The following is a 72089-nucleotide window of genomic DNA, read 5'->3' as shown; positions in this document are numbered from 1 at the left end:
AATTCAGTGACTGGGCAAGCGGATGTCTCGGTCAGGATTTGTGGCGACTACAAGGCCACCATCAACCGAGTGACACTGCAGGACCAATACCCGCTTCCGAGAGCGGAGGACCTTTTTGCCATGCAGGCAGGTGGCAAGCTGTTCACCAAGTTGGACATCACTTCGGCCTACATGACTCAGGAACTGGCTGAAGAATCCAAGCTTCTGACCACCATCACGACGCACAAGGGGCTATTTATCTACAACACGTGTCCGTTTGGCATTCGTTCGGCAGCCGCTATCTTTCAGAGGAACATGGAAAGCTTGCTTAAATCCATTCCTGGAACGATCATATTCCAAGACAACATCCTAATAACGGGTCGAGACACCGAGGAACACCTCCACAACCTGGGGGAGGTGCTACGCCGACTGGACCGGGTAGGCTTGCGGTTGAAAAAGCCCAAGTGTGTGTTTTTGGCCCCAGAGGTCGAATTTTTGGGCAGGAGAGTTGCCGCAGACGGGATACGGCCCACCGAAGCTAAAACGGAGGCGACCAGCCGAGCGCCCAGGCCCAGCAACACATCGGAGTTGCGATCATTCCTGGGACTTTTGAACTATTTCGGGAACTTTCTGCCGAACTTAAGCACATTTTTGGAGCCGTTACACATGCTTTTGCGTAAAGGTTGTGAATGGTTTTGGGAGACGGTCAAGAACGGGCTTTCAACAGAGCGCGGAACCTCCTTTGTTCTAACAAGCTGTTGACCTTGTACGACCCCTGTAAAAAACTGGTTTTAACGTGTGATGCATCATCCTATAGGGTTGGGTGCATGTTGCAGCAGAGTAATGATGATGGCCAACTCCAACCAGTGGCTTATGCCTCCAGGTCGCTCTCCCAGGCAGAGCGTGGATACGGCATGTTCGAAAAGGAAGCACTCGCTTGTGTTTACGGTGTGAAAAAGATGCACCAGTATCTTTTCGGTAGGCGGTTCGAGCTAGTAACGGATCACAAGCCGTTAACATCTGTGGAAAGTATTTTATCTAAGCTGATACCATACGGTATTTGTGTGCCTTTTGATTAAAATGGAGTCCTGGCCCTTCCAGAACTTTCTGCATTTTAGCAGTCAGCTTGCATAAACAGCTAAACCTGCTGTGAGATGGCTGATGGCCATCAGACAGCTAGGAGACAAGTCATGCTGAGACAAGTAACCCCCCATGGTGCTCTCCTATTGTCTACACTACAGGAGTTCCATGTCACCCCACCCTTATCTTCTAGCCATTATCTCTTTCCGAGACCTCATCCATTTGATGCAAACAGATAAACTGACCAGGAAATTGAAACAATCCTGACACAATACAAGACAGGTGATAGGCCATTACCTATGACTCATGGAGTAATGGCCATTTGGCTTTCTGATAACCCTGACAAAAGGAAATATCTGGACACCATGTCAGGACCAGGATATAGTAATTAACTCTTTATCTGTATTCACTGACTGTGAGACAGAGCAATACACAGGGAGAGGCCAGAACTTTGGTTTTACTGTATAAATATCTTGTTAAACTGAACCATTTCGGAGGTGTTCACTTAGCCCTTGACTAAGTGAAACCTACCCCTTGCGAGCAAGTAAATTAAAAAGGAAACTTCTACCGGAGCTGTAAGTGTCGGAGTCATTCTTTTCGGAGGTCGAGATTTCGACAGTTATTGGAGGTTCCACCGAGATGCATACTCTCTGTTCTGTGAGTAAAACGGATACAGGCATAGTGCCTCTCCAGTGAAAGGCTTCAGTGGCCAAACAAGGTGAGCCTTTGCTCACAAGAGGTTTCTTCACTGTTGAATCGCAGATGTAATCTGTTGTCCACAGCTGAGGTACTGCATCTACAAGACTCGGCATTTAAAAGTTAAAGGTATTTTTTTATAACCATTTCTTTCTCAGCTCGCCAGCAGAAGAGAACAGGTTCTGGAAAAAAATCTCAACAGCCCGGGGAAGGTTTCAGTAGGTAAGGGAGCGCTAGTCGATCGAAAAGGGTTCCAGGTTCTTATGTGATAAGATTTTTATTGTTTTTAATTCGGAAGGGGTTCTTATGTGATAAGACTATTAAAAAAAAAAAGAAAAAAGAAAGCGCTAATCGATCGAAGGTTCTTAAGTGATAAGATTTTTATTGTTTTTAATTCGGAAGGGGTTCTTATGTGATAAGACTATAAAAAAAAAAAGAGCGCAATCGATCAAAGAGTTTGGGTACGGAACCTTAAGTTTTATCAGCTGTTATTAGGATAAGTTAAGGACTCGGTCTGCAGTGGCGTACAACGCAGACTGAGAATTTGTTTAGAGGTTATGATTTGTGTACTCACGGGAATATTGTTTGTTGTCCTTTGAGTACTGTTGGGGAGGATGACTCATCAGGGGAGGGCAGCAGTAGCCAAGTTCATGGCACCGTAGGTGGCTCTGCTGCAAAGGAGGGCAGGAAAAAGAGTGGGAGCGCGATAGTGATAGGGGATTCGATGGTGAGGGGAATAGATAGGCGTTTCTGCGGACACAACCGAGACTCCAGGATGGTATGTTGCCTCCCTGATGCAAGGGTCAAGGATGTCTCGGAGCGGGTGCAGGACATTCTGAAATTGGAGGGAGAACAGGCAGTTGTCGTGGTGCACATTGGTACCAACGACATAGGTAAAAAAAGGGATGAGGTCCTACGAAAAGAATTTAAGGAGCTAGGAGCTAAATTAAAAAGTAGGACCTCAAAAGTAGTAATCTCGGGATTGCTACCAGTGCCACGTGCTAGTCAGAGTAGGAATTGCAGGATAGCGCAGATGAATACATGGCTTGAGCAGTGGTGCAGCAGGGAGGGATTCAAATTCTTGGGGCATTGGAACCGGTTCTGGGGGAGGTGGGACCAGTACAAACTGGACGGTCTGCACCTGGGCAGGTCCGGAACCAATGTCCTAGGGGGAGTGTTTGCTAGTGCTATTGGGGAGGAGTTAAACTAATATTGCAGGGGGATGGGAACCTATACAGGGAGACAGAGGGAGACAAAAATGAGGCAAAAGCAAAAGACAGAAAGGAGATGAGGAAAAGTGGAGGGCAGAGAAACCCAAGGCAAAGAACAAAAAGAGCCACTGTACAGCAAAATTCTAGAAGGACAAAGGGTGTTAAAAAAGCAAGCCTGAAGGCTTTGTGTCTTAATGCAAGGAGTATCCGCAATAAGGTGGATGAATTAACTGTGCAAATAGATGTTAACAAATATGATGTGATTGGGATTACGGAGACGTGGCTCCAGGATGATCAGGGCTGGGAACTCAACATCCAGGGGTATTCAACATTCAGGAAGGATAGAATAAAAGGAAAAGGAGGTGGGGTAGCATTGCTGGTTAAAGAGGAGATTAATGCAATAGTTAGGAAAGACATTAGCTTGGATGATGTGGAATCTATATGGGTAGAGCTGCAGAACACTAAAGGGCAAAAATCGTTAGTGGGAGTTGTGTACAGACCTCCAAACAGTAGTAGTGATGTTGGGGAGGGCATCAAACAGGAAATTAGGAGTGCATGCAATAAAGGTGCAGCAGTTATAATGGGTGACTTTAATATGCACATAGATTGGGCTAGCCAAACTGGAAGCAATACGGTGGAGGAGGATTTCCTAGAATGCATAAGGGATGGTTTTCTAGACCAATATGTCGAGGAACCAACTAGGGGGGAGGCCATCTTAGACTGGGTGTTGTGTAATGAGAGAGGATTAATTAGCAATCTCATTGTGCGAGGCCCCTTGGGGAAGAGTGACCATAATATGGTGGAATTCTGCATTAGGATGGAGAATGAAACAGTTAATTCAGAGACCATGGTCCAGAACTTAAAGAAGGGTAACTTTGAAGGTATGAGGCATGAATTGGCTAAGATAGATTGGCTAATGATACTTAAGGGGTTGACTGTGGATGGGCAATGGCAGACATTTAGAGACCGCATGGATGAATTACAACAATTGTACATTCCTGTCTGGCGTAAAAATAAAAAAGGGAAGGTGGCTCAACCGTGGCTATCTAGGGAAATCAGGGATAGTATTAAAGCCAAGGAAATGGCATACAAATTGGCCAGAAATAGCAGCGAACCTGGGGACTGGGAGAAATTTAGAACTCAGCAGAGGAGGACAAAGGGTTTGATTAGGGCAGGGAAAATGGAGTACGAGAAGAAGCTTGCAGGGAACATTAAGGCGGATTGCAAAAGTTTCTATAGGTATGTAAAGAGAAAAAGGTTAGTAAAGACAAACGTAGGTCCCCTGCAGTCAGAATCAGGGGAAGTCATAACGGGGAACAAAGAAATGGCAGACCAATTGAACAAGTACTTTGGTTCAGTATTCACTAAGGAGGACACAAACAACCTTCCGGATATAAAAGTGGTCAGAGGGTCTATTAAGGAGGAGGAACTGAGGGAAATCTTTATTAGTCGGGAAATTGTGTTGGGGAAATTGATGGGATTGAAGGCCGATAAATCCCCAGGGCCTGATGGACTGCATCCCAGAGTACTTAAGGAGGTGGCCTTGGAAATAGCGGATGCATTGACAGTCATTTTCCAACATTCCATTGACTCTGGATCAGTTCCTATCGAGTGGAGGGTAGCCAATGTAACCCCACTTTTTAAAAAAGGAGGGAGAGAGAAAGCAGGGAATTATAGACCGGTCAGCCTGACCTCAGTAGTGGGTAAAATGATGGAATCAATTATTAAGGATGTCATAGCAGCGCATTTGGAAAATGGTGACATGATAGGTCCAAGTCAGCATGGATTTGTGAAAGGGAGATCATGCTTGACAAATCTTCTGGAATTTTTTGAGGATGTTTCCAATAAAGTGGACAAAGGAATACCAGTTGATGTGGTATATTTGGACTTTCAGAAGGCTTTCGACAAGGTCCCACACAGGAGATTAATGTGCAAAGTTAAAGCACATGGGATTGGGGGTAGTATGCTGACGTGGATTGAGAACTGGTTGTCAGACAGGAAGCAAAGAGTAGGAGTAAATGGGTACTTTTCGGAATGGCAGGCAGTGACTAGTGGGGTACCGCAGGGTTCTGTGCTGTGGCCCCAGCTGTTTACATTGTACATTAATGATTTAGACGAGGGGATTAAATGTAGTATCTCCAAATTTGCGGATGACACTAAGTTGGGTGGCAGTGTGAGCTACGAGGAGGATGCTATGAGGCTACAGAGTGACTTGGATAGGTTAGGTGAGTGGGCAAATGCGTGGCAGATGAAGTATAATGTGGATAAATGTGAGGTTATTCACTTTGGTGGTAAAAACAGAGAGACAGACTATTATCTGAATGGTGACAGATTAGGAAAAGGGAAGGTGCAATGAGACCTGGGTGTCATGGTACATCAGTCATTGAAGGTTGGCATGCAGGTACAGCAGGCGGTTAAGAAAGCAAATGGCATGTTGGCCTTCATAGCGAGGGGATTTGAGTACAGGGGCAGGGAGGTGTTTGCTACAGTTGTACAGGGCCTTGGTGAGGCCACACCTGGAGTATTGTGTCCAGTTTTGGTCTCCTAACTTGAGGAAGGACATTCTTGCTATTGAGGGAGTGCAGCGAAGATTCACCAGACTGATTCCCGGGATGGTGGGACTGACCTATCAAGAAAGACTGGATCAACTGGGCTTGTATTCACTGGAGTTCAGAAGAGTGAGAGGGGACCTCATAGAAACGTTTAAAATTCTGACGGGTTTGGACAGGTTGGATGCAGGAAGAATGTTCCCAATGTTGGGGAAGTCCAGAACCAGGGGTCACAGTCTAAGGATAAGGGGTAAGCCATTTAGGAGCGAGATAAGGAGAAACATCTTCACCCAGAGAGTGGTGAACCTGTGGAATTCTCTACCACAGAAAGTAGTTGAGGCCAATTCACTAAATATATTCAAAAGGGAGTTAGATGAAGTCCTTACTACTCGGGGGATCAAGGGGTATGGCGTGAAAGCAGGAAGTGGGTACTGAAGTTTCATGTTCAGCCATGAACTCATTGAATGGCGGTGCAGGCTAGAAGGGCTGAATGGCCTGCTCCTGCACCTATTTTCTATGTTTCTATGTTTCTATGTCCTTGTATTACTGTTGTGTGCAATACCTTTGTGAGTCATTGCCATTAGAGAAACGGGAAGAGTCACTAGGGAAAGTTGTGATTCGAAAAAAAAAAACACAAGGATTGATTAAGAAAAGAAACAGTAACTGATTGATCAACTACGATTGGTTCGTGCCAACATATCTCACACACCCAGACTGAGCCCGAATTAAGAGCCTTTTCAGGCCACGTAACGGCCAGGAGAAGTGGGCGTAGAGAACTCGGTTGGCCGAAAGGATTGTGAGATCAGAAACTGTGGAAAATCTTAAATCATCCAGAATAGGTGCCGGAGCAAGTTAAAACACCACAAAAGGCACACCAGCCTATGTCATGCTCCAGAATTGTGGTCAGTCTTCAATTGACCACCTAAGAGAATGGGTAAAATGGACTAAGGGTGAAAACAGGCCATTTCCACCCGATGGTTCATTCAATTTAGAGAGAATAACCTGTCTAGAAGAATGCCTTATAGACAGAGACCCAGGTAGAAGAGGAAAAAAAAAGTGAATTGGTCAGCGTTTGGAGATTGGAAAAGGGAAGCTGAGGAACGACACGAGGAGAGCCTAAGATTTAGCAAGCAGTGTACTAGAGGGAGAAAGCAGGGGGATGAACGGGTAGAGCAGGTGAATCGCCCTCGACATAACAAACACCCAGGGTAGAGGAAGAGGGCGAGCCAGAGGAGGATATTACAGGGGAAGAGGGAGAGGAGGTGCAGGGCAGGAACAATATGATACCTGTCACAATTGTGGACAGATTGGACACTGGGCTAGAACTTGCCGGGCAAAACAGCAACAACCAAATCATGATTGGACTCAACAGGCAGGTAATAGAGCACACCCTCCCCCTTCAGAACCCAACCCGTATGCGACCCAAGTCCAGGTACATGCTAGACCTCAGACTAATTTCTCTGTGCAAGATCCATTTGGATCACAGAATCAAAAGCAATTCGGCCAACCACCAAATTGCCCGTATAATGATCAATGACGCCCAATCCCAGACCCGAGTGCTGCGAACAAACAGCTACCCGTCGTTTCGTTAAATGCCATAGGAGAACCTGAAGTAAAAATACGAATACAAGGAAAGGATGTCCCATTCCTAGTGGATACTGGTGCCACCTATTCGGTCCTTTCAAGGGAGGATACGAGGGGAATTCCCACTTCCACTAATCAAACCTCAGTGATTGGACTATCTGGACACGCACAGCAAATGTTTTTCTCCAACCCTATCAATGTACAATTAGAGGATTACGAAGATAATCATTCATTCCTACTGTCTAAGGAGGTTCCAGTGACCTATTATGTAAAATGAATTTGGACCCCACACTAAGCAAAACCCTATCCTATTTGGTTGGTTCATATTGGTGTGTAACAAGGTTAATCACAGACTACCTCAAATCTCAAACCTTGGGCAAGTGGTACGAAACATTACACTGCACAGCATATTGTGACAAAACGGGATCAGACGCTACAGCACAAATCTTTTATCAACCATCCTCTGCTACCAGTACAAGAGGAATGGCACACACGTAATGGAACTTTGGGGCAACATGAAAGGGGGGGAGGCTATTCTGTCAAGTTGAATGGGAAAATATACTTCGATGCTGTTTTAGAAGAAAGGATGCTCTCAGCCACTAGCTTCCCAGTACGACAAAGCACAGCAGAGCTTCTTGATAAAGTTCCAGAACAACTATGGTCTACACACGCTAATGAAGTAGGAAGGATGCTCACCGCACAACCCTATAAGGTAGCGATCAATTCAACCACCCCGCTCCCCAAGAAGCCCCAATACCCCTTGTCCCCAGCCGCAGAACAAGGTATTGAGCCAGTCATTAAGTCCCTGCTGGCCCAGGGAGTAATCGTTCCAACTAGAAGTCCATGTAACACACCGATCTTTCCGGTGCAGAAGCCCAATAGTGACAAATGGAGATTTGTCCAAGACCTACGAGCCGTGAATCATTCGGTATTCCCAACTTATCCAGTGGTACCCAACCCGGCAATTATACTTGCCAGTATTCCGGCATCATCAACGTATTACACAGTAGTTGATCTGTGTTCAGCATTTCTCTCAATACCCATTCACCCAGAGTCCCAATTCCTGTTTGCCTTCACGTATAAAGGACGCCAATATACGTGGACAAGACTCCCGCAGGGATTTACCGAGAGCCCTACCATATTCTCACAATGCCTAAAGAGGGATCTGGAAGATGTAATTTTACCAGCAGGTTCTACACTTGTGCAGTATGTTGCCGACTTATTGCTCGCCTCACCCTCCAAATTGGCCTGCGAAACGGACTCCCTTGTGTTATTAAAAGCTCTGGCCTCGAAAGGACACAAGGTGTCAAAGGCAAAGTTACAATTTGTCTCAGAAAAGGTTCGGTATCTAGGGCACGAATTGGTCAGAGATACGAGACAATTGACACAAGACCGAGTAAAAGCAATCTGCTCTGCCCCACTACCAGTAACCAAGAGAGAAATGAAACACCTCCTCAGCATGAAAGGATACTGCCGGCAATGGGTTACGAGTTATTCCGAGATCGTTAGACCACTGTTAGACATGTCCATGCCCGCACTACCAGAGAAGTTGATTTGGAATGAGGTATCCCGGAATGCTTTTCAGAACCTTAAACAGTCCCTCACTTCAGCACCCGCCTTGGGATTACCAGATTACACTAAGCTATTCAACTTATTTGTGCATCACAAGTCGGGTTTTGCACAATCTGTTTTGACTCAGTTACATGGGGACAGGCAGCGACCGGTAGCATATTTCAGTACCTAACTAGACCCAGTGGCACGCGGACTACCAGGATGTCTTCCTTCGTTGGCAGCAGCTTATTATGCTATGCAACAGGCTCAGACAATCAAAAATGCAGAACAAGTGGAAAATCTCCTGCGAGCCATTCAATGCCCTTTGAAACTTGCCATTATCAAATGCCAAGCACATACAGGCCAGTCGAATGAGGTGGCACTTGGGAATGCCAGAGCTGATAATGCAGCTAAGTCAGCAGCTCTGTCAAAAGGGGGGATGCAGGTGTAATTGTTCCCACTAAGGAAAAATAATTGCTCAGACCCGCCACCCACTATTAATGACGTGCTGGCCTTTCAGACACAGGCCAGTACGGAGGAGGTGGTGACCTGGACGAAGGATCAATGTTATAAAATCCAGAAGGAATATGGGTTCACCATGACGGCCGCGTGGTGGCCCCTAGATCCTTACTTCCATGGATTGCCCGATGTGTTCATACATTCACACATGCAGGCAAAGGGGGATTGGCAGATTATATTTTGGCAACTTGGTATGCACCAGGTATTTTGACAATTGCAAAACAAATCTGTGAAAATTGTGTTACCTGTCAGACAATGAATCCGGGTAAGACGGAAAAAGTAGAATCTGCCTCCCACCCAAATCCAGTCGGGCCTTTTGTACATTTACAAATGGATTTTATTGAATTACCTATGTGTATGGGATTCAAGTATGTATTAGTTATTGTAGATGTGTTCTCTAGATGGATTGATGCCTTTCCATGTAAAAAGGCCGATGCCACTACTGTTGCTAAATGTTTGTTAAAATAAATTGTACCGCGCTTCGGAATCCCTGCTAAGCTTTCTAGTGATAACGGGTCACATTTCACGGGAACTGTTATAAGAGAAATGTGTAAAGCTTTACAGATTAATCAACATTTTCATTGCAGTTATCATCCACAATCAGCTGGACTTGTTGAAAGATATAATGGAATGCTTAAAAATAAGCTGGCAAAACTATGCAATGACACTGGACTGAAATGGACAGAACTGCTGCCCTTAGCTTTGACGGTAATGCGATCTGCAACCAACAGAACAACAGGCCTGTCACCGCATGAGATAGTTATGGGACGTCCCCAACGACTACCTTTTACAGCACCATTTACTGCAAAACAGATGGACATCCACAAAATGGAGGAAAATATGTTGAATTATTGTATTGCACTAACCAAATGTATTTCCAGCTTTCATTCACAGGTAAAGGAAGCCCAAGTCAAGCCAGCGGAAGGGAAGTGTCATAACCTGGAGCCAGGGGAATTCGTTTACATCAAGATTTTTAAAAGAAAAAGCAGTCTACAGCCAAGATTCGAAGGACCATACCAGGTCTTGCTGGCGACCAATACTGCAATCAAGGTAAAGGAAAGACCAACATGGATCCACGCATCCCATTTCAAACGGGCACCCGACCAGGAGGAAGGGACGAAGGAATCAGAGGAACAGAAAAAGGAAGACTGAATAAGGAACTGTATGGACTATGGGGACTGATGGTGCTGGGCTTGACAGGGTTTTACTTCACATTATTGATTACACCAGGGGTACAGACCCGCCACTGAAGGGAATTGCACGTAAACGTATTTATGGCTCTGAGTCATAGGTATGCTCAAGAAAGAAACTTGTCGAGTTGTTGGATATGTTCCCATGTACCTGTCCACTCCAGGGGGGGTATTCCCCTGAGATCTGTCCCCTTTAACGAATCAGAAATGGTAGAATGGTTGACAGTGCAAAACAGGACAAAACTAACTAAGGGGCCAGAAACGAAGGAGCAAACAGAATGGAGGTCGGCAGAGTATAAACTTACAGCCTTCCAGGGATGGTACCAGCCCAATTATGATAATAACCATCAGCCTCCCTTCCTAAGCATTACTCCCAGAATAGGAAATCCTGAAGGTATAATATGCCTAGTGAGTAATGAAACTAAAGGACCAGAAATGGGACGCAGCAAGTGTTCCCAAATGATTAAATGGCAAGCCACAACTAATCCCACTGAGAGAAAGATAGCAACCGTTGGCTGGACAACGGTCCATAACAAAGCCTCAGGTAAAGGGTGGGAAGGTGAGACCACTCGAGTAGGGACAGTGCGAAAGGACCAGGAGCTGACGTCCTATAATTGCACCTACTTTATTTGTGGCCATAAAGCCTACCCATGGTTACCAGCCAACTGGACAGGGTCCTGTTACTTAGGATATGTGGTACCCCTTATCAGATCAGTAAGGACTCGAAGGGAGGCCTATGGAAGCCACAGATTTAAACGGGATTTGACGTGGCTAAACGGAATATTCAAGGTAATGGTGCCACCCTATGGAATAGCATCGACCGAATGGCAGTTAAGGGAACTGGCTAACTTAGTAGAATCAGTAGACAACGCAACTTCCCAAGCCTTTGAAGGGATAAATGACGAAATGGTAGCTATTCGAACAGTGGCTCTCCAAAATCGTATGGCCTTAGATTATCTCCTAGCCAAGGAGGGAGGAACATGCGCATTAATAGGTGAAGAATGCTGTACGTATATCCCAGATAAATCAGAAGATATCGGCAGTCTAGCTGAAAACATCAGGATGGTTGGGAGCCCTGGGGAAATTTGTGGTACAGGGTTTGATCATATTCCTGCTGATAGTCTTCGCCCTGTATCTATTATTTGTCATCGTTAAGTGTTGCTGTGCCAGGGTGGGAGAAACTATGTTACCTACTGAGACCACGGCTAGAGTTATGGTAGCAACAACTGCTGAAGGCTCTTGTGTGGAAATGGAAATGGAGAGACTGTACAAGATCAGAATGGATTGAGTTGTCCTTGTGAAGGACAAAATGGGGGAATGTGGAAAGTATTTTTATCTAAGCTGATACCATACGGTATTTGTGTGCCTTTTGATTAAAATGGAGTCCTGGCCCTTCCAGAACTTTCTGCATTTTAGCAGTCAGCTTGCATAAACAGCTAAACCTGCTGTGAGATGGCTGATGGCCATCAGACAGCTAGGAGACAAGTCATGCTGAGACAAGTAACCCCCCATGGTGCTCTCCTATTGTCTACACTACAGGAGTTCCATGTCACCCCACCCTTATCTTCTAGCCATTATCTCTTTCCGAGACCTCATCCATTTGATGCAAACAGATAAACTGACCAGGAAATTGAAACAATCCTGACACAATACAAGACAGGTGATAGGCCATTACCTATGACTCATGGAGTAATGGCCGTTTGGCTTTCTGATAACCCTGACAAAAGGAAATATCTGGACACCATGTCAGGACCAGGATATAGTAATTAACTCTTTATCTGTATTCACTGACTGTGAGACAGAGCAATACACAGGGAGAGGCCAGAACTTTGGTTTTACTGTATAAATATCTTGTTAAACTGAACCATTTCGGAGGTGTTCACTTAGCCCTTGACTGAGTGAAACCTACCCCTTGCGAGCAAGTAAATTAAAAAGGAAACTTCTACCGGAGCTGTAAGTGTCGGAGTCATTCTTTTCGGAGGTCGAGATTTCGACACATCCCTGTTGTTCGACAGTAAGGCTGACAATGCTAATGCGTCAGCTCACATACAGCGATAGGCCCTCACGCTGGCTGCGTATGACTACACCATACGGCACCAGCCAGGCACCGAGAATTGCGCTGACGCGCTAAGCAGGCTCCCACTGGCCACCACTGAGGGGGCGTCGGAGCAAAGCGCTGAGATGGTCATGGCCGTTGAGGCTTTTGACAACACAGGCTCCCCCATTACAGCCCGCCAGATAAAAATCTGGACCAACAGAGACCCCTTCCTGTCCATGATAAAGAAATGTGTTCTGACTGGTGATTGGGTGCCCACACACGGGGCGTGCCCCGAGGAAGTCAGACCATTTCACAGACGGATGGATGAGCTCTCCATCCAAGCCGACTGTCTGCTATGGGGCAGCCAGGTAGTCATGCCCCAGAAAGGAAGGGAAGCATTTATCAGGGAACTCCACAGCGAGCACCCTAGCATCGTGCTAATGAGGGCCATTGTCCGGTCACATGTATGGTGGCCGGGAATTGATTCAGACCTGGAACACTGGGTTCGCAGCTGCACAACGTGTGCCCAGCTGGGCAATGCCCCCAGGGAGGCCCCACTCAGTCCGTGGCCCTGGCCCACCAGGCCATGCTCATGCATTCACGTAGACTAAGCGGGCCCGTTCGTGGGAAAAATGTTCCTGATCGTTGTCGATGCATACTCGAAATGGATCGAGTGCATCATATTAAACTCGTGCATGACATCCATCACAGTGGAGAGTCTGCGCACGGTTTTCGCGACCCACGGCTTGCCGGGCATTCTGGTCAGCGACAATGGCCCATGCTTCACCAGCCATGAATTCCAGGAGTTTATGTCGGGTAATGGCATCAAACACGTCTGGAGTGCACCGTTCATGCCGGCTTCCAATGGCCAGGCGGAACGTGCGGTCCAAGTCATAAAACAGGGCATGCTCCATATCCAAGGACCCTCCCTTCAGCACCACCTAGCACGCCTCCTGCTGGCCTACAGGTCCCGCCCGCATTCGCTCACGGGAGTCCCGCCAGCGGAACTACTCATGAAACGCACGCTTAAAACGCGGCTGTCCCTCATTCACCCAGCCCTGGCAGACATTGTCGAGGGCAAGCGCCAGTCCCTAACTGAGTGCCATGATCGTAACGCAAGGGGGAGGTGTACAGAAATAGAAGATCCGGTATTTGTTCTTAACCATGCCTTGGGACCCAAGTGGCTTGAGGGGACTGTAATTGGCAAAGAAGGGAATAGGGTCATAGTGGTCAGACTCAACAATGGGCAGATATGCCGCAAACACTTGGACCAAGTAAAGAAAAGGTTCAGCATAGACACGGAGGAACCTGAGGAAGAGCATGAGATGTCACCCACACCACTGCCAGTGGACGAGCAACAAGGACATTCACCAACATGCACAGTCCCTGCGGCCAGCCCGGACAGGCCGGAATCACCTCAGGTGACAGAGATGCATGCCAAGGCTCAGCCCCCAGAGCCTCAACTACGGCGCTCCACGAGAGAGAGTCGACCACCTGAAAGACTTAACCTTTGACACAAAAAGACGTGAGGGGGGAGGTGATGTCATGTATGCAACCTTCATACAACTGTAACCTTCATGTAACTGTAACCTTCATGCAACCACACTGTACACTGTATATATGTCCTGGAAATGCACACCTTGACCACAGGGGGTGAACTTTTGGGAGACACTCCTCACCTGGACACTCAGGTATTTAAAGGAAGGTCCCACGCAGGGTCATCATTTCTTGGTCCTGGGAATAAAGAAAGGTCATGCAGTGACTGTGTCTGCAATACATGCCTCATGTGATTCAGTAGCAAGGTGCAGGGACACCACACTTCCAGTACCCCTGACTACTATGTGTGCGGGAAGTGTATCCAGCTGCAGCACCTGACAGACTACATTGCAGCACTGGAGCTGCGCATGGATTCACTCTGGAGCATCCGTGATGCTGAGGATGTCATGAATAGCATGCTTAGTGAGTTGGTCACACCACAGGTAAAGGTTACACTAGCAGATAGGGAATGGGTGACCATCAGGCAGAGCAGGAGTAGGAAGGTAGCGCAGGGATCTCCTGTGGTCATCTCGCTCCAAAACAGATGTACCGTTTTGGGTACTGTTGGGGGAGATGGCTCATCAAGGGAAGGCAGCAGCATCCAATTTCATGGCACCATGGGTGGCTTTGCTGCACAGGAGGGCAGGAAAAAGAGGGGGAGAGCTATAGTGAAAGGGGATTCTATAGTAAGAGGAATAGATAGGTGTTTCTGCAGCAACAAACGAGACTCCAGGATGGTACATTGCCTCTCTGGTGCAAGGGTCAAGGATGTCTCGGAACAGTTGCAGGGCATTTTGGAGGGAGAGGGTGAAAAGCCAGTTGTCATGGTGCATATAGTTACCAACGATATAGGTAAAAAGCGGGATGAGATCCTACAGGCTGAATTTAGGGAGCTAGGAGTTAAATTAAAAAGTAGGATCTCTAAGGTAATCTCAGGATTGCTACCAGTGCCACATGCTAGTCAGAGTAAGAATCGTAGGATAGTTAAGATGAATACGTGGCTTGAGGAATGGTGCAAGAGGGAGGGATTCAAATTCCTGGAACATTGGAACCAGTACTAGGGGAGGTGGGACCAGTACAAACTGGACGGTTTCCACCTGGGCAGGACTGGAACCAATGTCCGAGGGGGAGTGTTTGCTAGTGCTGTTGGGGAGGATTTAAATTAATAGGGCAGGGGGATGGGAACCTATGCAGGGACAGAGGGAAGTAAAATGGGGTCAGAAGCCAAATATATAAAGGAGAAAAGTAAAATTGGAGGGCAGAAAAATCAAAGGCAAAAATCAAAAAGGGCCACATTACAACATAATTCTAAAAGGACAAAGTGTGTTAAAAAAACAAGCCTGAAGGCTATGTGTCTCAATGCTAAGAGCATTCGTAATAAGGTGGATGAATTACCTGCGCAGATAGCTGTTAACGGATATGATGCAATTGGGGTTAAGGAGATATGGCTCCAGGGTGACCAAGGCTGGGGACTCAGCATTCAAGGATATTCAATATTCAGGAAAGATAGACAGAAAGGAAAAGGAGGTGCGGTAGCATTGCTGGTTAAAGAGGAGATTAACGCAATATTAAGGAAGGACATTAGCGTGGATGAGGTGGAATTTGTATGGGTAGAGCTGCGGAACACCAAAGGGCAGAAAACGCTAGTGGGAGTTGTGCACAGACCACCAAACAGTAGTAGTGAGGTTGGGGATGGCAGCAAACAAGAAATTAGGGATGCGTGCAATAAAGGTACAGCAGTTATCATGGGTGACTTTAATCTACATACAGATTGGGTGAAACAAACTGGTAGCAATACGGTGGAGGAGGATTTCCTGGAGTGTATAAGGGATGGTTTTCTGGTCCAATATGTCGAGGAACCAACGAGAGAGCTGGCCATCCTAAACAGGGAGTTGCGTAATGAGAGAGGATTAATTAGCAATCTTGTTGTGCGAGGCCCCTTGGGGAAAAGTGACCATAATATGATAGAATTCTTCATTAAGATGGAGAGTGACACAGTTAATTCAAAGACCTGAGTCCTGAACTTAAAGAAAGGTAACTTTGATGGTATGAGACGTGAATTGGCTAGGATAGACTGGTGCATGATACTTAAAGGGTTGACGGTGGATAGGCAATGGCAGACATTTAAAGATCACATGCGTGAACTTCAACAATTGTACATCCCTGTCTGGTATAAAAATAAAACGGGGAAGGTGGCTCAATCGTGGCTTACAAGGGAAATTAGCGATAGTGTTAAATCCAAGGAAGAAGCATATAAAGTGGCCAAAACAAACAGCAAACCTGAGGACTGGGAGAAATTTAGAATTCAACAGAAGAGGACAAAGGGTTTAATTAGGAGGGGGAAAATAGAATATGAGAGTAAGCTTGCAAGAAACATAAAAACTGACTGCAAAAGCTTCTACAAATATGTGAAGAGAAAAAGATTAGTGAAGATAAATGAGGGTCCTTGCAGTCAGAATCAGGTGAATTTATAATGGGGAACAAAGAAATGGCAGACCAATTGGATAAATAATTTGGTTCTGTCTTCACTAAGGAAGACACAAATAACCTTCCGGAAAAACTAGGGACCGAGGGTCTAGCGAGAAGGAGGAACTAAAGGAAATCCTTATTAGTCAGCAAATTGTGTTCGGAAAATTGATGGGATTGAAGGCTGATAAATCCCGAGGGCCTGATAGTCTGTATCCCAGAGTACTTAAGGGAGTGTCCAGAGAAATAGTGGATGCATTGGTGGTCATTTTCCAAAATTCTATAGACTCTGGATCAGTTCCTATGGACTGCAGGGTAGCTAATGTAACCGCAGTTTTTAAAAAAGGCCGTTTAGCCTGACATCGGGGGTAGGGAAAATGTTGGAATCAATTATTAAAGATGTAATTGCAGCGCATTTGGAAAACAGTGATAGGATCAGTCCAAGTCAGCATGGATTTATGAAAGGGAAATCATGCTTGACAAATCTTCTAGAATTTTTTGAGGATGTAACTAGAAGATGGACAAGGGGGAGCCAGTGGATGTGGTATATTTAGACTTTCAAAAGGCTTTTGACAAGGTCCCACAAAAGAGATTAGTGTGCAAAATTAAAGCACATGGTGTTAGGCGTAATGTATTGACGGAGATAGAGAACTGGTTGGCAGACAGGAAGCAAAGAGTAGGAATAAAAGGGTCCTTTTCAGAATGGCAGGCAGTGACTAGTGGGCTACCGCAAGGTTCAGTGCTGGGACTCCAGCTATTTACAATATACATTCATGATTTGGACAAAGGAATTGAATGTAATATCTCCAAGTTTGCAGATGACATGAAGCTGGATGGCAGTGTGAGCTGTGAGGAGGTTGCTAAGAGGCCGCAGGTTGGCTTGGACAGGTTAGGTGACTGGGCAAATACATGGCAGATGCAGTATAATATAGATAAATGTGAGGTTATCAACTTTGGTGGTAAAAACAGGAAGGCAGATTATTTTCTGAATGGTGACAGATTAGTAAAAGGGGAAGTGCAACGAAACCTGGGTGTCATGGTACATCAGTCATTGAAATTTGGCATACAGGTACAGCAGGTGGTGAAGAAGGCAAATGGCATGTTGGCTTTCATAGCGAGAGGATTTGAGTATAGGAGCAGGGAGGTCTTACTACAGTTGTACAGGGCCTTGGTGAGGCCACACCTTGAATATTGTGTGCAGTTTTGGTCTCCTAATCTGAGGAAGGACATTCTTACTATTGAGGGAGTGCAGCGAATGTTCACCAGACTGATTCCCGGGATGGCAGGACTGACATATGAAGAACGTGTCGACTAGGCAAAAATTATTGTAATTTAAAAGAATGAGAGGGGAGCTCATAGAAACAGATAAAATTCTGATGGGATTGGACAGGTTAGATGCAGGAAGAATGATCCTGATGTTGGGGAAGTCCAGAACCAGGGGTCACAGTCTAAGGATAAGGGGTAAGCCATTTCGGACCGAAATGAGGAGAAACTTCTTCAGTCAGAGAATTGTGGAATTCTCTACCACAGAAAGTTGTTGAGGCCAGTTTATTAGATATATTCAAAGGGGAGTTAGATGTGGCCCTTGCGGCTAAAGGGATCAAGGGGTATAACACCCGCTCCCCCCGCAACCCCGAACATTCAACAATATTTTTAACACAACAATAACATAACAGTGAACATTTAACAAAAAGTCTTTTGAACAAGAAGTAGCAACAATATACAACAGCCCCCCGTCCCTACCTTCGGCCACACTTCCCTCCTGAACCTTGACCCCCTTCTAATAAGCCCCTGTTTCAATCCCTGAGTAATGGGACCAATACATCTTGAAGCAGGGGATCGCAAGGCCTGCTGCTGTGGGGGTGGAGGTGGCGGGGGGAGGTGTGGGGGGGGAGGTGTGGGTGCGAGGGGGCGGGGGTTGTGTGGGAGGGTGATGTTGGCAGAATCTCCTCAGTGGCTGGAGGAGGAGATGTTTCGGAAGAAACGTTTTCCGAGTCAGAAAGAAGTTCTTCCTCCTGACTCACACCTCTCCAGGTAGTTGGTGGGACGACACCTTGCGGTACCACAAGGCATGGACAGTGTCGGTCGTTTGACCCAGTGCCACAACTATCTGCTCCATGCAGTCAGAATCAGGGGAAGTCATAACGGGGAACAAAGAAATGGCGGACCAATTGAACAAGTACTTTGGTTCGGTATTCACTGAGGAGGACACAAACAGCCTTCCGGATATAAAAGGGGTCGGAGGGTCTAGTAAGGAGGAGGAACTGAGGGAAATCCTTATTAGTCGGGAAACTGTGTTGGGGAAATTGATGGGATTGAAGGCCGATAAATCCCCAGGGCCTCATGGACTGCATCCCAGAGTACTTAAGGAGGTGGCCTTGGAAATAGTGGATGCATTGACAGTCATTTTCCAACATTCCATTGAATCTGGATCAGTTCCTATGGAGTGGAGGGTAGCCTATGTAACCCCACTTTTTAAAAAAGGAGGGAGAGAAAAAATAGGGAATTATAGACTGGTCAGCCTGACATCGTTAGTGGGTAAAATGATGGAATCAATTATTAAGGATGTCATAGCAGTGCATTTGGAAAGAGGTAATATAATAGGTCCAAGTCAGCATGGATTTGTGAAAGGGAAATCATGCTTGACAAATCTTCTGGAATTTTTTGAGGATGTTTCCAGTAGAGTGGACAAGGGAGAACCAGTTGATGTGGTATATTTGGACTTTCAGAAGGCTTTCGACAAGATCCCACACAAGAGATTAATGTGCAAAGTTAAAGCACATGGGATTGGGGGTAGTGTGCTGACATGGATTGACAGACAGGAAGCAAAGATTAGGAGTCAATGGGTACTTTTCAGAATGGCAGGCAGTGACTAGTGGGGTACCGCAAGGTTCTGTGCTGGGGCCCCAGCTGTTTACACTGTACATTAATGATTTAGACGAGGGGATTAAATGTAATATCTCCAAATTTGCGGATGACACTAAGTTGGGTGGCAGTGTGAGCTGCGAGGAGGATGCTATGAGGCTGCAGAGCGACTTGGATAGGTTCGATGAGTGTGCAAATGCATGGCAGATGAAGTATAATGTGGATAAATGTGAGGTTATCCACTTTGGTGGTAAAAACAGAGAGACAGACTATTATCTGAATGGTGACAGATTAGGAAAAGGGGAGGTGCAAAGAGACCTGGGTGTTATGGTACATCAGTCATTGAAGGTTGCCATGCAGGTACGGCAGGCGGTTAAGAAAGCAAATGGCATGTTGGCCTTCATAGCGAGGGGATTTGAGTACAGGGGCAGGGAGGTGTTGCTACAATTGTACAGGGCCTTGGTGAGGCCACACCTGGAGTATTGTGTACAGTTTTGGTCTCCTAACCTGAGGAAGGACATTCTTGCTATTGAGGGAGTGCAGCGAAGGTTCACCAGACTGATTCCCGGGATGGCGGGACTGACCTATCAAGAAAGACTGGATCAACTGGGCTTGTATTCACTGGAGTTCAGAAGAATGAGAGGGGACCTCATAGAAACGTTTAAAATTCTGACGGGGTTAGACAGGTTAGATGCAGGAAGAATGTTCCCAATATTGGGAAAGTCCAGAACCAGGGGACACAGTCTAAGGATAAGGGGGAAGCCATTTAGGACCGAGATGAGGAGGAATTTCTTCACCCAGAGTGTGGTGAACCTGTGGAATTCTCTACCACAGAAAGTTGTTGAGGCCAATTCACTAAATATATTCAAAAAGGAGTTGGATGAAGTCCTTACTACTACGGGAATCAAGGGGTATGGTGTGAAAGCAGGAATGGGGTACTGAAGTTGCATGTTCAGCCATGAACTCATTGAATAGCGGTGCAGGCTAGAAGGGCTGAATGGCCTACTCCTGCACCTATTTTCTATGTTTTCTATGCCCTCCGTTATTTGTGTGGACATTGCGGCAATGTCTCCGGTCAACCCACCAATCACCTGGAGGAGCTCTCGCCCGATGTCGCGCTCGACCTTGACAGTACGACCATGTCCTTATTAGAATGTACCCATCGCAGCGCGTGCCTACCTCACCGACTCAACCTCCGTGGGGTCAGCGTGGGCACTGGAAGCCTTGGAGTGGCCTGCTGCAAGCCGCTTGGCCCCGCTACTTCATTCGCCGATGAAGACGTGACCGCAGGTACAACAGATGACAATTGGTCATCTTCCTCCTCCTCAGTAGTCTCCTGTGGACCCGTGGTGATGACCACCTGCAATGGCACAGGCATTCATGGAGGGGCCTCCCTTTGTGCCTCGGGAGTCTCGGGACCTGCAAAACATAATTGAGGTTATTAGAACAGAAGGGTAGACATGAGAATGCTTGTGCTGCGCTGGCATATGCATGAGGAGCAACACTGCTGCAATAAATGTGAACAAGAGACGTTATATATGATTACATCATATGGTTGCACATCTATGGAATTCTCTGCCCCAGAGAGCTGTGGAGACTGGGTCATTGAATATATTTAAGGTGGAGATAGACAGATTTTTGAGCAATAAGGGAGTACCGGTTTATGTGGAGCGGGCAGGGAAGTGGAGCTGAGTCCAAGATCAGATCAGCCATGATCTTATTGAATGGCGGAGCAGGCTCGAGGGGCCAAATGGCTAACGCCTGCTCCTATTTCTGATGTCCTTATGTTCTTAACCTGAGAGTACTACAGAAGCTGTATGCATAACATGGCATCATTATTATATTATAATGAAATGCCATTAAATTACTTTAAATTACCACTGGATTACCACTGCTTTACACATTACTCACATGGTGCAACAACGGGTCCTGCACCACTACGGGTGGTAGAGCAACTGTGGCTGCCCACTAGTGCTGCAGCACATTCCGTCAAGTCAGGTCTGTATATCAGCAGGGCCTGCCCTAGTGCACCTCTACTCCACCTCATTCTTGGATATCTTCCTCTGCAAACGTGAGAAGAGGATGGAATAAGCTAATTGACTCGGTACTATTACGGAAAGACAACAGATTCTAACATTATATGCTAATGTGATTTGTATCCACAATGGATGCATGGTTATAACATCAACGTTCAAAGAAAATATTTGGACTTTCAAAAGGCTTCTGACAAGGTCCCACACAAGAGATTAGTGTGCAAAATTAAAGCACATAGTATTGGGGGTAATGTATTGATGTGGATCGAGAACTGGTTGGCAGACAGGAAACAAAGATTAGGAATAAACGGGTCCTTTTCAGAATGGCAGGCAGTGCCTAGTGGGGTACTGCAAGGTTCAGTGCTGGGACCCCAGCTGCTAATGATTTAGATGAAGGAATTGAATGTAATATCTCCAAGTTTTCAGATGACATTAAGCTGGATAGCAGTGTGAGCTGTGAGGAGGATGCTAAGAGGCTGCAGGGTGACTTGGACAGATTAGGTGAGTGCGCAAATGCATGGCAGATGCAGTATAATATAAATAAATGTGAGGTTATCCACTTTGGTGGCAAAAACAGGAAGGCAGAATATTATCTGAATGGTGACAGGTTAGGAAAAGGGGAGGTGCAACGAGATCTGGGTGTCATAGTACATCAGTTCATTGCAAGTTGGCCTGCAAGTACAGCAGGCAGTGAAGAAGGCAAATGGCATGTTGGCCTTCATAGCGAGAGGATTTGAGTATAGGACCAGGGAGGTCTTACTGCAATTGTACAGGGCCTTGGTGAGGCCACACCATGAATATTGCGTACAGTTTTGGTCTCCTGATCCGAGGAAGGACATTCTTGCTGTTGAGTGAGTGCAGCGAAGGTTCACCAGACTGATTCCCAGGATGGCAGGACTGACATATGAAGAATGACTGGATCAACTAGAATTTCACTGGAATTTAGAAGAATGAGAGAAGATCTCATAGAAACATATAAAATTCTGACGGGATTGGACAGGTTAGATGCAGGAAGAATGCTCCCGATGTTGGGGAAGTCCAGAACCAGGGGCCACAATCTCAGGATAAGGGGTAAGCCATTTAGGACCTAGATGAGGAGAAACTTCTTCACTCAGAGAATTGTGAACCTGTTGAATTGTCTCCCACAGAAAGTTATTGAGGCCATTTCATTAGATACATTCAAAAGGGAGTTAGATGTGGCCCTTACGGCTGAAGGATCAAGGGGTATGGAGAGAAAGCAGGAATGGAGTACTGAAGTTGCATGATCAGCCATGATCATATTGAATGGTGGTGCAGGCTCGAAGGGACGAATGGCCTATTCCTGCCCCTATTTTCTACGTTTCTATGTTTCTATGTTAATAACATCGTGTTTAAGACTAATGCTTGTCACCAAACATCTCGCGTATAATCTCCAGGAAGGACCCTATCCACGGGCCGTTGCATTTGGTGCCTGAGGGGAGGTCGGCGGTTTATTTGAACGATGGATGTCCCTCCGGGGGGGGTATCAGTACCGCTGGTGAGCTTGCCAATGACAGGAGGGAGCAGCGTGTCCGTGGGCTGTGATCGGAGACTTCCGTGTGGCCGGAACTAATGTCCCAAAGTGTCCCAGGGCAGACAGTGAGCCAGGGCAGCTCTCCCCCAGTCCAGGCTGGGTCACTGTGTGACTGACAGCAGCCGGAGAGACTGACACAGTCTGGGTAAAGGTGACCAGACCCCTCATTGCTCAGTCGTGCCCCATCCATCAACATAACACAAAAGGAGACGGTGCACAAATTGACTTGAAGGGCGCAGGTTCCGACCCCAGTCCAAATGTTAGCAGGGAAGCTACGTAAGATTAACCAGCTTCATTACAATCCAGCAGATTTACATATTCAGTGGATCATTACAATTTAAAATCTATTTAATACTTACTCTTGCGGCATTGGTCGGATTCACGCCGATTGTGGGACACTGACAACACTACATCGGCGATCTCGCCCCATATTTTCTGATACATCCGGGTGGAGTGAATGGAATTCCCTAGCGCAGAGAGTTGTTGATGCCAGTTCATTGGATATATTCCAGAGGGAGTTAGATATAGCGGATCAAGGGATATGGAGAGAAAGCAGGAAATGTGTACTGAGGTGAATGATCAGCCATGATCTTATTGAATGGTGGGGCAGGCTAGAAGGGCCAAATAGCCTACTCCTGCACCTATTTTCTATGTTTCTATGTTTCTCTGTTACATGCCAGGAAGACAATGACATTATGACATTAAATATGAGCGATGAGATTAAGTAAAATATTGATCATTGCATGGAAAAGCAAGCACCAGCAATTCCCCTGTTACTTGAAGGTTGAACTGAGCTCAAAGGACTATTAAGAAATAACATTAAAAGATATTATGAGCGAAAGGATAAAGGCAAAGAACTGGAAGCGAAATAAAGGATACCCTGAAAAACCCGCCTTGATACTTGAGATTATACATCCGTGGATAAGGATCCTTTCACGTACCCTAGTGGCAGTGCAGATAGTAATAGCCTTGAGTTGGTTGGTGATGTTATGTAGCAAATGAAAAGACAGGAGAGGTATACCCGAGTAAAGTTACAAGATAAGGATTAGAATTATATCCCATGTGTTAGTCCCAGTGCAGCTATCGTGGTGCTGATGATCCTGGGAGAATGTGCAGGCAGATACAAAAGACGCAGAATGATGAAGTTGGCCAAGGCCCGTAACCAAGAACGCAGAAAGCCTTTGCTAGATCCAAAGACGGGTAATCAAACACAAAGACGCATGAATACCTGACATGAGTCGTGAGTGTCCCAATCCTATCGCCTGATCAACGAGACCGAGGCAGGAGACACACGAATCAAGACAGGAAAAGGCAGGGAAAGGAGAAATGGTTGTTCATGGTGGGTATTAGGGGGTTACCACCTGACCAATGTATTAGTAGTAGGAGCGGTGGGGACTGGTGGCAAATAACCAATGGAACACTTCCCCGCCTAGTTTCTGTATTTCGACTCTATAAACATGTAATTGTACCGCCTGTCCTGTGAGATCGGTTTGGAGAGCACTCAGTAACGGTACTGATGCAGTCAGATCTCCCTTGATTAATCAGGTTTTAATAAACAACTCTTTTCTCTATAAAAGACCTTTTGTGTGAGTGTTATATTTTTAATACTCCACAACAATCTTATTGAATGGTGGACCAGGCTCGAAGGGCTGAATGGCCTGCTCCTGCACCTATTTTCTATGTTTCTATGTAAATCCCCTCTAAAGCTTCTACCAATTACTTTAACTTAATGCCCCCTGCTTGTTGACCCCTATGCTAAGGGACATAGGCCTTTCTATTCAGAGTATCTATGCCCCTCATAATTTTATACACCCCAATGAGGTCTCCCCTCAGCCTCCTCTGTTCCAAGGAAAACAAATCCAGCTTATCCAATCTGTCCTCATAGCTAAGATTCTCCAACCCCGGCAACATCCTCGTAAATCTACTCTGTACCCTTTCCAGTGCAATTAAGTCCTTCCGATAATACGGCGACCAGAACTGCATGCAGTACTCCAGCTGTGGCTTAAACCAGTGTTTTACACAGTTCAAGCATAACCCCCCTGCTCTTATATTCTATACCTTGGCTAATAAAGGCAAGCATTCCGTATCCCTCCTGAACCACCTTATCTACCTGGCCTGCTACCTTCAGGGATCTGTGAACATGCACTTCAAGGTATCTTTGTTCCTCTACACCTCAGTGTCCTATCATTTAATGTGTCTTCCCTTTCCTTTTTATCCCTCCCCAAATGTATTACCTCACATTTCTCCAGATTAAATACCATTTGCCACTGTTCTGCACACCTGACCAGTTGATTGATATCTTCCTGCAGTCCACAGCTTTCTTCTTCATTATCAACCACACAGCCTATTTTTGTATCATCTGCAAACTTCTTAATCATACCCCCTATATTCAAGTCTAGATCATTGATGTATAGCACAGAAAGCAAAGTACCTGGTACTGAGCACTGCAGAACACCAATGGAAACATCCTTCCAGTCACAAAAACACCCACCAACCATTACGCTTTGTTTCCTGCCTCTGAGCCAATTTTGGATCCAACTTACCACTTTGCTCTGGATCCCATGGGCTTTTACTTTTGTGACCAGTTTGCCATGTGGGACCTTATCAAAAGCTTTGCTAAAATCCAAATACACTACATCACACGCACTGCCCTCATCGTCCTTCCTCGTTATCTCATCTAAATTCGATCAAGTTAGTCAGACACGACCTTCCCTTGACAAATCCATGCTGACTGTCCCTGATTAATCCATGTCTTTCTAAATGTAGATTTATCCTGTCCTTCAGGGCTTTTTCCAATAATTTTCCCACAACTGAGATTAGGCTGACTGGCCTGTAATTACTTGGTCTATCCCTTTCTCCCTTCTTAAACAAGGGTACCCCATAAACAAGCAGTCTTCCAGTCCTCTGGCACCACACCTGAAGCCAGACAGGGCTGGAAAATGATGGTCAAAGCCTCTGCCATTTCGTCTTTTGCTTCGCTTAATAGCCTGGGATATATTTCATCGGGGCCTGGGGACTATTTCACTTTCAAAGCTGCTAAATCCCTTAATATCTCTTCTCTCATTATGTTTATTTCATCTAATATTTCACACTGCTCCTCGATAGCAGTGTCTGCATTGTCCCTCTCTCTAATGTGAAAAGAGACGCAAAGTATTCATTGAGAACCATACCCACATCTTCCGCCTCCACACACAGATTACCCTCCTGGTCTTTAATAGACCCCTCAGCTTGCCTTACGGCCGAACTCCGCCCCCACTATGACCGCCTTTCGGTCCAACTTAAAAAAAACCCAAAGTACTGAAAATCAACGGAGAGGCCGCCTCAACGATCCCGGCGGAAAAATCTTAAAGTAAAAGGAAGTGCGCCAGCTTTCTGGTGGCCCTGAATTTCGGACCCACTTTCTTTCAAAGGTAGACTTTCAGACAAAAGGAATATTGTAACTTGTTAAACATTCACAGTCAGGAAAACTTGCACACTTTTTCACACAAACTGAAATTGCAATATCCTTTAAGGTTCCTTTCACTCAGTAAACTTGAGATTTATTTTTCTCGGCACAGAAACTGGTCGGTTCAGTGTCGCTTTCAACTTTAAGTTTCATTTTTTTCCTTCGCCTTTTAAACTATCGTCTCAGCAGCTTTTCCTGACTCTCCAATTCCCTGTTTTTTCTCCTTTTGCTGATTTTTCAGATGGGTTTGCCTGCAGCTGAGATTTTTTTCCCTCTCCATCTCCCACTGTCTCTCCTGCTCTTTCTGTTTCTCCTCTCTCACCTCACCTTTCCTATAACGTTCATCTGCACCTTCTGTACAGAACTAGGACACATAGGCAAGTAATCCCCTTCCTTTCTCTACCTTAATTTATCATCTACTTGTCCCTGAATAAACTTCACCACCTCTTCATAAAACGATATCTCACTCGTCAAACATTCTGACATGAACATTTGAGTCCCCTCAACATTCAACTTACCTAACTCTTGGTCTAATGCTTCTTGAACACGAACTCATTTTGACATCTTTGTGTACTTTTGATTACTGCTGGGTGATTAGATCTCCTACAGGTCCAATAGGTTACCTCCCTAAGGTCTGTGGTTGTGCACCACAACAGACACAGAGGTCCTCTGTACACCAAAGTAAACATTAGTCATAATCCTTCGTGGTCGCTAGATTTGTAGGAGGTTTTAACCTCAAACTTAATGTTTTGGACATGACTACATATTGGTATCGTTAGATTTTTATTGTTATAAAGTAGAAGTCAATTCAACCGGCAAAGACTAATTTTAACCGACAGTAATTACAGTTCCGAAAGATATTCCCAAATTCAGTCACTGGACAGTGTCGCATGCAATGTCACCGTTATTTCTTTGATCCGGTCTGGCAAATTAGAGCGTTAGGCTTTCCCCAGAATGGATTCACTCCTCAATACCACTGTACCAGAGAGACGTGAAGTGCATTAGGCTTGTGTAACTCCATCTCGTCAGGTACCATCGTCCTCTTCTCTACATCTGTACATCCCAGGTCAAACAGTACCTTTTTTATCTTCTTTTTTAAGGTCAGTTGAGTCCTCTTATCCAATCATTTGTGGCAAATGCAAGACTTCTAGATATTTCCCCATTCTCTTGTTCTGGGGACAGTTCCATATCTGGTCAATCCAAAAGTGGTCTCTCTGATGCTGTCTTTGTATGTTCAATTATGTAGCCATTATCTCATTTTAACCTGTAACATTACTTTTACAATAACAGTACGCAGCTGTAATGGTTGCTGTTGCAAAAGCTCGCTGTATCCCATTCCCTCTCTGCAAAACCGGACTTGAACCATGCATGGTCTGATAATTTCTATATAAATAACTTGTCTGGACCTTGCTTGGTCTGACCATTTCTGTAAAAACTTGTTTGGACTTTGCACGATAATGTCTTGTCACCAGTAAAGCAAGATACATTTTATAATCAAGCTTAATTCATTTTACAATCTCAAAAGCAAGGTTCATAAATGTTAATACATTTTGTAATCTCGCAAAGATTGCAAGCACTTCAACCTTCTCTTTTGCACTCATGTGCTGGGCTCCGCTATCATTGAGGATGGGGATATTCATGGAGCCTCCTCCTCCCGTTAGTTGTTTAATGGTCCACCACCATTCACAACTGGATGTGGATGGAATGCAGAGCTTTGATCTGGTCCACTGATTGTGAGATCACTTAGCTTTGTCTATAGCATGCTGCTTCCACGGTTTAGTGTACATAAAGTCCTGTGTTGCAGCTTCCCCGGGTTGGCACCTCACTCTTAGGGATGCCTAGTGCTGTTCTTGGCATTCTCTTCTGCACACCTTATTGAACCAGGGTTGGTCCGCTGGCTTGATGGTAATGGTAGATTGAGGGATATGCCCGGCTATGAGATTACAGATTGTGGTGAAATACAATTTTGCTGCTGCTAATGGCCCACAATGCCTCATGGGTGCCCAGTTTTGAGCTGCTAGATCTGTCCTGAATCTATCGCATTTAGCAGTGTGGTAGTGTCATAAAACATGATGAATGATGTCCTCAGTCTGAAGATGGGTCTTTGTCTCCACAATAACTGTGTTACCGGCTACAAAGTTGTCATGGACAGATGCATCTGCGACAGGTAGATTGGTGAGGACAAATTAATGTGTGTTTTTCCCCCGTGTTGGTTCTCTCACCACCTGCCGCACTCTCAGTCTATCAGCTATGTGCATCAGGACTTGGCCAGCTCGGTCAGTAGTGGAGTTACCGAGGTGCTCTTGGTGATGGACATTGAAGTCTCCCACCCACAGTATATTCTGTGTCCTTGCTTCCCTCAGTGCTTCTTCCAAGTGGTGATCAACATGGAGGAGTACAGATTGATCAGCTGAGGGAGGGCGTTAGATGGTAATCAGGAGGTTTACTTGCCCATGCTTGACCTAAATCCATCAGAATTCATGTGTTCTGGAGTCAATGTTGAGGACTCCCAGGGCATTCCACCCGAATGTAAACCACTGTGCCACCACCACAATGACAGAATGTAAGTCTGTCCTGCCGGTGGAATAGAACATGTCCAGAGATAGTAATGGAGGAGTCGGGGACATTAGCTGAAATGTATGATTCTGTGAGTATGACTATATGAGGCTCTTGACTACATGGAATATTGTGTCCAATTGTGGGTATCGCACTGTCGGAAGGATGTGAAGACCGAAGAGTGGGTGCAGAAAAGATTTAAAAGAATGGTTCCGTTACATGGATAGATTGGAGAAGCTGGGGTTGTTCTCCTTAGAACAGAGATGGTTAAGGAGATTTGATCGTGGTGTTAAACATCTAGACAGAATAGATAGAGAGAAGCTGTTCCCATTGGCGAAAGGGTCGAGAATCAGAGGACACAGATTTAAGGTGATTGGCAAAAGAACCAAAGGTGACATGAGGAGAAACTTTATTATGCATCAAGTGGTTAGGATCTGGAATGCACTGCCTTAGGTGCTGGAGGCAGATTCAATTGTGACTTTGAAAAGGGAACTGGATAAGTACCTGAAGGGAAAAAAATTGCAGGGCTACGGGGAAAGGGTGGTGGAGTGGGAGTAATTAAAGGGCTTTTGCAGAGAGCCTGCATGGGCTCGATGGGCCGAATGGCCACCTTCTATGCTCTAATCATTGTATATTACAATTCAAAATAACACAGTAGCAGTATACTGGACCCTATTTGCTGACCACAACACTATTTGCTGGACCATTCACACCCATTAAAGGAGGAAACTGAAAATTAAAATGTTTTCTCGGTTCAAAATGATAACCTGAGGAAAAAGAAAATCGTTAAAAAAGCCCATCAAGAATTACGATGTGCATAAAATGGACATCACACATGTGAATGTGAGAAGTGGATTATCATCCAATGGGAAAGATGAATTGTTGCCTGAATTGTAAGTATTTAGCAAGAAGTTTTAGCCTGTGCTATCATTAAACATTATGAAGTTAATATAGGTTTGTTGCATCTTATAAATAATTAAGGTGCTGAAGTGACCAGATCTTGTAGTGCAAATTGCATTAGTACATTTGCTTTTCATTGAATAGAAATTTGCTGATTAGATAAAAGGTTAAAGCTGTTCCCTCGATCGATATTCGTGTCATTTCTAATGTTGGAAGCTAGCTCACTTTTGGCTGAGTTTATTTGCAAAACTAAATGATCACTTTATGAAAATATTAAATGATTCGAGCTCGCCATTTTCCTCTGAAAGGGCACATTGCATTCCACATGTCTTCAGTTTGCATCGCTGCTATAGGAACAGCACTGTAATTTAGGTAATTTGCATTCCACATGCCAATGCCACGGAGTTTTAATTTCCTCAAGATAGATGCCTTTATTGAAATGCTCTCTGGATCGTCAAACCAGACCTCATGGTATGTAATATTGACCTGCCATTAAAAAACAAAGAGAGTTAAACAAGTAGGAGCAAGGTTTGACTCAGTACACAGTTCCAGACAAAATACTGAACATCTTTAGCAGCAATATGCACAATACATTAAACTTGTACTTGCATTAAAAGGTGAGGTTAGGTCGGCTGAGCTAAAGAAAGGTGAAAGGGTGGATTGTTCCAAACCTCAGTTGAAATGGATTATGAAAATCACTGCAAACTAATAGAAGCTAACTTTAGAGAAAGTCTGGTTACTGATCCTTCATTGAGAGCACAGAATCTCAAAATTAATTAATTTCAAATTTTTAGTTCTTTATGATACTAAAGTTGGCAAAGTCAATGCAAATACTGACCTTGAAATTACACCGTGGGATACAGTACAAATAATTTGATAGGTTACTGATGCTGTTAAAATGGCGCCAGGCTGATCAATTGATTGAATTAAGTGTTCATCCGCTAACACTCCACAGCATGATTTCAAGCCAATTACATAACTATGCTACAGCACTTCAAAGAAACTTTTTGTGTGATGCACTTTGAGCTTTAAATAGACACAATCAAGTACAATACGAATGCCATTCTTAACATCTATTACTACAAGAACAACAACATTTATATAACACCTTTAATGTAGTAGAGCATCCTACGGTGTTTCACAGGAGCGTTATCAAATACAATCTGACACAGAGGCACATCGGGAGATATTAGGACAGGTGACCACATGCTTGGCCAAAGAAGTGGGTTTTAAGGAAGGTCTTGAAGGAGGAGAGGTAGGGACGTTGAGGAGGGGAATTCAAGAGCTGAGGGCCTCGGCAGTTTGAATGCTACCAATGGCCTTCATAAAAGGGAATTCAAAAATCTTCTATAGGCATACAGGTATTATACGGGTAAGAGGAGGGGTGGGACAAAAAAGGAAACTTACGAATGGAGGCTGAGGGTATGGCTGAGGTACTACATGAGTACTTTGCATCTATCTTCACCAAGGAAGAAGTTGCTGCTCAATTCATAGTGAAAGAGGAGATAGTGGGGATACTGGATGGGATAAAAATTGATAAAGAAGAGGTACTACCAGTAAGGCGGGCTGTACTTAAAGTAGATTAATCACCAGGACTGAATGGGATGCATCGTGGGATGCTGAGGGAAGTTAAGGACAGAATCGCACAGGTACTGGCCATAATCTTTCAATTCACCTTAGATACAGGAGTGGTGCCAGAGGACTGGAGAATTTCAAATGTTACACCCTTGTTCAAAAAAGTGTGTAAGGATAAATCCAACAACAATAGGCCTGGCAGCTTAACCTCGGTATTGGAGAAGCTTTTAGAAACAATAATCATGGACAAAATTAACAGTTACTTTGACACGCATGGATTAATTAAGGAAAGCCAGCACAGATTTGTTAAAGACAAATCGTGTTTAACTAACTTGATCGAGTTTACTGATGAGGTAACAGGGAGGGTTTATGAGGGCAATGCGGTTGACGTGGTGTGCATGGACTTTCAAAAAAGGCGTTTGATAAAGTGCCACATAATAGGCTTGCCAGAAAAGTTGAAGCCCACAGAATAAAAGGGACAGCAGCAGTATGGATACAAAATTGGCTAAGAGACAGGAAACAGAGAGTAGTGGTGAACGGTTGTTTTTCAGACTGGAGGTAGGTATACTGTGGTGTCCCCAGGGGTCGATACTAGGACCACTACTTTTCTTGATGTATATTGATGACTTGGACTTGGGTGTACAAGGCACAATTTCAAAATTTGCGGATGACACAAAACTTGGAAGTATAGTGAACAGTGAGGAGGATAGTGATAGACTTCAAAAAGACATAAATAGGCTGGTGAAATGGGCGGACGCGTGGCAGGTGAAATTTAACGCAGAAAATGTGAAGTGAAACATTTTGGTAGGAAGAACGAGGAAAGGTAATATACACTAAAGGGTAAAAAACTAAAAGGGGTATATGAACAGAAAGACCTGGGGGTATATGTGCACAAATCATTGAAGGTGGCAGGGCAGATGGAAAAAGCCGTTAAAAGCATACGGGATCCTGGGCTTGATAAATAGAGACAACGAGTACAAAAGCAAGGAATTTATGATGAACCTTTATCAAACACTGTTTAGGCATCACCTGGAATATTGTGTCCAATTCTGGGCACTGCACGTTAGAAGAGTTCCGAGGGCTTTAGAGAGGGTGCACAAAAGATTTACAAGAGTGGTTCCAGGGATGAGGGACTTCAGTTACATGGATGGATGAGAGAAGCTGGTGTTGCATTTCTTGGAGCAGACAAGGTTGAGAGGAGATTTGATGGAGCTGTTCAAAATAATGAGGGGTCTAGACAGAGTAGATCGAGAGAAACTGTTCCCATTGGTGGAAGGATCGTGAACCAGATGTCACAGATTTATGGTGATTGGCAAAAGAACCTCAGTCAACATGAGGAAAAACTTATTTTATGCAGATCTGGAAAGCACTGCCTGAACAGTTGGTGCAGCCAGACACAATCTTGGCTTTCAAAAGGGAATTGGATCAGTACCGAAAGGCAAGAAAATGCAGGACTACGGGGAAAGCACACGATCGTGGGACTAGCTGGAGTACTCTTGCAAAGAGCCGGCACGGGCTCAGCAGGCTGAATGGCCTATGTCTGTGCTAAAACCAGAAAACACTTTATTTTATACTTTCCACATGATTCAAAACTCAGAAATGTGGTCAATGATGAGAACGATAGTAACAGACTTGCATTGCTTTATAAATGGTACGAAAGCCATTTTTGCCAAACTTTTACAAAACACTTGTTGTGCCTATTAGGAGTATTGTCTTTAATTCTGGATAACACACTTCAAAAAGAATGTCAAGGCCTTAAAGCGGGTGCAAAAGAGATTGGTTATAATGGTACCAGGAATGAGAGACATTGGGGGTGAAATTGCCCTTTTTTATGGCTCCATTAGCGCCTCCGGGGCAGCGCCAATGGGGAGCAAGACAGTTTTTGTCCAGGGAGGAGGACAAGACCATGGATGTGCTGCGCCTCATGGTTAGCACCCCAGGGTGCTACACAAGGGCGATGACATCATTGTGTTGCAAGGCGACCCATCACTACCCCATACCGACCTATTACCACCCCACATGGGAAATTGCCATGCAGGCCGCGAGGCCGGAGCAAACAAGTGTCAACGGCAACTTCGTGGGTCGCGAAGCTGGCCAACATCTGCTCTCAGGGCAGTGCTTAAAGGGGAGGGCACCACCGCCCTGGGCCATCTCTTTATGTCAGCCGAGTCTCGCATTCTCTCAATGATGGCTGCCCTAGCTTGGTCTGGACCACCATTGTGTCAGGATGCTTTTACCGATATATAAAAAGGAAAAAAGAGTAACTAAAGTAAATGTTGGTCCTTTAGAAGATGAGAAGGGGGATTTAGTAATGGGGAATGTGGAAATGGCTGAGACCTTAAACAATTATTTTGCTTCGGTCTTCACAGTGGAAGATACAAAAACCATGCCAAAAATTGCTGGTCACGGGAATGTCGGAAGGGAGAATCTTGATACAATCACTATCACTAGGGAGGTTGTGCTGGACAGGCTAATGGGACTCAAGGTAGACAAGTCCCCTGGTCCTGATGAAATGCATCCCAGGGTATTAAAAGAGATGGCAGAAATTATAGCAGATGCATTGGTTATAATCTACCAAAATTCTCTGGACTCTGGGGAGGTACCAGTGGATTGGAAATCAGCTAATGTAACGCCTCTGTTTAAAAAAGGGGGCAGACAAAAGGCAGGTAACTATAGGCCAGTTAGTTTAACATCTGTAGTGGGGAAAATGCTTGAAGCTATCATTAAGGAAGAAATAGCGGGACATCTAGATAGGAATAATGCAATCAAGCAGACGCAACATGGATTCATGAAGGGGAAATCATGTTTAACTAATTTACTGGAATTCTTTGAAGATATAACGAGCATGGTGGATAGAGGTGTACCGATGGATGTGGTGTATTTAGATTTCCAAAAGGCATTCGATAAGGTGCCACACAAAAGGTTACTGCAGAAGATAAAGGTATGCGGAGTCAGCGGAAATGTATTAGCATGGACAGAGAATTGGCTGGCTAACAGAAAGCAGAGAGTTGGGATAAATGGGTCCTTTTCAGGTTGGAAATTGGTGGTTAGTGGTGTGCCACAGGGATCGGTGCTGGGACCACAACTGTTTACAATATACATAGATGACCTGGAGGAGGGGACAGAGTGTAGTTCAACAACATTTGCAGATGACACAAAGATTAGTGGGGAAGCGGGTTGTGTAGAGGACACAGAGAGGCTGCAAAGAGATTTCGATAGGTTAAGTGAATGGGGTAAGGTTTGGCAGATGGAATACAATGTAGGAAAATGTGAGGTCATCCACCTTGGAAAAAAAATCAGTAAAAGGGAATATTATTTGAATGGGGAGAAATTACAACAAGCTGCGGTGCAGAGGGACCTGGGGGTCCTTGTGCATGAATCCCAAAAAGTTAGTTTGCAGGTGCAGCAGGTAATCAGGAAGGTGAATGGAATGTTGGCCTTCATTGCAAGAGGGATGGAATACAAAAGCAGGGAGGTCCTGCTGCAACTGTACAGGGTATTAGTGAGGCTGCACCTGGAGTACTGCGTGCAGTTTTGGTCACCTTACTTAAGGAAGGATATACTAGCTTTGGAGGGGGTACAGAGACAATTCACTCGGCTGATTCCGGAGATGAGGGGGTCACCTTATGATGATAGATTGAGTAGACTGGGTCTTTACTCGTTGGAGTTCAGAAGGATGAGGGGTGATCTTATAGAAACAGCAGTGGCAGCCAGTTCTCGTGATGCATATAGGTACCAACGAGATAGGTAAAAAACAGGATGATGTCCTACAAGCTGAATTTAGGGAGCTAGGAGTTAAATTAAAAAGTAGGGTCTCAAAGGTAGGAATCTCAGGATTGTGACCAGTGCCACATGCTAGTCAGAGTAGGAATCACAGGATGGCTCAGATGAATACGTGGCTTGAGGGGTGGTGCAGAAGGGAGGGATTCAAATTCCTGGGACATTGGAACTGGTTCTGGGGGAGGTTGGACCAGTACAAACCGAACGGTCTGCACCTGGGCAGGACCGGAACCAATGTCCCAGGGGGAGTGTTTGCTAGTGCTGTTGGGGAGGGGTTAAACTAATATGGCAGGGGGATGGGAACCTATGCAGGGAGACAGAGGAAAGTAGAATTGGGGCAGAAGCAAAAGATAGAAAGAAGAAAAGTAAAAGTGGAGGGCAGAGAAACCCAAGGTAAAAATCAAAAAGGGCCACATTACAGCAAAATTCTAAAGGGGAAAAGTGTGTTAAAAAGACAAGCCTAAAGGCTCTGTCCTCAATGCGAGAAGTATTCATGGTAAGGTGGATGAATTAACTGTGCAGGCAGCAATTAATGAATATGATATAATTGGCATCACGGAGACATTGCTCCAGGGTGACCAAGGCTGAGAATTCAACATCCAGGGGTATTCAATATTTAGGAAGGATAGACAGAAAGGAAAAGGAGGTGGGGTAGCGTTGCTCGTTAAAGAGGAAATTAACGCAATAGTAAGGAAGGACGTTAGCTTGGATGATGTGGAATCTGTGTGGGTGGAACTGCGGAATACTAAAGGGCAGAAAATGCTAGTGGGAGTTGTATACAGACCATCAAACAGTAGTAGCGAGGCAAACAAGAAATTAGGGATGCATGCAATGAAGGTACAGCAGTTATCATGGGCAACTTTAATCTACATATAGATTGGTCGAAGCAATACGGTGGAGGAAGATTTCCTGGAGTGTATTAGGGATAATTTTCTCGACCAATATAGAGGGCTGGCCATCCTAGACTGGGTGATGTGTAATGAGAAAGGACTCTTAGCAATCTTGTTGTGCGAGGCCCCTTGGGGAAGAGTGACCATAATATGGTAGAATTCTTTATTATGATGGAGAGTGATACTGTTAATTCAGAGACTAGGGTCCTGAACTTAAGGAAAGATAACTTGGATGGTATGAGACGTGAATTGGCTGGAATAGACTGGCGAATGATACTTAAAGGGTCGATGGTGGATAGGCAATGGCAAACATCTAAAGATCACATGGATGAACTTCAACAATTGTACATCCCTGGAGTAAAAATAAAACGGGGAAGGTGACTCAACCGTGGTTAACAAGGGAAATTAAGAATAGTGTTAAATCCAAGGAAGAGGCACATAAATTGGTCAGAAAAAGCAGCAAACCTGAGGACTGAGAGAAATTTAGAATTCAGCAGAGGAGGACAAAGGGTTTAATTAGGAGGGGGAAAATAGAGTATGAGAGGAAGCTTGCTGGGAACATAAAAACTGACTGCAAAAGCTTCTGTAGATATGTGAAGAGAAAAAGATTAGTGAAGACAAACGAAGGTCCCTTGCAGTCAGATTCAGGGGAATTTATAATGGGGAGCAAAGAAATAGCAGACCAGTTGAACAAATACTTTGATTCTGTCTTCACGAAGGAAGACACAAATAACCTTCAGGAAATACTTGGGAACCGAGGATCGAGTGAGAAGGAGGGAAATTATTAGTCGGGAAATTGTGTGAGGGAAATTGATGGGATTGAAGGCCGATAAATCCCCGGGGTCTGATCGTCCATTAATTATAGACCGGTTAGCCTGACATCAATAGTGGGGAAAATGTTGGAATCAATTATTAAAGATGAAATCGCAGCGCATTTGGAAAGCAGTGACGGGATCGGTCCAAGTCAGCATGCATTTATGAAAGGTAAATCATGCTTGACAAATCTTCTGGAATTTTTTGAGTAACTGGTATAGTGGACAAGGGAGAACCAATGGATGTGGTGCATTTTGACTTTCAAAAGGCTTTGGACAAGGCCCCGCACAAGAGATTGGTGTGCAAAATCAAAGCACGTGGTATTGGGGGTAATGTGCCGACATGGATAGAGAACTGGTTGGCAGTCAGGAAGCAGAGAGTCGGGATAAACAGGTCCATTTCAGAATGGCAGGCAGTGACTAGTGGGGTGCTGCAGGGTTCAGTGCTGGGACCCCAGATATTTACAATATACATTAATGATTTAGATTAAGGAATTGAGTGTAATATCTCCAAGTTTGCAGATGACATTAAGCTGGGTGGTGATGTGAGCTGTGAGGAGGATGCTCAGAGGCTGCAGGGTGACTTGGACAGGTTAAGTGAGTGGGCAAATGCATGGCAGATGCAGTATAATGTGGATAAATGTGAGGTTATCCACTTGGGTGGCAAAAACACGAAGGCAGAATATTTTCTGAATGGCGGCAGATTAGGAAAAGGGGAGGTGCAATGAGACCTGGGTGTCATGGTATATCAGTCATTGAAAGTTGGCATGCAGGTACAGCAGGTGGTGAAGAAGGCAAATGGTACGTTGGCCTTCATAGCTAAGGGATTTGAGTATAGGAGCAGGGAGGTCTTACTGCAGTTGTACAGGGCCTTGGTGAGGCCTCACCTGGAATATTGTGTTCAGTTTTGTTCTCCTAATCTGAGGAAGGACGTTCTTGCTATTGAGGGAGTGCAGCAAAAGTACGCCAGACTGATTCCCAGGATGGCAGGACTGACATATGAGGAGAGACGGGATTGACTGGGCCAGTATTCACTGGAGTTTAGAAGGATGAGAGGAGATCTCATAGAAACAGATAAAATTCTGACGGGACCGGACAGGTTAGATGCAGGAAGAATGTTCCCGATGTTGGGGAAGTCCAGAACCAGGCGACACAGTCTAAGGATAAGGGGTAAGCCATTTAGGACTGAGATGAGGAGAAACGTCTTCACTCAGAGAGTTGTTAACCTGTGGAATTCCCGACTGCAGAGATTTGTTGATGCTAGTTCATTGGATATATTCAAGAGGGAGTTAGATGTGGCCCTTATGGCTAAAGGAATCAAGGGGTATGGAGAGAAAGCAGGAAAGGGCTACTGAGGTGAATGATTAGCCATGATCTTATTGAATGGTGGTACAGGCTCGAAGGGCCGAATGGCCTATTCCTGCATCTATCTTGTCTGTTTCTTTGTTTCTATGTAATGCCCCCTTTTGAAAAAAAAACTGAACTAAAAAAAACCTAACTAACTCACTTACACTGGAGCAACTTAAATGGGGAGAATTGCGATTTTTAAGTTACCCCCAAAAAATCTAGTTGCTCCAAAAAAAACCAGAGCAACTCCAGGGGAAATTTGAGTGCCAGTGAAGCTCCTAACCCTGGCCGAAACGCTTCCCCCCGCCCTTCCTCACGGTGCCGATGCCAGTCCTAACCCTGGCTGAAAGGCCTCTCTCCCTCGCCCCTCTCCCCTCCCCTCCCCTCCCCTCCCTCTCTCCCCTCCCCCTCTCTCTCCCTCTCTGCTGCTGCTGTCCAGGCCGTGGAACTGCACCTGCTGCACTGATTCTCTTACCTGCGCTGAATTTGTTAACTGCCCAGAAGGTTGTTCCAGAGTGGTCACATATCCCATCCTCAGAAAAATTGCAGTAAATCAGAGCTGGCCAAACTTGCTTTAATGGCCAGAATTGGCGCGGGTGGCAGGTTACGCCCCCAATGAGGTAAAAAAATGGTAGCCTAAAAAAATCCTACCTAAGTGAATTACGTTAGTGCAGAAACTTTGAGGAAACTTACAGATTTCAATTTACTCCAAAAAAACGGCGCACACCAATAAAACGGCGCAGATAATTGGGGAAAATTGAGCCCAATAAAGGGGGAGATAGAGGAGATATTGGATGGGATTAGAATTGATAAAGACGAGGTATTGGAAAGGCTGCCCGTACATAAAGTAATTAAGTCACCAGGACCGGATGGGATGCATCCTCGGATGCTGAGGGAAGTGAAGGAAGAAATCACGGAGGTACTGACCATAATCTTTCAATCCTCTTTAGAAACAGAAGTAATGCCAGAGGACTGAAGAATTGCAAATATTACACCCTTGTTCAATAAAGGGTGTAAAGTTAAACCCTGCAACTATAGACCGGTCAGTTTAACCTCGGTAGTGCAGAAGCTTTTAGAAACAATAATCAGGGACAAAATTAACAGTCACTTGGACAAGTATGGATTAATTAAGGAGAGCCAGCATGGATTTGTTGAAGGCAAATCATGTTTAACCAACTTGATCGAGTTTTTTGACGAGGTAACGGAGATCGTAGATGAGGGCAATGTGGATGACGTGGTGTACATGGATTTCCAAAAGGCATTTGACAAAGTGCCACATAATAGGCTTGCCAGCAAAATTGAAGCCCATAGAATAAAAGGGACACTGGCAGAGTGGATGCAAAATTAGCTGTATGACAGGAAACAGAGAATAGTTATGAACAGTTGTTTTTTGGACTGGAGGAATGTATATAGCAGATAAAAAAAAGTTTAGGGGATCCTGGCTTCCTGAATAGAGGTATCGGGTACAAAAGTATGGCTATTATGATGAACCTGTATAAAACACTTTTTCAGCCTCAGCTGGAGTATTGTGTCCAATTCTGGGCACCACACTTTAGGAATTTAGTGAAGGTATTAGAGCGAGTGCAGAACAGATTTATGAGAATAATTCTAGGGATGAGGGACTTCAGTTACGTGGACAGTCAGGAGAATCTGGAGCAGAGATGATTGAGAGGCAATTTGATAGAGGTGTTCAAAATCATGAGGGGTTGAGAACAAGAGGACACAGATTTAAGGTGACCAAACGTGACAGAAGGAAAAAAACATTTACACAGCGAGCGGTTCGGATCTGGAATCCTCTGCCTGAAAGCGTCGAGGAGACAAACTCAATCACGGCTTTCAAAAGGGAGTTGGATAAGTACCTGAAAGAAAAAAATTTGCAGGGCCAAGGCGAAAGAACAGGGGTGTGGAACTAACTGAGATGCTATTGCAGAGAGCCAGCAAGGGCTCAATGGGCCAAATGGCCCTCTTCCATGCTGGAAACATTCTATGATTCTATGAGGGTGAAATTCATTATTGCCCCATTTGGTGGTGATAACAGTTGGGAGGTGTGAAACTCAGTGCCAAGCCCTAAAGTTTGCAAATAGATGTTAACAAATATGATGTGATTGGGATTACAGAGACGTGGCTCCAGGATGATCAGGGCTGGGAACTCAACATCCAGGGGTATTCAACATCAGGAAGGATAGAATAAAAGGAAAAGGGGGTCGGGTAGCATTGCTGGTTAAAGAGGAGATTAATGCAATAGTTGGGAAGGACATTATCTTGGATGATGTGGAATCTATATGGGTAGAGCTGCAGAACACCAAAGTGCAAAAAAGGTTAGTGGGATTTGTGTACAGACCTCCAAACAGTAGTCGTGATGTTGGGGAGGGCATCAAACAGGAAATTAGGGGTGCATGCAATAAAGGTGCAGCAGTTATAATGCTTGACTTGAATATGCACAAAGATTGGGCTAACCAAACTGGAAGCAATACGGTGGAGGAGGATTTCCTGGAGTGCATAAGGGATGGTTTTCTAGACCAATATGTTGAGGAACCAACTAGGGGGGAGTCCATCTTAGACTGGGTGTTGTGTAATGAGAGAGGATTAATTAGCAATCTCATTGTGCGAGGCCCCTTAGGGAAGAGTGACCATAATATGGTGGAATTCTGCATTAGGATGGAGAATGAAACAGTTAATTCAGAGACCATGGTTCAGAACTTAAAGAAGGGTAACTTTGAAGGTATGAGGCATGAATTGGCTAGGATAGATTGGCGAATGATACTTAAGGGGTTGACTGTGGATGGGCAATGGCAGACATTTAGAGACCACATGGATGAACGACAACAATTGCACATTCCTGTCTGGCGTAAAAATAAAAAAGGGAAGGTGGCTCAACCGTGGCTATCAAGGGAAATCAGGGATAGTATTAAAGCCAAGGAATTGGCAAACAAATTGGCCAGAAATCACAGCGAACCCGGGGACTGGGAGAAATTTAGAACTCAGCAGAGGAGGACAAAGGGTTTGATTAGGGCAAGGAAAATGGAGTACGAGAAGAAGCTTGCAGGGAACATTAAGACGGATTGCAAAAGTTTCTATAGATATGTAAAGAGAAAAACGTTAGTAAAGACAAACGTAGGTCCCCTGCAGTCAGAATCAGGGGAAGTCATAACGGGGAACAAAGAAATGGCAGACCAATTGAACAAGTACTTTGGTTCGGTATTCACTAAGGAGGACACAAACAACCTTCCGGATATAAAAGGGGTCAGAGGGTCTAGTAAGGAGGAGGAACTGAGGGAAATCCTTATTAGTCGGGAAATTGTGTTGGGGAAATTGATGGGATTGAAGGCCGATAAATCCCCAGGGCCTGATGGACTGCATCCCAGAGTTCTTAAGGAGGTGGCCTTGGAAATAGCGGATGCATTGACAGTCATTTTCCAACATTCCATTGACTCTGGATCAGTTCCTATCGAGTGGAGGGTAGCCAATGTAACCCCATTTTTTAAAAAAGGAGGGAGAGAGAAAACAGGGAATTATAGACCGGTCAGCCTGACCTCAGTAGTGAGTAAAATGATGGAATCAATTATTAAGGATGTCATAGCAGCGCATTTGGAAAGAGGTGACATGATAGGTCCAAGTCAGCATGGATTTGTGAAAGGGAAATCATGCTTGACAAATCTTCTGGAGTTTTTTGAGGATGTTTCCAGTAGAGTGGACAAGGGAGAACCAGTTGATGTGGTATATTTGGACTTTCAGAAGGCTTTCGACAAGGTCCCACACAAGAGATTAATGTGCAAAGTTAAAGCACATGGGATTGGGGGTAGTGTGCTGACATGGATTGAGAACTGGTTGTCAGACAGGAAGCAAAGAGCAGGAATAAATGGGTACTTTTCAGAATGGCAGGCAGTGACTAGTGGGGTACCGCGAGGTTCTGTGCTGGGGCCCCAGCTGTTTACACTGTACATTAATGATTTAGACGAGGGGATTAAATGTAGTATCTCCAAATTTGCGGATGACACTAAGTTGGGTGGCAGTGTGAGCTGCGAGGAGGATGCTATGAGGCTGCAGAGTGACTTGGATAGGTTAGGTGAGTGGGCAAATGCATCGCAGATGAAGTATAATGTGGATAAATGTGAGGTTATCCACTTTGGTGGTAAAAACAGAGAGACAGACTATTATCTGAATGGTGACAGATTAGAAAAAGGGGAGGTGCTACGAGACCTGGGTGTCATGGTACATCAGTCATTGAAGGTTGGCATGCAGGTGCAGCAGGCGGTTAAGAAAGCAAATGGCATGTTGGCCTTCATAGCGAGGGGATTTGAGTACAGGGGCAGGGAGGTGTTACTAAATTGTACAGGGCCTTGGTGAGGCCACACCTGGAGTATTGTGTCCAGTTTTGGTCTCCTAACTTGAGGAAGGACAGTCTTGCTATTGAGGGAGTGCAGCGAAGGTTCACCAGACTGATTTCCGGGATGGCAGGACGGTCATATCAAGAAAGACTGGATCAACTGGGCTTGTATTCACTGGAGTTCAGAAGAATGAGAGGGGACCTCATAGAAACGTTTAAAATTCTGATGGGTTCAGACAGGTTAGATGCAGGAAGAATGTTCCCAATGTTGGGGAAGTCCAGAACCAGGGGTCACAGTCTAAGGATAAGGGGTAAGCTATTTAGGACCGAGATGAGGAGAAACTTCTTCACCCAGAGAGTGGTGAACCTGTGGAATTCTCTACCACAGAAAGTTGTTGAGGCCAATTCACTAAATATATTCAAAAAGGAGTTAGATTTAGTCCTTACTACGACGGGGATCAAGGGGTATGGTGAGAAAGCAGGAATGGGGTACAGAAGTTGCATGTTCAGCCATGAACTCATTGAATGGCGGTGCAGGCTCGAAGAGCCGAATGGCCTACTCCTGCACCTATTTTTTATGTTTCTATGTTTCTATGTTTTGCTCATCTCACAAAATCTGGGTTACCACCCCCGGAACGAAGTGGAGCGCTGGTTGAAGAGATTTTCACACTGCTCATAGTTTAGCAAGTGTAATCCTTGCTGTGCCCAAGATAAATTCTTTCAGAGCAAGTAATACTTGGTCTCAATATAAAATATCTGATTTTAAATAAAACAAGATCATGTTGCACTTTCCAGATACTGTAAATTTGAGACCCAAGTAACAAATGTTTACGGTCTTGGAACTTTTGTTTGAACCAGAAATGAGAACATTACAATGAACCATTAGTCAGCATCCTTTAGACAAAAAGCTAACTCCTCAACTGCTCTCATCACTTGCAACTTTCCAGGGCATGAACTTCAGTTCAGTTTGTCCAGTCGGTAGAAAACCCAAAACAGTAGCAAACCTTGTACAATTTACAATACATTTGTGCTGTATACTCACAATAAAATGTTGCAAAGAAAAACTTGTTTGAAACATTAGATGTAAAATGATTGAAGTATTCCTCCAGCTTCATCCGGGTGAAAGAAATTGAACTCCACCTGACATTCAGTCACATTGGGGAGCATTGGCCCAGAAATTCCGGGTCCATATGGAGGTTCGACAGACCAGGGAAGGCATCGCACAATGCGTGTGCGCTGAAAACTGGCTTTGCCGATCTGTCAAGCTCCAGCTTGACACATCATCCGCATATCGGGAGCGAGGACATTTTCAAGGGCAAGATTGAGGTATTTTCCCATATCTTGCCCAGCAAATTTCCTCAAAACTCTTGTGCCTGATAGAAGCAGGCACATAGCCTACTTTTTCAGGCGTAAGAATCTTAAAACACACTTAAAACATAAAAAATAAAATAAAAAATACACATTTTATTTTTTAAAACCCTGCCTACTACTTTAAGTTTATTTAAAACCATAATTAAAATACCTTTAAAAACTCAGAAATGTTTTTTTCTCTAAGATATTTATTAATTTTAATTTCAATCCATTTTAATTATGTGAGGTGTATTTTTATTTTTTAATTTGGTGTTATTGTGTTTGGTTTTTTTTTCTCAATTAATAGCAATGAGAACTTGTAGATACGGGGTTCCCATTGCTATTAATTGAGAATACTGTACCTGATTGGCTGAGCAGTCATACATGACTGCATCTTCTGTGTGGGAATCTATGGATGGGAGCAGGCTTCGCAGTGCAGCAAGAGAATGCCTCCCCACCGGAATCGCAGGCTGCTCTCGGACCACCAGACAAATCCGTAGAAATATTTCAGGTCGGAGGCAATTGCCCGCGGGAAACCTCCGACCGCAATTTCAGCCCCAATAAAACCTCACTTATTACAGCTGCTTTCTCTGGTTTCTCTGGCAAATGTTTGGCAGAAAGTTCTTCGAAACATAGAAACATAGAAAATAGGTGCAGGAGTCTGCACCGCCATTCAATGAGTTCATGGCTGAACGTGCAATTTCAGTCCCCCATTCCTATAGAAACATAGAAAATGTTCTTGTATGCATACAGCTTTTTTCAAAGGCCGTAGTGGTCCCTGCATGGACTCATTTGAGATCCTTGCTTCAAGCTCCATAGAGACAGACTCTGTCTCCATTGAAGACATTCTTACAATTCCCTGCAGTACCAATCCACTAGTGAACAAGTTGGTCTCCTCCATCCTCTCCGCTATTATGGAGAGTGTGTGTGGCACTTCTCTCAGTACCTGCCTAAGTTGCCGATGCACCTCTTGCAATCTCGTTCTCAACAATCAGCCCCGGAGTTTAGTATCTGTATCCAGCTGATTAGAGCTTGGAAAGTACTGCGCCCCTCAACGTGACCTCCACATAGCTGTCTCTACCACCAGTGTCTGCTTGTGCTCACTCGTGAGGTGTGAGTCACCAGGTGAAAACACAACTAACTCTCGAAGTGAACCCATTTAAGTGTGAGTCTCTGTGCTAGTGCATGGCTGTAGATCTTGTGACAGTGCACCCTCAGAAGAGTGAGGTCCTCTGAGGAAATGTGCTCATGGATGTCCTGTCACACTTGCTGTACACGTGAAGTCCCTGGAAGACAAAAGAAAGAGATAGGATTTAGTTGTGACAAAGTCACAATGTTGACAATCCATACTCAGTCTTCTCATAGTTCAGCCATCAATGAAAAGAAGCCAGCGTATGGACCCAGGTTAATTCAGCTTCTGAAAGGGGTTCATGATTAATTCATTCGATAGAGGGATAAATATGATTTGCATCATGCGAGAGAGAGAGAGAGACAAACAGATTTCACTGAGCAACCACTGGTGTTTTGCCACCAACCAGCCGTCGATATTCATAATAGAATATGCTTCTAGATTAGAAATATTATGTTCGGATCAGAAAAGTTAAGAGACTCGGGGTTTATGCTTACACAGCAAGTCCAAAATGTTTCTCTGTGTTTTGTTGATGTAGACTTGTGTCTCTGGATTATGCAGTCGCCAGAAACTACCATATTAGGTAATGTAAGCTCCAGTTTGATAAGAAAATAGTATATCAATGTAAGTATTTTCCCTTGTTCGAGAGCACGGTGATACCCAGGCCTAGGTATACCTTGCTCCATCTGTGACTACACTTCACTTGCAAATCGCATTTTATGTTGAAATTAAAGAATAAAATGATTATAACCAGAGAACTGAATTCATACTACTTAAGTGAACAAACGGAAGTTTGTTTTAAGACAACAATATGTGTGTCAGAGATATTTGTAATTCTGTCACCAGCTATCTGTGAGCTCCCTGTGTCTCCATCTTCAACTGAGAGGGCACAGATGTGCCACATATCTCCAGTGCATCCTCTTTTCTATCTGTGAGCTGCACTATTTATGGCGCCCCAACTCCAGTCCTATTTCTCTCCCTTGTGTTTTGCGCTCTCTTCTCCAACAATAGGTGCAAAAACAGACCTGTGAGTGAGTGAAGAACATAAGACATAAGAACATAAGAAATAGGAACAGGATGAGGCCATTTGGCCCTTCGAGCCTGCTCCGCCATTCAAAAGATCATCGCTGATCTGATCAGGGACTCAGTTCCACTTTCCTGCCCGCTCCCCATCACTCCTTACTCTCTTATCACTCAAAAATCTGTCTATCTCAACCTTAGGTATATTCAAAGACCCAGCCTCCACAGCTCTCTGGGGCAGAGATTTCCTTAGATTTACAACCTTCTGAGAGAAGAAATTTCTCCTCATCTCAGTTTATTCTGAGATGCAGGTGCAGATGAAGGTACATACGATAAGCGTGACTATGAGACACATGCATCATATTACCTGATTGGGATGAGTATGGATATGTGGGAAGGTGATGCAGTGCACAGAAAGTGAGGTTAGGGTGCTGTTCAAAGTTGAGTTGGTGCTAGGTGTGTGGTGAAGAATACTTAGTAAGACAGAGTGAAAACGGTTTGGCTTAAAGCATAGAATGTAGTTGAATCAGCAAAAGTACTCATTTTTCCTGATCCAGTGAGATAATTAAACTGCTTTCTGCATTGCATCCATGACCTGGGCACAACGCTCCTGCTGCTCTCCTCCTGAACTAACTCCAACTGCACCTCCTTGATGAGAGCAGCAGGTTTCTTCCTCCAATGACTGGGGGAAAATATGTCTCTCCTCCACCTCCTGACTGCACCCAGCAGTAATTCCAGTGCGGCATCATTGAATCTGGGTGCTGCCCTTGCTCTATGTCCACCATCCATACTGAACATCTCCAATTTACACAAGGGCACTGTCCCTTTAAATACAGCTGAGATTATGTCATGTGGATGTACATCATGCCCACTGTGCAGCTTGGAGACACAAAACCTTGAAGTCAAAATTAATTGCTACAATTGAGTTCAGATTGCAAAATTCAGCCCGCTCAGTTGATTTATGGGTTTCCCCCATGTAACTCCACACCGGAGCACACAACCTGCCTTCAGATTAATATCAGGATCAACAATATGGAACAAACTTTCAAATCTAATATCATTTTGTTTCAGTTTCATCTCTCTAAAAAAATAATTGTTGGAATGTGTGTGTTGCTGCCCATCTCGAGTTGCCCAAAGCGACTGTGTGTCTTGCTAGGTATTTCAGAGGGCAGTTAATGATCGACCGTATTGGTGTGGGACTGAGGTTACATAGAGGTCAGATCGGGTAAGGAATCAAATATGAATCTTGTTGTGTATGGAGAAAGAGTCAGACTGAACGCTGTGAGCGCAAAGTAAAGTGTGACCTTAGTCTTTTATTGCAGGTCTCCAGAGTGCCTGTCTGACCTGTGAAGCCTCCTTAAATACCTGTGCTCCCAAGGGATTATGGGATCCCCGTGGACTCCAGGGTGGCTGTACAGAGTAAATACAAGTCCACATAAAGAACAACACCTCCCCCCCGCCCCCAAAGTCAATAGTGTAACTATCTACAATGTGAGTCAATCTGGGGCCCTTTTTGCCCTGGTTGATCGTCTCGGTCTGAAAGCTGGTGTTGTTGAATGATTTGTTGAGCCCTGCAGGGCTGCTGTGGATGATGGGTTCTGCTTCGTGGTCAACCGCGGTGCCGGTTGCCACTGGTGTGTATGTTGGGGGATCAAAAAAGGTGGGTTGCTCAGGATAGTCCGTGAATCTGAGTTTGATTTGGTCCAAGTGTTTCCGGTGAATGAGTCCATTTGAAAGTTTGATCCGAAACACCCTGCTCCCTTCTTTGGCCACGACAGTGCCGGGAAGCCACTTAGAACCTTGTCCATAATTTAATACAAATACAGGATCATTGGTTTCAAACTTGCGTGACACATTTGCGCTATCATGGTATGCACTTTGTTGAAGCCGCCTGCTCTCTACCTGTTCATGTAGATCAGGGTGAACTAACGAGAGCCTTGTCTTAAGTGCTCTTTTCATGAGCAGTTCAGCAGGTGGGATCCCAGTGAGTGAGTGGGGTCTTGTGCGGTAGCTAAGCAGGACTTGGCATAGGCGAGTCTGCAGTGAGCCTTCAGTTGCCCTCTTCAAGCCTTGCTTGATGGTTTGCACTGCTCTCTCTGTCTGACCATTGGACGCTGGTTTAAATGGGGCAGATCTGACACGTTTGATCCCATTACGGGTCATGAATTCTTTGAACTCAGCACTAGTAAAACATGGCCCGTTGTCGCTCACCAGGACGACGGGTAAGCCGTGTGTGGCAAACATGGCCCGCAGGCTTTCAGTAGTGGCAGCGGACGTACTAGCCGACATTATCTCACATTCAATCCACTTGGAGTATGCGTCTACAATCACAAGGAACATTTTACCAAAGAACGGGCCTGCATAGTTGACGTGTACCCAAGACCACGGTTTGGAGGGCCAAGACCATAAACTTAGCGGCGCCATCCTGGGTACATTGCTTAACTGCGAGCATCTGTGAACGCAGGACTCTAAGTCCGCATCGATACCGGGCCACCACATGTGGGATCTGGCTATCACTTTCATCATTACGATGCCTGGGTGGGTACTGTGGAGGTCATTAATGAAGGTGTCTCTGCCCTTCTTGGGGACCACTGCTCAATTGCCCCACAGAAGGTAGTCTGCCTGTATAGACATTTCATCTTTGCGCCGTTGGAACGGCTTTATCTCTTCCTGCATTTCCACTGGGACACTGGACCAGCTCCTGTGAAGCACACAGCGTTTGACTAGAGATAATAAGGGGTCCTGGCTTGTCCAGGTTTTGGTCTGCCGTGCAGTGACAGGTGATTGCTCACTCTCAAATGCTTCCATAACCATTGCTAGATCTGTGGGCTGCGCCATTTCCATCCCTGTGGTGGGCAATGGCAGCCGACTGAGAGCTTCGACGCAGTTTTCTGTGGCGGATGGCGTAGTTGTATGCAGACAAGGTGAGCGCCCATCTCTGGATGCGGGCCGATGCGTTGGTATTTATCCCATTACTCTCGGAAAACAGGGATATAAGTGGCTTATGGTCAGTTTCCAATTTGAATTTTAGCCCAAACAGGTATTGATGCATTTTCTTTACCCCATAGACACACGCTAACGCTTCTTTTTCAATCATGCTGTCGGCTCTCTCAGCCTTAGACAGACTCCTGGATGCATAAGCAACCGGTTGCAGTTTCCCAAAATCATTAGCTTGTTGCAATACACACCCGACACCATATGACAACGCATCACATGCTAGTACCAAACGCTTATAATGGATCATACAATGCAAGCAATTTGTTTGAGCAGAACAATTGTCTCGCTTTTACAAAGACATTTTCTTGGCTTTTGCCCCAAACCCATTCTCCCCCTTTTCGTAGTTCGAGCAGTGTGCTGAGACCCGGTAAGAAGTTACCAAAGTTGTTCAAGAGTCCCAGAAATGACCGCAGCTCCGCCACGTTGTGTGGCCTCGGTGCGTTCTCGATTGTCTCCGTCTTCGCGTTAGTGGGCCTGATGCCATCCGCCGCAATCCTCCTTCCCAGGAACTCCACTTCAGGTGCCAGGAAAACGCACTTCGAGCGTTTTAACCTGAGCCCCATGCGTTTGAGTCGACGAAGAATCTCCTCCAGGTTCTGCAGGTGCTTGACTGTGTTCCGACCTGTGACCAAGATGTCGTCCTGGAAGACCACGGTGTGCAGGACCGACTTCAGTAAACTTTCCATGTTTCTCTGGAATATCGCCGCCGCTGATCGGATTCCAAATAGGCATCTGTTATAAACAAAAAGACCTTTGTGAGTGTTGAGGTAGGTGAGGGCCTTTGATGATTCCTCCAGTTCCTACGTCATGTAGGCTGAAGTCAGATCCAGCTTCGAAAACATCTTTCCTCCCGCCAGCGTTGCAAAGAGTTCGCCGGCCTTTGGTAGTGGGTATTGGTCCTCATCATCATAGGCAGTCCCTCGGAATCGAGGAGGACTTGCTTCCACTCCCAATGTGAGTTCTTTGATGGCTGAACAGTCCGATACGAGAGCCACAGATCCTGTTACAGGTGGAACAGACAGTCGTTGATAGAAGGGGTGATGCAGGGAGAAACGATTGATAGTTACTTTGTAATTGCCACAGATTCTGACGGTGCCTTGGCCCTTGAGGACTGGGACAATAGGACTGGCCCTCTCGTTGAACTCGATTGGTGAAATGATGCCCTCTCTTTGCAGCCGGTCTAGCTCGATCTCTACCCTTTCTCTCATCATGTACGGTACTGCTCTCGCCTTGTGATGGATGGCTCGTGCCCCCGGAATTAGGTGGATCTGCACTTTTGCTTCTTGGAATTTCCCGATGCCTGGTTCGAACAGCGAAGGAAATTTGTTTAAGACCTGGGCACACGAAGTGTCATCAGCGAGCGATAGAACTCGGACGTCATCCCAGTTCCAGCGTATCTTTCCCAGCCAGCTCCTGCTGAGCAGCGTGGGACCATCGCCCAGTACCACCCAGAGTGTTAGCTTGTGTACCGTTTCATCATAGGAGACCTTTACGGTAGCACTGCCGATTACAGGAATCTGTTGTTTTGTGTCAGTTCTTCGTTTCGTGTGAACTGGAGTTAAGACTGGCCTTGAGGCCTTGTTGCAATCACAACCTTTCGAAAGTCTTTTTGCCCATGATGGACTGGCTTGCGCCCGTGTCCATCTCCATTAACACCAGGAGTCCATTTAGTTCAACATTCAGCATTATCGGGGGACAATTCGTGGTGAATGTGTGTACCCCATGTACCTCTGCCTCCTCTACCTGAGGCTCTGGTTCGTCGTGATCCTTCGTGGATCTGTCCTCCTCTGCAACATGGTGGATTGCAGGTTTAACAAGCTAAGCAGTTCGCCTGCACACTCATTGGAGGTGCCCCATTGTTCCATAGCCCTTGCAAACGTACTCTTTGAATCAGCATGAACGGAAACGATGATCACCCCCGCAGCGCCAACAAGATGTTAATGGCCTTGCATTCATCACCCTTGATGGTGGACTCTGAGTCATCTGCGGACCTGCGGCTGCAATTATGTGACCTGCCCTGTATGTTATGATTCGAACACAACATCACTTTGTTCACAGTACTTGTAGCTGCACTTGTGTGCTGAGAGATTTGCTTCGTTTTGTCACTGGTGGCAATGAACACCTGGGCTGTCGTTATTGCCTTACACAAGGTTGGGGTCTCTGCAGTCAAAAGTTTGTGAAGTATGGTTTCGTGGCCAATGCCAAGTACGAAAAAGTCTCTGAGCATGTGCTCCAAATGTCCTTCAAATTTGCAATGTCCTGCAAGGCATCTTAGCTCAGCGACATAACTCGCCACTTCCTGACCTTCAAACCTTTTGTAGATGTAGAACCGGTACTTTGCCATCAGAACGCTTTCCTTCGGGTTCAAATGCTCTTGGACCAGTGTGCACAAATCGTCATACGATTCCTCTGTGGGTTTCGCTGGAGTGAGCAGATTCTTCATGAGGCCATACCTTGGTGCCCCACAGACGATGAGGAGGATCGCCCTTCATTTGGCAGCTCTCTCTTCCCCATCGAGCTCATTAGCCGCAAAGTATTGGTCGAGTCGCTCCACAAAAGTTTCCCAATCATCCCCCTCCGAAAATTTCTCCAGGATGCCCACTGTTCTCTGCATCTTTGGATTCGCTATCTGTATCTCGTCGCCAGTTGTTGTGTATGGAGAAAGAGTCAGACTGAACACTGTAAGCTCAAAGTAAAGTGTGAACTTAGTCTTTTATTGCAGGTCTCCAGAGTGCTTCTCCAACCTGTGAAGCCACCTTAAATATCTGTGCTCCTAAGGGATTATGGGATCCCTTGGGACTCCACGGGATGAGCCCTCTGGTGGCAGTACAGAGTAAATACAAGTCCACATATATAACAAATCTCAATTGCCAAATCCTGTACACAGAGAATATTGAATCATGAAAGGCTGTAATATTCACATTGTGCAAAGAACATTAAATGCACCAATCGCTATTATGCTTTGATTGATAATCTTACCATATAGTTAAAATATGGAACTCTCGAAACTTCATCCCAATATTTGCCGGTAAACGATTTAGGCAAGAGCTTCATGATATCTTTGTATGGGACCGGTCTTGCCGCGTGATAACTGCAAGGGGCACGTATCAAATCGTTCTGTTCCAATTCACATCTACCAGGCTGGAAAGTACAAAAAGGATGAGAAAATAATACTTGTGAATATATTTAATTGTTAACTTCAAAAACACAAGAACAGCCTGAATGATCTCCAATTATAAAGGACAAGACACACCCAGTGGTTTATCTGGAATGCGTAATTAGATCCTGCCTGCCTAAGTAATCAAGTACTTTGCAAATTGTAATTTGAGCGATTCTGACTGCCAGGCTCCAGTCGGAACAGAGCTCACATCGAAGAGATTGGGCTCACCCTTGTGTCTTAAGACCTACTCCTACCCCCCAAACATGTTTCTAACATTCAGTTCACCCCCTGAGTTTATGATTTTTGCCAATTAACAAGTTCCTGACCTTCCCCTCCACGTTTCTGTCATCCTCTCCCCACTCAATTTCCTGCCTTTCACCCTCCCCCCTTCCCCCCGAAATCCTGACATTTTCTCTCCCTACCCAGGTTCCTGAGCAGCACCACCCCCCACCCAAATATCTGACCTCCCCCCACCAAAGGTCCTGACCTTCACCTAATGCCCAAGTTCCTGACCTTCTTTACCCCTCTGGGCTCTTTACCTTCTCCCCCCAACTAGTTCCTTCCCAGCCCCCACCACCCATAGGTGTGTAAGGGGTGGTCTCGTTCTTTAGCCCTGCCCCACAGGTTCAATCCACTTTATAAAATCCCAAATTCGATTAAAGTTCATAGTTTCTTCCATGTGCACTTTAGGATCTCAAACTTTCTGGTAGATATGCCAAATTAAATTTCCTTTCCAATTAGTCCAAACACTTGACGGGGGGGGGTTTCCAACGAATGTTGCCCCCTTCAGATGGGGCATTGTGTGTGGGTCACAGATTGTTAACAGGTTTATTGGCTGTGAAGTGAACAGTAACCCAGCATGGCTCAAAGACTGGTGTGGAAGAAATGGGTTTCAATTCATGGGGCACTGGTACCAGTACAGGGGTAAGAGGGAACTGTTCCGTTGGGACAGGTTTCACTTGAACCATGCTGGGGCTAGTGTCCTGGGGAATTGAATAACTAGGGCTGTAGAGAGGGGAGGGCTCAGGTGAGCAGAAATTTATAAAAGTCAAAGAGCAAGATGAACATAAGAACATAAGAAATAGGAACAGGAGTAGGCCATACGGCCCCTCGAGCCTGCTCCGCCATTCAATAAGATCATGACTGATCTGATCATGGACTCAGCTCCACTTCCCCGCCCGCTCCCCATCACCCCTTAGCCCTTATCGTCTAAGAAACTGTCTATTTCTGTCTTAAATTTATTCAATGTTCCAGCTTCCACAGCTCTCTGAGGCAGCAAATTCCACAGATTTACAACTCTGAGAGAAGAAATTTCTCCTCATCTCTGTTTTAAATGGATGGCCCCTTATTCTAAGATTATGCCCTCTAGTTCTAGTCTCCCCCATCAGTGGAAACATCCTCTCTGCATCCATCTTGTCAAGCCCCCTCATAATCTTATATGTTTCGATAAGATCACCTCTCATTCTTCTGAATTGCAATGAGTGGAGGCCCAACCTACTCAACCTTTCCTCATAAGTCAACCCCCTCTTCCTCGAAATCAACCTAATGAACCTTCTCTGAACTGCCTCCAAAGCAAGTATATCCTTTTGTAAATATGGAAAACATAACTGCACACAGTGGCCTCCAGGTGTGGCCTCACCAAGACCTAATGTAGCTGTTGCAAGACTTCCCTGCTTTTATACTCCATCCCCTTTGCAATAAAAGCCAAGATACCATTGGCCTTCCTGATCACTTGCTGTACTTGTATACTATTCTTTTGTGTTTCATTCACATGTACCTCCAGGTCCCGCTGTACTGCGGCACTTTGCAATCTTTCTCCATTTAAGTAATAACTTCCTCTGTGAAGGCAATAGGGCAGGGCAGCGGTGGGGGAAATGATAACCAAAGTGTGACAGGAAGGGACAGAATGTATAAAAATCAGAGTGTATCAGAAAGTGTGGTCAAAGCAGGACAAAATGGAAAAATCATAGACTCATAGTAACACAGAAATTTACAGCACGGAAGGAGGCCATTTTGGCCCATCGAGTCTGTGCCGGCCAACCAAGAGCTCTCCAGCCTAATCCCACTTTCCAGCTCTTGGTTTGTAGCCCTGTAGGTTACGGCACTTTAAGTGCACATCCAAGAATGTTTTAAATTTGGTGAGGGTTCCTGTCTCTACCACCCTTTCAGGCAGTTCCAGTCCACCACTACCCTCTGGGTGAAGAAATTTCCGCTCATATCTTCCCAAAACCTCCCCCCAATTACAGGCAACTCTCGATTATCCGTACACAGATCTAACGGAGAACCCGCTTCAACGGCACACGTCCGACCACACGCCCGACCCAGCCGGATTTGTTTTTCCACTGAAGTCTGATACTGCCCGTTTTATTGACCATTCCCCCCCCCCCAACCCCCCCCCACAACCCCCCTCAACACCCCCCCTCCCCACCTCCCGTTCCCCCCGCACCCAAGTTGAATTTTATTGACTTGTGTTTATCTCATCTTTGCACATCTGAAACCGTGTGCTTATCGGGGATATTTTAACTCTTGGCCAGAGTGTAAGTCAGACAATGCGTGGTCGAACGGCTGTTACACATCTCTCCCGATTTTCGGACACCAGAAGCGATCCTGTTTGCACTCTCGCCAAAAGTTTAAATGAAATGCATTGTAATGTTAAAGGAATATTTCTTAATAGTAGTCAACGGGACAGGAATGGGGCCGTTGCTGTTTCTGTTGTGTTGCTAAATAAACATGCATGGCTCGGGTGGGGACCCTGCATGCTGGCACCGTCCGGCTTGTCTGTGCTCTTTCTCCGCCGATCGATGATGGTCTCACTTTTTCATAAAATGCATTTACAGAGATACACATCTTTACAAGTTGATAACACCAGTCATAACATGTTGGTTGTGCAGAAAGGAAATAAGAAAGAAAAAAGATTGCAGGAAGCAAGCAAGACTGATAGAAAATGTACTCTATTGTACTCGTCCGAGCGGCAAAATCGTTCACCTGGAATAGCCCGATCCCCGAGGGCCCCGGATAATCGAGAGTTGCCTGTAATTTAAACCAATACCACTTGGCTGTTGACCCTCTGCCAAGGGAAACAGGTCCTTCCTATCCACTCTGTCCAGGCCTCTCATAATTTTATACACCTCAATCAGGCCTCCCCTTAACACCCTTTCCAAAGAAAACAGACCCTGCATCTCCAATCTTTCCTCTTGGCCAAAAAGACAAAATGAAAAGCTTTTTATCTGAATGCACGCAGCATTCGTAAGAAGATAGATGAGTTAATGGCGCAAATAAATGTAAATGGGTATGATTTGATAGCCATTACAGAGACAAGGTTGCAAGGTGACCAAGGCTGGGAACTGAATATTCAGGTGTATTTGACAATTGAGAAGGATAGACTGAAAGGAAAAGGAGATGGGGTAGCTCCATTAATAAAGGATTAGTTCAGTGCAGTAGAGATAAATTATATTGGCTCAGAAGATCAAGATATAGAATCAGTTTGGGTGGAGATAAGAAATAATAAGGGGAAGAAGTCACTGGTGGGGGTAGTCTATAGACACCCTAACAGTAGCTACATTGTTGGATGGAGTATAATTCAAGAAATAATGGAGGCTTGTAAGAAAGGTATGGCAATAATCATGGATAATTTTAATCTTCACATTGATTGGACAAATCAAATTGAGGAAGAGTTCACAGAGTTTACCCGGGATGGTTTCCTTGAACAATACCTTGCGGAACCAACCAGGGAGCAGGCTATCTTAGATCTGGTACTGTGTAATGAGGCAGGATTAATAAATGGTCTCCTAGCAAAGGATCCTCTCGGAAAGAGTAATCATATCATGGTTGAATTTCAAATTCAGTTGGAGGATGAGAAAGTCAGATCTCAAACCAGTGTCGTAAATAAAGGTGATTAGAAAGGTATGAAAGCAGAGTTGGCTAACGTGGACTGGGAAAATAGATTAAAATGTAAGACATTTATAAGTAGTGGCAAATAATTTAGGAGATATTTCATAACTCTCAACAAAAATATATTCCAGTGAGAAGGAAAGACTTTACCAGAAGGGAGAACCATCCATGGCTTATTAAGGAAGTAAAGGATGGTATCAAATTGAAAACAATGGCATACAAAGTTGTCAAGATTAGTGGGAGGCCAGAGGATTGGGAATTTTGAAAAAAACAGCAAAGGACGACTTAAAAAGTAATAAAGAGAGGGAAGATAGATTATGAGAGTAAATAGCAAGAAATAAAAAAACAGAAAGTAAGTCCCCCCCAGCTTTCGACCTGAATCACATTCTTCCCACATCCCCACTGTGCTCTCCGTGCTATTTAACCTCCCCGTCCCCGAATTCCTGAACTCCTCTCATCATTGAGGTCCTGATCTCATCTCCCCGCCAAATTTCAGAACCCACTTCCTTCGCTCCAATCCTCTCTCCTCCCCTTAAATCCTCTACCCTCTCTCTCTCCCACTCTACCATTCTCTCTCCCCTCTCTCTCTCCTCCCCTCTCTCTCTCTACACCCGTCTCTCTTCCCTCTCTCTCTACATCCCTCTCTCTCTTCACTCCCCTCTCCCTGACTCCCCTTCTCTCTTCCCCTCACTCTCCCTCCCTCTCTCCCCTCTCTCTCTTCCTCTCTCTACCCTTCCCCACTCTCTCCATCTGTCCCTCTCTCTCTCTCCCCCTCTCTCTCTCCCCATCTCCCTCTCCCTATCTTTCCCCTCTCTCACTCCCTTTTGCCCTATCACTCTTCGCTCCCCCCTCTCGCTCTCTCTTTCTCCCTCTCCCCCTCTCCCTCTCTCTCTCTTCCACCGACATCCCCCCATCCTGCCCCTGTTATATATGTAAACATTACCAATGTGTAAGACTTGCCACCAGGGGGCGCACCTCTAGGAGACCCAAGTTGCTGGCACTGTGTTAGCCAAGGAGGGGAATAGAGTGTTTGTTGTCAAACTTTTGAATGGACAAAATTGCAGTTCACTGACAACCAAGAACAGTTTAAAGAGGACATTACCAGCAATGATCCAAACACACACACCCAACCAGCAATCGACCTTGTGGTCAACCACGAGGATGAACCCACCATGCCCAACAGTCCGATCAGACCAGCCACACCGCAGTGCAGCAATGATCTGACCGACTCACCCAAGCCAGGACTTCAACTCAGGTGATCAACCCAGGAGTGCAGAGCCCCGGATCGCCTCAGCTTGTAAATAACTTGTATCTTAGACTTAGGGGGGGTAATGATGTTATATATGTAAACATTACCAATGTGTAAGACTTGCCACCAGGGGGCGCACCTGTGGGAGACCCAATGGCCATCTGCACACTCGGGAAAAGTAGGTATAAAAGGCAGTCTACCATACTGCTTTCTCATTCTGGAGTTACATTAAAGAGACCAAGGTCACAACAGTTTAAGCATACAATATGCAGTCTTGTGGAGTTATTCTGAACATAACAGCCCCCAACAGATCCAATGACCTTCTCCTTCTCTCTCACTTCCCCTCTCTCTCTCTCTCTCTCTGTCTTTCAGCCGCTGCCCCCACCTTGCCCCTGGCCACCAACGGATACAGCAACCTTCTCCTTGAGGAATGAAGTAAAAAACGGCCCACAGTGCAGGCCGCAACTATTGGGTACTGTGCCTTCGCGGTTTCGGTTAACAGCGTGCATGTACAGAAGGGGATCGAGTGAACATTGGGATACCGCGAGCATGCACAGAAGGCCACAAAGATGTTCGTCAGATACTCCTGGTGACTGAATATAGCAGATTAAGGGCTGATTTAATTGATGAGTTTAACATGATCAAAGGAGTTAATTGGTTAGATAGAGAGAAAGTAATTGCACTGGAGGGTGAAGTCGTGAACAATGCACTTAGGGCGGCTTCAATGGAATACAATATTAAATAACATGGATAAGGTAAGCCCAGAGACTAAGCCAATGAATGTAAATGGAAATTGGTGAAAAGTAAACATGGAACTGAAATTAAAAACCTTTTGTTAAAAAAGAGTTTTTGAAATAGTCTACAAAGTAAACTAACAGAGACAAAAACACAATTAGATGTCCTGATCAGACTATTAATGTACCAGATGGATGAGTTCCAGGTGAATTGATTCTATTCCCATTTCTTGTGCAATGCAAACTGGCCATTTTGCCTTACCTCAAACAACTGCTTGCAAGTATAGTCATAACCAAACAATGCAAGTCCCAACACGAGCTTTCTGGATTCAATACCCAGATTGATATAAGCGGACAGACCTAAATGGGCAAAAAATAACAATGAGGTTCTTGAGATTAACATTGATATAGGGCAGGTAGACCCTGAACCTGGACATCTTATTGGATCTGTTGGGGGCTGTTATGTTCAGAGGAAGAACATTCTTGCTATTGAGGGAGTGCAGCGAAAGTTCACCAGACTGATTCCCGGGATGGTGGGACTGACCTATCAAGAAAGACTGGGTCAACTGGGCTTGTATTCATTGGAGTTCAGAAGAATGAGAGGGGAACTCATAGAAACGTTTAAAATTCTGATGGGTTGAGACAGGTTAGATGCAGGAAGAATGTTCCCAATGTTGGGGAAGTCCAGAACCAAGGGTCACAGTCTAAGGATAACGGGTAAGCCATTTAGGACCGAGATGAGGAGAAACGTCTTCACCCAGAGAGTGGTGAACCTGTGGAATTCTCTACCACAGAAAGTTGTTGAGGCCAATTCACTAAATATATTCAAAAGGGAGTTAGATGAAGTCCTTACTACTAGGGGGATCAAGGGGTATGGCGAGAAAGCAGGAAGGGGATTCTGAAGTTGCATGTTCAGCCATGAACTCATTGAATGGCGGTGCAGGCTAGAAGGGCCGAATGGCCTACTCCTGCACCTATTTTCTCTGTTTCTATGTTTCTATTGTACATACCTGATACAACCTGGTGATAAGGAGCATTTGACATTGCAAAACACTCATTCATCGTTTGATCATGCATATTATAGGATCTCACAAACAAAAAGTCACAATGTTTTCCAATTGTAGCAAAGTCATAGCATTGGCCCTCTATGCAGTTTGGAGCCCAAGGCACAGTAAATATGATCTAAGGGCCAAAGAATAACACAAAGAAGTTAATTAGTTGCACTTTCGATTAACAAAATATTAATCATGTTGAATACCTCATCGTTCCCCCAACTCCTTCCTCCAATTTTTCTGTCAATTTTCTCTCCTCCTCTCCTAAATGCGGCAAGTTGTGAGCAAATTACAATTGCAAAACTACCGGCCACGCTCCAATACCTGATCAAAGTGATGTAAGAAATTGTGAATTGGAAGAAATAACTTGAGGCTAAGATGTCCCTTCAGACTGGTCTTAGAATGAAGGATTCAATCCCTGCTACAATAGCCAAGCGACTTGAACAGCGTGAACATCAATAACTGATAACAGGCAGCTCCAAACATCTGAAGGCCAAGAATGGCATGTCTGACTCCAACCTTGGGAGGATGTGAAGAGGAGGGTTACACCCAAGAGTTGAGACAAAGAACCCGACATATCATAGGTTAAATGGTCCTGTCCGTATCCTACACCAGGTCCATCCCTAAAAAGAATATTAAAGAAAGACCCAGTGTAGTGTAGGAGAGGCGTGAGTTCGGGGCCCAGGAGAGACAAGGTGCCCAGGGGCAGCACGGGCCAGCCCACACTGCGATATGTGTGCGCACTAGGTCCGTGTAGCAGAGCTGGTCTCCAGTCATCTTGGGTAATCCTTGCCACTGGACCAAGACCTCTGTCAAGCCCGTGTGGTGGCTGGGGTGCAATGACCACCACACATTAAAAAAATCCACGCACAGGCATCTTCCACCCTTCAACATGTAGTTCGGGACCTGGAATATTAGGTCCTTCATTGAAACACCTGTGAACTCATCCATTTTTGGCGTGGAAGCAAGTCATCCTCGCTTCGAGGGACGGCCTATGAAGATTTATCCTGTCCTTCAGTATTGTTCCAATAATTTTCCCACCACCGAGGTTAGGCTGACTGGCCTGTAATTGCTCGGACTGTCCCTTTCTCCCTTCTTAAACATAGGTACCACATTAGCAGTCCTCCCGTCCTCTGTCACCACACCTGAAGCCGGGGGAAGGATTGGAAAACGATTGTCAAAGCCTCTGCAATTTGTTCTTTGGAGACCATCCGATCAGCTGCCTCTGCCACTTCCCTTCCTTCCCCTGACCCACCGGGCCAAATTTCCTCTGAGGTTCCCTCCTGCCCTAGCCCTGAATTCACATCTCTCCCCAGTTTCTCTCTGATAGCCCCTCTTGACCCCTCCATGCTCATATTGTACATGAGCCCCACTTCCTGCTCCTTTGACCCTATTCCCACTAAACTGCTGATCACCCAACTTCCCTTTCCTCTCCAAATTCCTTAAGCGTGTTGTCGCCTCCAAAACCTTGTTTGAATCCCTTCAATCTGGTTGCTCCCCCGCCACAGGACCGAAATGGCTCACATCAAAGTCATAAATGACATCCTTTGTGACTGTGACAAAGGTAAACTATCCCTCCTCATCCTTCTCGACCTGTCTGCAGCCTGTGACACGGTTGACCATTCCATCCTCCTCCAATGCCTCTCTGTCACCGTCCAGCTGGGTGGGACATTCGCCTGGTTCCATTTTATCTATCTAATCATAGTCAGAAAATCACCTGCAATGGTTTCTCTTCCCACTCCCACATCGTTTCCTCTGGTGTCCCCCAAGGATCTATCCTTGACCTTCCTATTTCTCATTTATAAGCTGCCCCTCGGCGACATCTTCCGAAAACACGCCGTCAGTTTCCACATGTACGCTGATTACACCCAGCTCTACCTGACCACCACCTCTCTCGACCCTTCCATGGTCTGTAAATTGTCAGACTGCTTGTGCGACATCCAGTACTGGATGAGAAGAAATGTTCTGCAGTTAAATATTGGTAAGAACTAAGCCATTGTCTTTGGCCCCTGCTGCAAACTACGCTCCCTAGCCACCGACTCCATCCCTCTTCCTAGCATGTGTCCGAGGCTGAACCAGAATGTTCACAACCTAGGTGTCATATTTGATCCTGAACTGAGCTTCCGGCCACATATCCACAGCATAACTTAAATCGCCTATTTCCACCTCCGTAACATCGCCTATCTCCACCCCTGCCTCAGCTCATCTGCTGCTGAAACCCTCATCCATGCCTTTGTTACCTCTAGACTTGACTACTCCAAGGCACTCCTGGATGGCCTCCCACATTCTACCCTACGTAAACTAGAGGTCATCAAAAACGCGGCAGCCCGTATCCTAAGTCGCACCAAGTCCCACTCACCCATCACCCCTGTGCTCGCTGACCTAAATTGTCCCCCGGTTAAGCAATGCCTTGATTTCAAAATTCTCATCCTTGTTTACTATTCCCTTCATGTCCTCACCCCTCCCTATCTCTGCAATCTTCTTCAGGCACACCCCCCCGAGATGTCTGTGCTCCTCAAATTCAGCCCTCTTGAGCAACCCTGATTATAATCCAAGCTAACCTCTCCCCCTCTCTCCCCTCTTTCCTCCTTCAGAACGCTTCTTAAAATCTAACTCTTTGACCAAGCTTTTGGTCATCTGCTGTAATTTCTTCTTACGTGGCTTGGTGTCAAAGTTATTTGTTTTTTCTTATAACACTGCTGTGAAGTACCTTGGGATATTTTACTACGTTAAAGACGCTATATAAATACAAGTTGTTGTTGTTTACCTGAGATCCAGGTATTTCACGGTGGAAGATTTGTGCGGTATCGCGAATCAGCTCAATTAGTCCGGTATGATACATTGATTGATCTGATAAACTTTGCTGGTAATTCAAAGTGATTCCATCCATAAATTGCCTTTTTGCCACCTGTATTTGTTCATTCATCCAAGCTGCTCGCTTTGCAGGGCTGCGTAAAAGCGGTTGTGTTATACGTCCTAATGAAGAAAGAAGAAACAACTGACATCTTTACAGCATCATTTGTAGAACATAGAGGCCAAGGCATTTTACAGGACAGAAGTGCAACAAGTAGTAAGTAGGAGAGGAAGATTTAGCTGGAACTTGCATTTACATAGTGCCTTTCACATCCTCAGGATGTCCTTAAGTGACTCAGAGCCAAATAATTATGTTTGAAGTGAAATCACTGTTGTATAAGCAGAGGTGGTCGCTAATTTGTACCCAATTAATGACCCATAAATAGGAAATGAACACAAAAGGTAACTCTAAAGTCTTCTATAGGCATATAAATAGTAAACTGATAGTAAGAGGAGGGGTGGGGCATTTAGGGATCCAAAAGGAGACCTACACATGGAGGCAGAAGGTATGGCTGAGTTACTAAATGAATACAGTGCATCTGTCCAAGGAACAAGATGCTGCCATAGACATAATGAAAGAGGGGGTAAAAGAGATAATGAATGGGATATAAATTGATTAAGATGAGGTACTAGAAAGGCTAGCTGTACTTAAAGTAAATAAGTCACCAGGATGGGATGGGATGGATGCTAGAACACTGAGGGAAGTGAAGGAAGAAATCGCAGAGGTATTAGTCATAATCTTCCAACCCTCCTTAGAAATTGGGTTGGTGCTCCAGGACTGGAGAATTGCAAATGATACACCCTTGTTCAAAAAAGGGTGTAAAGATAAAGCCAGCAACTATAGGGCAGTCAGTTTAACCTTGGTACTGGGGAAGATTTGAGGGACAAAATTAACAGTCACTTGGACAAGTGTGGATTAATTAAGTAAAGCCTGCGTGGATTTGTTGAAAACAAATTATGTTTAACCAACTTGATTGAGTTTTTTTGATGAGGGCAATGCTGATCAGGCCAACATCCCCAGCATCGAAGCACTGACCACACTCGACCAGCTCCAATGGGCGGGCCACATTGTTCGCATGCCTGACACAAGATTCCCAAAGCAAGCACTTTACCCCGAACTCCGACACGGCAAGTGAGCCCAAGATGGGCAGAGGAAACATTTCAAGGACATATTCAAAGCCACCTTGAGAAAATGCAACATCCCCAATGACATTTGGGAGTCCCTGGCCAAAGGCCACCCTTGGTGGAGGAGGTGTATCCGGGAGGGCGCTAAGCGTCTCGAGTCTCATCACCGAGAGCATGCAGAAAACAGGCACAGACAGTGGAAGGAGCGTGCGACAAACCAGCCTCCCCACCCACCCTTTCCTTCAACCTGTGACAGAAACTGTGGTTCCCATATTGGACTGTTCAGTCACCTAAGAACTCACATTTAGAGTGGAAGCAAGTCTTCCTTGCTTTCAAGGGACTGCCTATGATGATGCTGTTGATGTGGTGTACACAGATGTCTAAAAAGCGTGTGACAAAGTGCCACATAATAGGCTTGTGAGCAAAGTTGAAGCCCATGGAATAAAAGGGAAGTGGCAGTATGGATATGAAATTGGCTAAGAGTCAGGAAACAGAGAATAGTTGTCAACATTTGTTTAGCGAACTGGACGTTAAGGTATACAGTGGTGTTCCCTTGGCGTCGGTTCTAGGACCACTGCTTTTTTTATATATATATTAATGACTTGGATGTGGGTGTGCGGGGCACAATTCCAAAATTTGAAGATGATACAAAACTTGGAAGTATAGTGAACAGTGTGGAGACTAAAGATAGACTTCAAGATGACATAGGCAGGCTGGTGGAATGGACGGACACGTGTCAGATGAAATTTAAAGCAGAAAAGTGTGAAGTGATTCATTTTTGTCAAAAGAATGAGGAGAGGAAATATAAACTAAATGGTACAATCCTAAAGGGGGTGCATGAACAGAGAGATCTAGGGGTATATGTGCATAATTTGTTGACGGTTGAAAAGGCAGTTAGAAAAGCTTACAGGATACTGAGCTTCCTGAATAGAGGCATAGAGTACAAAAGCGTGGAGATTATGATCTACCTGTATAAAACATAGATAGAAACATAGAAAATAGGTGCAGGAGCAGGCCATTCAGCCCTTCTAGCCTGCACCGCCATTCAATGAGTTCATGGCTGAACATGAAACTTCAGTACCCCCTTCCTGCTTTCTCGCCATAACCCTTGATCCCCCGAGTAGTAAGGATCACTAGTTCACTAAATCACTAGTTCGGCCCCAACTTAAGTATTGTGTCCAATTCTGGGTAACATACTTTAGGAAGGATGTGAAGGCCTTAGAGAGGGTGCAGAAAAGATTTATGAGAATAATTCCAGGAATGAGGGACTCCAGTTACGTGGATAGACTGGAGAAACTGGAGCTGTTCTCCTTTGAGCAGAGAAGATTGAGAGGAGATTTATTAAAGATGTTCAAAATCATGAGAGGTCTAGACTGAGTAGATACAGAGAAACTGTTCCCACTGGCAGAAGGGTCGAGAAACAGAGAACACAGATTTTAGGTGATTGGCAAAATAATCAAAAGTGACATAGCTGAGGTGGTCTTGCAGAGAGAGCCGGCATGGGGTCGACGGGCTGAATGGCCTTTCATGTTGTAATCATTCTATCATTCTATGATACTATCAAATGGCCAGATAATGTTGATTGAGGAATAAATGTTGCCAAGGACACCACGAGAACTGACCATTATCCTTCGAATTGTGACAATGGGGTATTTTACATTCACCTGAATAGGCAAGTGGAGCCTTTGTTTAATGTATCATCTGAAACACAGCAGCTCTGGAAATGCAGCCCTCTCTCAGTACTGCCCAAATGTGTCAAGTCCTGAAGAACACCAAAACCTTCTGAGCCAAAGGAGAGAGAGAGAGTTCTGCCACGGAGCCAGGCAGACACTTGAGGGAAGTAACCAAAAGCACAGTCAATGAGCTAGGTTTTAAGGGGGCTTGCGAAGATAGAGAAATACCAAGGCACAGAGTTTCAGATAGCGTTGAAGTCAATAACAGCTGAAGTCTCTGCCATTGATGGTGCACGAGGAGAAAGCTCAGTCGGCCAGAGACAGTAGAGTGTAACGTGTGTGCTGGGCCAAGGCTCGGGACACAATTGGGGAGGGCTTTCATTTAACTGCATCCTAATTTCAGAATACGTGGCATACTGCTGCAGTGCCAGGGAATAAATGTACCAACTATCTATTTATAAGACTTTAACATCCACGTATGTCCTTTCAGCTTTCTATTCAAAGTTCTGTGTCAACGATTTACCAATTTACCAATTCTAATGTGTTCAAATCTAGTAATGCCTGTCCTGTCATCTTATTAACAGGACTTTGCACATAATCCTAGAATTAGAGAAGTTCATGCCAGAGAAGGAGGCCATTTGGCCCATCATGTCTGTGCCTGCCGAAAAAGACCAGCTCTTGGCCCATAGCCTTGTAGGTTTTGGCACTTCAAGCGAATATCTAAGTACTTTGTAAATGTGATGAAGATTTCTGCCTCTACCATCCTTTCAGGCAGTGTGTTCCAGACCCCCACCACTCTCTGGCTGAAGACGTTTCTCTTCAATTCCCCTCTAATTGTTCTACCAATTAATTTAAATCGATGCTCCCTGGTTATTGATCTCTCTGCTAAGGGAAATAGGCCCTTCCCACGCACTCTATCTCGAGCCCTCAAGCGATGACAGCGTCAGCTTCAGAGGATACATACCGGGCGGCCTGCCGCTAGCGGGGCACTAGTTAAAAGGGAGGTGGTGGGTGGGTCAATTAAAATTATCCAATTGTCTTGTGCAGCCCTTTGCCACTTTGGACGTGGGTCCACACCGTGATTGGTCATTCAGGCACTCTGTTTGAGTGCCGGGCTATTAGCGTGGGGCTCCTGCAACCCGGTGTTCAAGGTAGGACTATTTTTTTACTGCAGACTTTGCAGCTTTGGCCCTTCTCTTTACTTTAGAGATGAGCCCCACCTACACGGCAGAGCTATGCGGCCCAGTGCATGTGCCCCAATACTGCCCCAAAAAGCAAGTGGAGTGCTGGATTTAATGCTCCACTTCCTTTCGGGGGCGGTAACCCCAATTTAGAGAGCGGGTCGGGACTTCTGTGCTCGCTGCAAAATATCCTGCCGAGTGAGTGTTCCGCCGCCAAACGGGGCGGTAATCAATTTTTAGCCCCGCCAAACGGGGCGGTAATCAATTTTTAGCCCTTGATCTACCAATATATCGTTGTGGTTTTGTCGGTGATAAAATTAGTTACCTATCAGGAGAACTCGAACGTCATTTGCATGAGCGCGACACAAAATCTCAGGGTCATACGCTCTCACGGGTATAATAGTCGTGACCTTAGACCAGTCATAATGCTTCCAATCCTTTCCACCAATATCAAAGACAACAACCTAGTACAAAAATAAAGCTGTCAACCGCTGTTTAAAAATATAGATTTTCCCAATCAATATAACTGTCCCCAGGCTGTGTGATCAGGGAGGGCTGGTGAACACATCTATCCTGCAGGTTATATTGGTGGTGCTCTTGTTGCTGTCACACTGCCCACTTAGTAACATTACTCTGGAGTAAATGCTAACCTCATCAGCTACATAAGTTACATAGTCATTTGCCACCAATGTTTTGTTTTCAAAGATATGATAAGTTATATGCAGTTTAATCATTGCCAGGGTCACACTTTACATTGACTGATTAAGTCAAATCACATTTTTATTACATGGGATTCCAGAATTTTTAAACAGGTGTTTTGGGGTCAAGATTCTGTGCAAACCGCAAACCTTAACCATGGCATTAGGCAGTAAGAGGGAGATCACGTCATTTAAGACATTTCACGTTAAAAAAAAACACATTTTATTGATGTTGCACATGCGAAAATATCTTTGTACAGTTCAATCGATTGTTCTATTTTATACAGGCTGCAACTATACCAACATTAACATTTTAACAGACGAATTATAATATGATACTCTGCATTTCTATCATATTCTAGCTTGACCCTTGCACTATTCCACGAGCTTCACCAGTTCCCGATCCCAACCCACACCCCTCAGCCTTTTCCGGATACTTGGCCAGCGATCCCTCTCCCCCGTGACATAGGCTGGAGCTTGACCGGTGCCATCTCTTTCTCTGCCCCATTCCAGCCCGTGCACCCAATCCCAGCACGTGTATGTTGTACCCAGCCCGTGACTGCCATCCAGCTCAGCACAGTTCAGCCTGAGATCCCCAACCCAGCCCAGCCCGAGCCCACCAACCCAGCCCAGCCCGAGCCCCCCCAACCCAGCCCAGCAACCCAGCCCAGCCCGAGCCCCCCCAACCCAGCCCAGCCCGAGCTCACCCAACCCAACCCAGCCCGAACCTGTCAGCTTCAGCCCAAACCAGCCATACCCCCAACCTAACCCAGCCAAGTCCGAGTGTCTCCACCCAGCCACACCCTGCCCGAGTCCCCCAAACAAAACTAACCCAGCTAATGCCCCCAACTCAACCCGGTGCAGCCTGTGTCCCCCAACACAACTCATCCCAAGCCCCTCGAAACAAACTAACCCAATGCCCCCCAACCTAAGCCCTCCCAGCCCGACCCACCCAACTCAACCTAATGCAGCCTGTGCCCCCAACCCAATTCAACCCAGCCCGAGCCTCCTGTCATAACCCAGCAGAGCCTGAGTCCCCAGTACAACCCAGCCCGAGCCCCCCATCTCGGTTCCCTAGGGGGAAAGTGCCAGGGGGTGAAGAACGATCCCCGACCCCGGAAAGAACAACCTAAAGAGGAGGATCTCTCAGATCTTCCACAACAGTGCGGGTGAGAGGAACAAAATGAAGAAAGGAAGGAGCTCACATCCCAATGTCCATTCCAAGGGCTGCTGCTCAATACACTTCAACAGACAACTTAAAGTAAAATAACTTATACACGAGGGAATTTAATGGCCCTCGACACCCACCTCGACTTGGTGCTGAATGTGTGCGGCCACGGGTTGGCACAGAGACGGATTCGAGCATTGACACTCGATATTGGTGTCGGATTCACCGGCGACCCACAGCGCGGCCAGGGCCAGAACCTGCGCCAATGCCAAACTCGATCGCATCCTCTCTGCCAGAGATGAAAACTTATCAGACACTGTGCGACAATGTATTTATACTGACGGGCATGTGACTGATGACACCTCCTGGATCTCTCTATCTCTTGGTATGTGTGGTAATCGTGAAATGTTGACGCAAGCTTCATACTGTCAAATGCAACTTTGTTGGGACGTTCTCTTCTCTCCCTCCCTACCTCTCTTGGGCAAGATTCATCCCTGAACCCGTCTCCCCTACTTCCTCCTTAACATCGAAACATAGAAACAAAGAAATATACAGTGCAGAAGGAGGCCATTTCGGCCCATCGTCTCTGCACCGGCCAACAAAGAGCCACATGGCTCTCGGTCAGCAGCCCTGAAGGTTACATATAAACCTATGAACAATGAACAACAGTGGAAAGGTAACCACTGCCCAAACAGTCCGCCCCACACAACTGCGACACTCCTTGCACCGAAACATTCTGTACACCACCCCAACCGGAGCCATGTGATCTCCTGGGAGAGGCAAAACCCAGATAATAACCCAGGCCAATTGGGGAAAAAAAATCTGGGAAGATTCCTCTCTGACCTATCCAGGCAATCAAAACTAGTCCAGGAAATCACATTGGACATATTCGATTCTCTGCAGTACTTACCATCGTATCTGCACCAGCAAACAGAGTTTCTCCAGTCTAATCCCATTTACCTGCTCTAGTTCTGTAACCCTGCACGGTACGGCACTTTAAGTGCCCATCCAAGCACCTTTTAAATGTGGTGAAGGTTTCTGCATCCATCACCCTTCCAGACAGTGAGTTTCAGATCCCCACAACACTCTGCTTGAAGAAGTCTCCCCTCAGATCCCCTCTGAACCTTCTACCAACCACCTTAAAACTATGCCCCCTTGTAATTTTCCCCTCCACAAAGGGAAATAGGCCCATGCTATCCACTCTATCCAGGCCCCTCAAAATTTTGTACACCTCAATGAGGTCTCCTCTCAACCTCCTCTGTTCCAATGAGAACAAACCCAGCCTATCCGCTCTGTCCTCATAGCTAAGATTCTCCATTTCAGGCAGCATCCTAGTAAATCTCCTCTGCACCCTCTCTAGTGCAATCACGTCCTTCCTATAATACGGTGATTAGAACTGTACGCAGTACTCCAACTAACATTGGCCAACATTAATCCCTGAACCTGTCTCCACCCACTTCCTCCTTAACATTGAGAAACCTTCATTCCTGAACCGATGTCCCTCACTTTTTCCCTAATATGGGCAAAATTCATTCCTGAAACTCTCTCCATTCCCTCCTCTTTCCTCCTTAACTTTAACACTATTCAACCCTGCACCTCTATCCCCCATCCCCTCATCCTCCCTGCCTTGACCAATATTCATCGCTGAACCCCTATCCTGCACTTATTGTGTGTCTTTATCAACATTTATCTCTGAATCTCTCTCCTATAGGATTGCAAAATTCGTGGAAACCCCTCAGTGTTTGGACTCATTGAAAAGGAAATTCGATTTGGGACTATCAATCAGAAAGTTTGGGATCCTAAAATGCTTATGGAAAAAATCTACGAGTTTTAACCAAGTTTGGGATTTTTAAAAGGTGAATGTTGGGTCTGCAAGAAAAGGGGTGGGGTCAATCTTTAAAAGGCCAGTTTGGACATTGGAGCTAATCAAATTGTCTGGGAACTGTTTACCCCAGTAACCTGCCCCGAGAAGACATTTACATTTTATAACCGACCACGGTAGAAACATTATCCACCCCACCCAGAGGACCCAAATGTCACATACTTATTCCAACACCTTTCAACAGGCATCGAAATATCTGGCTCAGGCCAGACTTCCGGAAGCAAGAAAAAACGGTGCTATCACAATGGACAAGATCTCACCAACTCAGGAAAGTCTATCAATGCCAGAATAAAACTAAATCAAGTTTCAGTTAGCTGGGCTGCAAAACTTAAAAAAGAACAAAGGTTGATTTGGGGCACAGATAAGGAAGTCTCTCAAAGTATAATTAAGGCCTGTTTTTACAGCCAGGGGAACACTTTGCTTCTACACCAACTTCGTATGCTTCAGACCTGACTGACTTCAAGATCAGCACACCAGCGTTGTTAACCTGGTTCTTCAGAACATCAACCAAGACAGCATTGCAAACGACCAGGACACCAAACACGCCGCGGCAGCAAGAGGCTCACGGAACAACCACCAAGATATTACCAGCAACCAAATTGGTAATATTGAGCCACCGCGACCAACGATTTCCAAACCGAAGTCAACTCGACGAAAACCTGAAGATTCGCAAGCTACTCTACAAGCTATCCCTGAGCTACCAACGGGTAAAACATTATCTAAAAGAACTTTAAAACCTACTGCTGAAGGAAGAAAGTGGGTACTTACCCCATAAATCCAATACGTGCCCTACCGCATCAGCGGACACCACCCAACTGAGGAACACGCAGCAAGAAGTCCTCTCCTACGTTCAGGGTATGGCTAGCAGAATCAACAAAATCTAACGCACCCCGAAACCGCGACCCATTACCGACTGTCAAGGAAGGATTGGTGAGCATAGTCCCTGAAGCTCCAGAGCCTAACCTAGTTAGATAGGGGAATTGGGAGGTGGGAGGTCTTGTACTGCGGTGTATTCCCTTGTGTTTGAATAAGGGATTCCCCATTAGAGTGATAAGTTTTTCCTCCTTTAAAGTGATAAGTTTTCTCAGTTTTAATAAAAGGTGTATTCATTCTTCTTGAATAAAAACCATACATTTCTTTGTACAAAGCAGTTGTCTGCTGTACTTTATCACACCCTGATTAATAAATCCAGGCTCAAAAACCAGGGAGTGGGAGTAACTCACAACTGCTCTGGGTCAGGGAAGGTAAACTGATGCCCCACACCATCCCCTACACTCCCCACCTTCCTCTCTGTTGGGACCAACATTCGTCTTCGAATCTTTACCACACTTCCTTCATGTTTTGTTCAACTGTCACCCTCAAACCTCTCTTCCCACTATTTCCATGTCTTTTTTTTCATTCGTTCCTGGGATGTGGGCGTGTTGACAAGGCCAGTATTTATTGCCCATCCCTAATTGCCCTTGAGAAGGTGGTGGTGAGCCACCTTCCTGAACCACTGCTTTCCACATGGTAATGGTAGTCCCATAGTGCTGTTCGAGAGGGAATTCCAGGAATTTGATGGAGGGAAGTTCATTGATGAAGCAGCTGAAGATGAGTGGGCCTCGGACACTGCCCTGAGGAACACCTGCAGTGGTGTCCTGGGGCTGAGATGATTGGCCTCTGCCAACCACATCCATCTTCCTTTGTGCTAGGTATGGCTCCAGCCAGTGGAGAGCCGTTCCCCTGACTCCCATGCTGCTTCCATTGTTTAGCATACATGTAGTCCTGTGTTGCAGCTTCCCCTGGTTGGCAGCTCATTTTTCAGTATCCTGATGCTGCTCCTGGTCTGCTCTTTTAAACTTCTCATTGAATCATGGTTACATAGAAACATAGAAACATAGAAAATAGGTGCAGGAGTAGGCCATTCGGCCCTTTGAGCCTGCACTGCCATTCAATAAGATCATGGCTGATCATTCTCTCAGTACCCCTTTCCTGCTTTCTCTCCGTACCGCTTGATCCCTTTAGCCGTAAGGGCCACATTTAACTCCCTCTTGAATACATCCAATGAACTGGCATCAACGCCTGGCTTGATGATAATGGTAGAGTGAGGGATATGCCGGGCCATGAGGTTATAAATTGTGGTAGAATAAAATTCTCCTGCTGCTGATGGCCCACAGCTCCTCACGGATGCCCAGCTTTGAGATGCTCGATCCATTCTGAATCTCTCCCGTTTCGCACACTGGTAGTGCTGCACAACACGATGGAGGATGCCCTCAGTGTGAAGATAGACCTTCAGCTCTACAAAGACTGTGCGGTGGTCACAGCTACCAATACTATCATGGACAGATGCATCTGCAACAGGTAGATTGGTGAGAATGAGGCCAGATCAGTTTTTCCCTCATGTTGCGTACATTCTGTGCCCTTGCTACCCTCAGTGCTTCTTTCAAGTGGTGTTCAACACGAAGGA

At 45.4% G+C, this 72089-nt stretch overlaps 1 protein-coding gene across 1 annotated transcript; it reads right to left on the bottom strand.

Moving 5' to 3' along the window:
• Positions 1-27109: 27109 nt before the first annotated feature.
• On the bottom strand, positions 27110-71440 carry LOC139268374 (di-N-acetylchitobiase-like). Its single transcript, XM_070886444.1, has 8 exons — positions 71311-71440; positions 67902-68050; positions 66221-66359; positions 61831-62039; positions 59022-59193; positions 58274-58371; positions 51957-52118; positions 27110-30236 (listed from the first exon to the last, which is right to left on the bottom strand). The coding sequence occupies exons 1-8, from the start codon at positions 71438-71440 to the stop codon at positions 30024-30026; spliced, it is 1272 nt and encodes a 423-aa protein (XP_070742545.1). The 3' UTR covers positions 27110-30023.
• Between the last annotated feature and the right edge of the window lie 649 nt (positions 71441-72089).

The sequence above is a fragment of the Pristiophorus japonicus genome, chromosome 8 (assembly GCF_044704955.1).
Source record: "Pristiophorus japonicus isolate sPriJap1 chromosome 8, sPriJap1.hap1, whole genome shotgun sequence".
NCBI lineage: Eukaryota > Metazoa > Chordata > Chondrichthyes > Pristiophoridae > Pristiophorus > Pristiophorus japonicus.
Note: the sequence above shows the minus strand (reverse complement) of the source record. Positions and strands in the feature narration are given on the sequence as shown.

What these genes read in the sequence shown, in the direction of transcription:
- LOC139268374 (XM_070886444.1), bottom strand. Translation starts at nt 71,440, where the DNA reads ATGAGCTGCCAACCAGGGGAAGCTGCAACACAGGACTACATGTATGCT. An exon ending in CGTTCGAGTTCTCCTGATAG is followed by an intron (nt 62,040 to 66,220) that starts GTAACTAATTTT and finishes TTTCTTCATTAG; the next exon opens with GACGTATAACACAACCGCTT. An exon ending in TTATCACCAGGTTGTATCAG is followed by an intron (nt 58,372 to 59,021) that starts GTATGTACAATA and finishes TTGCCCATTTAG; the next exon opens with GTCTGTCCGCTTATATCAAT.